Genomic DNA, 72,089 nt, shown 5'->3' with positions numbered 1-72,089 from the left:
GCGAATTGACTTTCAAAGAAAATGATATTGGCGTTGAAATTCGTAGGCACGACGAGCAAGTCTTGGCTCAGGAGAGAAGAGGACAGGTCACAGTGCAGGGTCACCACTAAGATCCCTGATGATGTCAGGAGTGCCAAATAGTCTTCTACGGTGAATGGCAAAGGGAGATTTCAAATTTCTTGAGCAGGCTATCGGTCTCCGTGGATGAGAAGCACGATGTTGAGTTTTGTCCGTGATGATAAATCTCTTCCACAGATTAGTTGTGGCGTGCCTTTCTCACACTGACAACTATGTTGCTTTTGTCATGCGACGTGTTTCGGACACATCACACTTTTTTTTTTCGTTCTGCCGATCTCTCTGTAAGCTAGACCGGCTACGAAAAATAGAAAAGAAGAAAGAATTTTAAAGTCTCAAGTTTTGTGTCTACAGGAATTTCCTTCAACACCTGCTCCAGTAGTTTAGAGTAAGACAACAAGGTTGGTGGTTTTGAAACATGTAACATTGATGCTCATAAATACTTCAGCAGCAGTGTCATGCAGTGTAGGGAAAGAGCAGCGTGAATCAAAATGATATATTGTTATAGGACCCCTTTTGGATGTCACTCAATAAACTCTTGGGCAATGCCGTCATAAGGGAGCATGGTAATATAGATATTCATATTTAAGTGATTCTGGATTATCAAACGAGGTCCCGGGTGCAAATCAAAACTTGACAGGAAGTTGAAGCTCTATGCTCCTCACGGCAATGGTATACAATAAAGGGTCTATTATATCATAAGTAGTATTTATCGTCAACCTGTGAAGGTGCAGAGGAAAATGTGCACATTGTATGCAACGTGTGTCTGCAACACAGTAGCTGCAATTTGCTGTTCAAAAAGGTATGGTAAGCATGTTTTTCTGCCAACCAGTGTTGCTTCCCTTGTAATGTCTGTCTTCACAGAGACGCGAGGTAAGGAGGGCTGTCGGCGGCTGGTCGCCTCGGCCAACCCGCTGCACTCCGCTGATTACAGCCTGCTAATGACACGGTATTGACTGATGCAGTGCTCCTTCTTTAACAAGATTGATTTACAGTGTAGGCTCAATTAACTACCAGCAGTCTACGTCACTGCGCTTGAATATACACTTTTAGTCTTGACATTAATTTGTGCAGACCCTTACTTACATTTTGACTATAATTCATCCATGATTCGTTTTCGCCCACTGTTGGTAATTCACGTCGAAGGTACATGTGACGTTCATGTTCCGAGAATACAGCAAGTTTAAAGCACTTTAAACGTCAGTTTGGTGTTCAGTACAAGTCACTTCCTTTATTCCTTTCAGACAATGCTCTTTCTTCTTTGTTTTAGCCATTTTTTTTTTACATGCCCCTGACATGGGCAACTGTTTACTTTTGTAGTTTATACAAATTGATGGTGAATGATATAAATTAAATGGAATATGTCGAACTAAATCAAATGTAACCACTATCAAAGGTAATGAGGGAACTCCGCTTTTGATGCGACATGCTATCACAGTAGACTGGAAGACAACATGTAACACTGCCATATATTTTCTTTGAATTGTGAAAAGACGTTATATTAAGGTAGGGTTGATTTTTACTGGAAACAGGTAAAATGTGTTGAGATTTGAGTCTGATATTTGAAAAGTGTAGAAAGAAAAGGACAAGAAAATTCTCATAAACACATGAGGAATATTCTGTTTCGTTAATCTTAGGATCACGGATGTCAATGGATATATCAGTCATTTTTTTTCCTCATTATCACTGACAGTCGCTTTTAATATTTTGTCAAGAAATTCGCATGGAAGTGCGTTTATGTTATAGTAAATGACATACGTAACAATGTATTCCCTGTCGATAAACAATGTTGACACATTAAGATGTAGCTTGTAAGTAGGACCAGGATCACACGCATACGACGCAGTGTAAGTAGAACCCGTGAATGATTCGCAATGAATTGCAAATCAACTTTTACCGTCAATAATCAAAATAAGATTCACTGTCAGCTTGTAGGTTTTTGTAGCAGGCATACATAGATGAGATAACGATATCTCGATTTTCTAGGATCTAATGTTGAAATATACAAGAGATTGGTATTAGGGAAAAGAACAGAAACACGAAATTAAAAACAAACAAACCTGATATCCATTGCTTAGATATTCAATATAATATCTATGAAACATTATTTCCTACATCTACACAACACGGTAGTTTGTAGTATTCTTACTTATTTATTTTAGCTCGATTTAGTGTCTCTGACATGTCTGAAGTACTATCAGGCGACAAAATCCTCAAAAGATAAGAATATAGTCCAAACCCACTCAAAGTGTCATCAAAGCATGAATTTTAATTTGATTTATGTACTGGAGAACGTGTGAGGGTATACTGAAAAGAATCAATCCCAAAATGCTGGTGCATGTCACGAGCTCAACTCCCACGAGTCATACAGCCCACGAGTGATACAGTCTCACTAGTTAGACACTTAGTGAACAAGGACCTTGAGCTCGACACCAGGCAAACAAGGCCCACGAGTTCGACAGGCAAAAAGGGCCCACAAAAAGGCCCACAAAAATATATACCGTCATGACATCACGTGGCCTAATGTAGGCAGCATCGGTCTCGTGGGCCTTTTCCCGCAGTGTCGAGCTTTGGGCATCATTTGCCTAGTGTCAAGCTCATGGGCCTTATTTGCCTATTGTTGAGCTGGTTAGCCTTTTTTGCCTAGCGTGGAGAGCGTGGAGCTCGTGGGCTGTATGACTCGTGGACCTTGTTTCAATATCGAACTCGATGGGTGTGGAGCTCGTGGGTGTGGAGCTCGTATGGGTGTGGAGCTCGTGGGTGTCCCCCAAGAAACACCACACTGCGCTTGAGGAGGGAAGAAGAGAAAAGACAGTTAGATGTGAAGTGAGGGAGAACGAAAGAGGAAGGGAGAGGGAGATGAGAAAGAGAAGCAGAGAAAATGGAGCAGAAGCCTTAATGTATAAAGACTATAGTTACACTTCCAAATTGTGTGTTCACAGAAAGTGTCACATGATAAATTACACTTGAAGATATATTGGATCAATAGGAACGGAAATCCTATATCATACATTATCTTTCCGAATCCCCGTTTTTTTTTTTCCAGGCAGACAAGCCCTCGTAGTATTGAGTTAGAACTCCCCATGCCTCACAAAGATTTAGGAATACGTACGTTTCCATCAGTATGACTTCTCATGAGCTTATCAATCGATTTCAGACAACATAATTGTTCAAATGTAAGATAACAAGAATTTGAATCTGTGTTTTTGTTACATATACATGTATATATTTTTTCATGAAAGCTATACCATATACAAAGCAAAGTTCTACAATTGCAAATGCAGTCCTTATTTTCGTGCCTGCCAGTTCGAGAAACATGGCCTCCGTAAAGAACGGTTGTAACATCGTAAAAGGCCGAAATAATGGCAAGCTTATGTCATTGTATGTACGGAAATATCTTAAGTGAAGCGGCGCCAAAATGTCATCTGAAATCTTCCATCCATCCAAATCAATTCTTATGGCTACAATGATCCATCTAAAGTGTTCTGCGTTAACTTTATGATGAATTGGACAAAATGTAGAACTTTACCTGACAGTGCTAATCGTGGTCAAAAAAATAAATTTGGCAAGACTTTGAAAGCTCTTGTTAAGAGTAATTTAAAAAAAAAAGGCGTAATTATTGACGAGGATTTCGTTATGAAATTGACCTTCTAATATTTTTGATATTCAGGGGGCATAGTCGTGATGCATAACAGATATCCACATTGTCTACCTTTTATATTTGACTTTAATGGCCCTGACATTTCACAAATTCATTGGCGACATATTTATTGACTCTCAGTGTGGGCCTGCAGGACTGTCATTATCCAGACATCACTACACATAGGCGTCGGTTCAGCCGTGCATGCTACTTTCTAACTTACCTTCCACATCACTAGATGGTCATGAAAATTTTCTATTAGGTTAGGAAGTCAACCATATCTAGTTACTGGAGAAAAGTCGTTTCTGTTATCCTCAGAGTATTTAGTAATTTTGGATGGTCAACAACAACAACAACAACAACAATTTTTTTTTAATACTCAAGATGTATGTGTTGTGAGAATGCGGTGTGGCAAAACTACCAAGACACCTATTTGGCCTAAAACATGTGGAATCCCGACCCTTCGTCCAGAAACCGAGAAGCCACTACCTCGCTCACTCAGCCACACTTCTCGAACCGCTTTGTCCATGTACACCTAATCAATGCGCACCTGTCTAGAGCTCTTCACAGCGGGTTCTTTCTCCGGCGCGCTTTCTCTGACGGCCGAGCTAACTCTCGATCGATTGATCGATCACACAGAAGGCCCTCTTAAACCGCTATCGGCAAACTTTAAAGATTTCAGATATTTGTCGACGGATGCCGGTATACGTGCCACTAAAATGATGTTTATTCTTCTTGCCAGCAGTAACCCCGTGTAAAATAAAACTTATCTTACATTAGTACTCATAAGTAGGCCTACTTTCAAAATGAGGCGACAAAAATGAATGATGAGTCTGTCTGTGTTCTCTTAAAAAGGTGAAAAATGCACATATCACAAATTATTTTCAAATGAATGAGTACATCTGGTCATTAATCTTGATGAGTATATGTCTGTTTTTATTTTGTTTTGCAGAATGATACGCGCAACCCTCCACATGACAGAGCTTGGTAATACTTCATGAAAACTAAGATTTAACTGAAAGACAAACTCTTCAGAAAAAAAAAATATAGGTAAGTGTTACACGGAAATATGATATGATAAGTGAGACTTTTTGAATCTAATGAGAAGTATCCTTGGAATCCTTCTCTCTGCCTTATTTCCATTTGTTCATTATCTTCTGCTATGAGACTGAGCTGTCAAGACGACTCCTATAATTGAAAGCCAAGGTTGCATGAATAAATGAAAGACTTGTATGTGTGAGTCCGTGCGAAGGTATAATAATCATATACCTACAAACGGCATAGCGATACACATAGATTCATTGCAAGCACGTACATATGGATATAGAAAGTAATGAATACAGATACCTAGAGATATATAGAGAAAGGGGAGAAAACTAAGGACTCTCTGAGAGAGAGAGAGAGAGAGAGAGAGAGAGAGAGGGAGAGAGAGAGAGAGAGAGGGTGGCATTAAGGACGTTTGCAATTGAACAGTTCAGTGTAAACCGGAAATGAAGTATCATTCTACTGAAGTAAAAATGCTTAGACAAAGTCAGATACATTAAGACGAAGCTGGCTTGTCTTAGTCTCTTTCCTTCCAACTTCTTCTTTCTTATGGTATGTGAGGGATCTGAGAGCTTAAATATTACGCCATCATCCCGGAAATTTCACGATAAATGAAGCGTGAAAATACTCTTTTCCAAATATCGTCTTCTGCTTGGAAAGGCAAGATGACACCTCTCTCTCGTCGCAGACGGCAGTCTCAGAGATCGGCTTGAGGCGAGATATCTATTAAGAGCGCCGAAATGCCTCTGCAAGAACTCCTGGGGGTTACCCAATTTAGTGAGCAGGGCAGGCAGGCGAGTAGGCGTGTAATTTGGGCAAGTTTGCCTACCCTTCTTCATTAAATCATGGGCATTATTCATGTGGTAAATTAGGCTGTTAGACTTGGTATCATTGCTAGGAGGAATTAAGGAGTGAGAAAGATGGCGGTTATCTCTGTCGGTGGCTGGAAGACACGGCAAAGCGCATAAAGTAGAGATAATCTCATTCCAAATTAATATCAGTTTGTGTTTTCAATGTGCTATGTTGTAGTTTTCCATCCTCCATAAGTCCTGACTCTTACCCTAAACAAGTACCCCACCAAACAAGGAGGCCAAGACATACCGTTTCAAAACGTCGAAAGAAAATGTGTGTGGAAGGTATATGTGGTAGTACACGTATCACTAACAATTTTTTCTTTGTCCGATATAATGATAATGATGATACATACATAACCGAAGAAGATGAAATACAAAGAGATAAAGTTGACAGACTGTGTTGCCTGTCTTTGATTCCATCGTATGATAACTGCAGTATGCTAAACGTTATTATGAGTAACGAGTGTTGCGCTTTGCAGTTGCCCTTATACAAGTGCTTAACGTTATATACTATGAAGGCCTAAGAGCACCAAGTATTTGTCCGAGGAAAATAAAACCAACAACAAAACAAAGACAAACATTTCCAAAGAGACTGACTCCATACAGAGTGTTACCTTCCAAGGTATTTTTGTGTGGTCAAGGTAAGATGATGACGTAATATGAGACAAGTTTAATGCATCCTTAACCCAGTAGCACGCCTCGTGGTGTCACGATTTCAAGCCTGAGGCCATCTGTATACCTATCACTCCGGTATTGGAAGACGATACTTGTGGCACAAAATGGCCAACAGTTCTCATCCTGCCTAGGTTAGGCGTCAGGGGATAGTCACCTCGCATGACTATCAGAAAATCGTCGGGGGTTACCAACATGACACGCACAGAGTTTTCATGTCTTTTTGCTCGGTTGTATGGTTGTTGGTCTAACCTACGATCAAAAAAGCCTGTAGATACCTATGTTATCTTCTTCTTTTTTTGAGGGGGGGGGGGGGGTTATCCCCTGGCGCTTCGGATCACCGAATTAGCTCATTACCCTGTCATGACACACGAATTGAAATATATCGTAACTCTTGTATAGTCTCAGAATGTTTTAGTGATGTTTTGTTTTTGTTTTTGTTTTTTGGCTCGTGGTAAAGGTTTGGAAACATATCACTCGTGTCTTTCATCCCGATCAATATTATGATGTACACACATCTATACATCTACACGATTCAACTATATCGTATGAAGAAAGTACAACAGCGTAGGTATTAGCACCATCGATTTCAGTGAGAGTGCCCTAAAAGTCCTCACAAGCTACAGACAGGGGCCAAATAAAGAGCGAAAAGTGACTTACATATCTATCAGAAATGGATTAACGTTCTCAGTTAAATAATATCTACAATAGACATAACTGGTGCATATCAGAAAAGTTTTCTAATGCATACATGGCGAACATAAGGATTTGATAACGATGTGTAGTTAACACGTCCGACTTCTGGCCGGTGATATCATGCACTTTAAACGAGAACTTGAAGACGAAAGGCAGCAAGGGCTGTAAGAGATTTCGAGTGGCATATCGACGGCATTTGTGTCACCACTCGTCGACTCTCGGACGGGTAACCCAATCTCCGCGCTAGCCTGCTTTCTCGCGCCTGCTGCTTTGCTAACTATTCATTGCATTTTTGGAGAAGTATCTTGATATACACTTTTGCAGAATATTTCTGCCTCTTCCCTGCACGGAATAGACACCGGGTAAAGGAATCGTTAAGAATATGCTCATAGACTACATGGATGAACGTTGACCCTTGGTGCATGTTACGGTGTTTCCATCACGTTTACTGCGACCTGTATTCAGGACAAACTTTTCATGGCTTCTGGCCACAGTCTTAATTGTCCCTTTCCTAAATATGGCTTATTTATAGATTTGCTTAATTATTCTTTATTGAGGCTCATCACGCACTCACAGAGAGAGCTCCTCGTCTATCATTAAATGTTATCTTAATGGAACAATTTCTGTAAACTTTATTTTTTTAAAGATTTGTTCCTTATTCTTTGTAAAGACTATAAGCAGTCGTTAAAAACTACTCCCCTTCACTTTGTTCTTTGGTACCTGCGAGCTCGGAGGGAATTTCTGATACATATGTGCTGCATGCTTGTAGTGTATTTTCTTCTCCACTTTCACTGTGTATTTAATCCCTTCACAGTATCTTCCACCTCAGCCTTTGATTCAACCTGTGCACTGTTTCGTCGTCTATTTCATTCACCCCTTGGTGTATGTATATCCGCAATGCTTCGTGCATCTTTTCATGTGACAAATAATACCACAATGCTACAGCCTTTTCAGAGCACTCCATTTTAACACATTATCACATTAAGGGGGTTTGGTGAAAGAGTTTAAGTAATCCAGTGCTATCAAATGTGAGCTTCTCTCGGCAGGTTTGACCTCCATTGAACAGTGGATATTTTTGGTATTATGAAAGAACCAAAGTCTGAAAGGAAAAGAAAAGAAAATGAAACGCCTAATTGGCGATAGCATGAATAAACAAAAGAAAACAAAGCTTTTATGGCAAAAAAAAAGGTTAGTCATGAATGCAAAGATTTTCTGTCTGTGGAGAGCAGTTTGAATAAATAATCAGTCTTTGAGTCCAAACTAATCGGGAGCTCCTATCTTTGTTTCTTTTGTGCTTCCAGGTTTTAAATATCCACTGTTCAAGGGGCAACCCGGGCGCACAGAAGGCGGGAAGTAGCACAAGGTAGTCTGATTCATCTACTAGATCTCTAAACCACAACCAACCATGCAGATGCCAACGATACCAGCGTTCAACATGGATGATACCAAGGAACGGATGACGGAGTTTATCGGAACAGCCAAGACCAGGATCAAGAACCCGGTGACTCAGAAAAGATTTATCTTGGTGATTGTGTGCATAGCTCTCCTGTTGGACAATATGCTGTATATGGTGATAGTTCCTATCATCCCTGACTATCTTCGGTCAATAGGAGCCTGGGAGGTAGAAACCACAAGCCAAGCGAAGTACAACGAGTCCATCTACGGCAACTGGTCCAATTCTACCCAAGATACACCGGTAGAGTATAAAAACGAAGACGTTGCCATTGGAATTCTCTTTGCCTCCAAGGCTATTGTCCAGCTGTTTATAAATCCTTTTTCGGGCACTTTGATCGACAAGATAGGATACGACATCCCCATGATGATAGGATTGGTGGTTATGTTCATTGCGACTACTGTTTTTGCATTCGGAAAGAATTACGGGGTGCTCTTCTTCGCTCGAAGTTTACAGGGAGTTGGATCTGCCTTTGCGGATACTGCAGGCTTAGCCATGATTGCAGATAGATTTACCTCGGAAGAGGAGCGAAGCCGTGCGCTAGGAATAGCGTTGGCATTCATTTCCTTTGGGTGTCTCGTAGCGCCACCTTTTGGAGGTATTCTCTACGAGTTCGCAGGAAAGGTTGTTCCTTTTATGATTCTTGCTTTAATATCTCTTTCCGATGGTTTTATGTTGCTCTTCGTTGTGAAACCATACGCAGAGAGAAGATGGCAAATGCCGAGGGGAACACCAATCTACAAGTTGATCCTGGATCCCTATATTGCCGTTGCGGCTGGGGCGTTGTCCATGTCAAACGTCGCATTAGCGTTCCTGGAACCCACCATGTCCCTTTGGATGGAGGACACCATGCAGGCAGTCAGTTGGCAGACTGGGATCATCTGGTTACCAGCATTCTTCCCACATGTCATCGGTGTTATCATCACAGTGAAACTTGCGGCTCGATCACCCCATCAGCAGTGGTTGATGGCTGCTATCGGTATGGCCATTATTGGATTAAGTACATTCATTGTCCCGTTCTGCAAAACTTTCGGTGTATTAATCATCCCTCTCTGCGGCATCTGCTTCGGTATTGCCTTGGTGGACACTGCTCTTCTCCCTATACTGGGCTACCTTGTCGATGTTCGCCACAATCCTGTCTATGGGAGTGTCTACGCCATCGCCGACATATCATACTCGCTCGCTTATGCCATCGGACCTATCCTTGCCGGCCAGATTGTTCAAGGCGTGGGTTTCCTCAATCTCAATGTGATCATCGGGGTCTTCACCCTCGCGTACGTGCCAATGCTGTTCCTTCTTCGCAAAGTTTATGACATGAAGCCTCAGTCCCATGAGGATACCATTCTTCTTACAGAGGAACCAGCCACAGGGCTTTACCAGGCCGTCAAGGACGAATACAAACGTAACCAGCAGGATGGAAGCAGTAAGTCGTACACTCAGTACGATGGCTTTGGCATGGAGAAACTCGGCAACGGAAGGCTAGACGGAGCCTTTGAGGTGGAAAAGTCAGAGTCAAGCGACAATATCAACGGTTATGCTGGCTCACGGACAGATAGTGGTAAAAAGACCAAGATTCCATATGTGCACAAGGTTGTAGCTAGACAACAGGATTACAGCTCATTATCTGAGCAGGAAGACTGACACTAAATACTTACTGATAGAAACATCAACAACATTTTATGCAAAACATCTACAGTGAATAGAAGCGATAATGAATTCAAAGTACTTCGCAAAATATTTAATGCAGAATTTCCAAATGACAAAAGCGAGTATCTTTGTTGTTTGTTTGATAATTTAAGATATCCATCGTGGTTTGATCTAATGTTTATCTTTATCATGCGGACTATGTCTCATGAACTCAGTTTTACATACCCCATGTGTTGTTCGATCATAGTCTAAAACTCTAGAGAAGACGCGATGATACTGAGCATTACATGAATGTACTTTTAGCGACAAGCACGACATTGCATTTACGGTGGCCTAGGTAATTAGCCATGCCTTGACAACATAACACCATGGTGAAGATCGCTTGCCAGCCTGATATTGCGTGCCAAAACTCGCTGCGCAGGCAAGGTACAGCCATTAGACCCATGATGCAATATCGTAAACTCGGTCATATTCTTTGCCTAAGTGATTTACCGGCAGACTAAACGAATTCTCACGACGTTCTCCATATTTCCCCACCGCTCAAAGTCTTTAATGATTTTCAAAGATAGCATTTTAGATTCACTATACAGACACACCGCCAAGGAGTGACATTAACTATTTAAGAGGACTAATTAGCTGAAGCTCTGCATCTCTTCCGCCGATATCTTGTGCATCCATGCCAGAATTTAGAGGTACAGAAGACGTATAGTCTCAATGTACATATCAAATGTCTCCAAATTTAAGACCAATACTGACCATTTACAACCCAATCAAACGTTATTCTGGCTTCAAGATCATGGAGCCTGCACCCTATATTACTGAAAAAAAAAAGATCAATGACATGAAAATATCAAGTTAAATTCTAATCGAGTTATCAAGAATGTGGATACATCATTTTATCACATCATGTACGGACTACGTGTGGTTTTGTAGTATTTGGCTGAAATACATGAAACAGCTCTTAGAATGACTTAACTTTGCTCATTCCTGTATGAATGCTTACTTATGATGGTTTATCTTATGAGATCAGGTAAGATGAATGATATCAATGATTGCTATTGATTTTGGTATGAATATGTTTTAACTTAGTATCAATTTACATTTCATTTGTACTGCCTGAATTCCTTAGAACTATTTAGATATTACCGCAGAATAGCATTCCTCGGCAAAATTATTATGACAGCAACTTATCATGTCATATGAATAAATGTAACTTCATATGAAACAAACAGACTTAGAGCTGAGACATGATTTTTATTAGAAATTCCACACTTCTACGCATGAGCGAAGAAATTTCAACAAGGTACCAGTTGTAATACAATGTGTTCTTCTTCCCCCACATGAGGTTGCGACGAGTATCGTTTTTATTGCACATTCCATTATCTACTAGTTTATCTAACTTGCAGTATTGCAGAATAACATCTGGAATGAAAAAGTTGACCAATCTATAAAATAAAATTATCGTGAGAGCTGATGACCGTAATCAAGGTACCTGATACAACCTTTAGTATCGTGTTCGAACAGATAACCTGTGATGTGGGAATTAAACTCAGCGAGTTGATTACCCACGGGATGGGTATCCTAGCTTTAAAACGAAGCATTATGTCGTTCTTCATATCTACCAAATAACGTTCTTCACATGAGTTTGGTTTAAGTCATCATTTTGCCGAATGCTTTTTTAGAACTTGTATTTCATTTGCTCAATAAAATTTCAATTTAAGTAAATGTCTGATGTATTCACAGCTTTCCTGTAAATGAAGTTACTCTGTGACTGGTAATAGAAGGAAACAATTATTTTCCTTACCATAGGAGCATGGTGTGCTCATATTTCTGCTGTAACGGTGCAATTGTTTTTTTTTTTTAAGGAGTAGAAAGTTATTCATTTGAGATAATGGGCTAGTCTCCACTACCGTTGTGTTGGTAAGCGAAACTATTACATTCCCTTTATATATATATTGTGTTCTATTTAATGTGCATCTTTTTAGTGTAACTGAATAAATCGTTATGCTCCAAAGAAAACACAAAAGTGCGTTGTAATCATGTTATCTTTCTTTTTCGTGTTTATGTAAATCAATCGTAAATATTTTTGTTAAATGACATCATGTTTAAGTAGACTTTCTAATCTACTGATGTAATTCTGCCAGTACTGGCCATTGCATAATTTAAATTCCTCTATAAGGATTGATTTCCTAAATTTTCGCACACATTGGTAAACAAAGTGGATCCAACTTTGTCAGATTTACAAAATCATATATTTCCTGTTTTGCCGCGATGTCCAGTTTTCAGTGACAGACATAACGTTGGTGTTCCGGAAAAAAAAAAAAAAACCTATGTAATTCTCGTTCTTTGCCGAAGTAAACATCAAGAAGGATAATGCATCAGTGGTTATAATCGAACCATCTAATTCTTTAAACCCAGGTATCTAGATCTTTAAGAAGATCATTTCGGTCTTGTCATGTCAATGGGAAATAGTTCGAGGAGAACTACTTTAATATTTCTTTACTCATCAAAGACGGCGGCTTTCTTAAGATTTGCATTGTGGGATAGTTCTTGATAATTCCTGAGAAATGGAAGTGTATCCTTTGAATGATTCTTCATTATCTTAACATTGTACATGGTTGTATGACCTACTCGTCATAATCATACTAACATTATTAATCACGCTGTGATGAAGATAAAGTTCATAACCCTTTGTTTGGTAAACAAAATCAAACTAACGTCTTCGGAAAAATCATGATGATGAACCTTTTTATACGTAATTTGTCTATGAAGCCTTCCCGCATACATTACTGACAAAAAGCAAACACTATCTATAGTGGCACCCTGTGCATTGTAATTAACACTTAGTAATACAAACAGTTTTATGTCGGCAGCACTGTATCACTAAGTGGTTTTCCCCCTTTAGAGCATATTTCATATTGAAAGTCTGCATACATGCTCCTTTCTGGGAAAGCAAAACCGACACACAATGGAAGATGGCGGAAGGACAAAAGCATAATTGAATGGGGTCTACAGAGTGCGATGATATGTACAATGAAAGGTCGGTCATTTCGTGGCCGCAACAAGAGTGACTTGGACTGAGGCGGTGTGCGAGTATGGTCGAGATGGCGCCACCATGTAATGAAATCTAGGAAGTAGGTCTGCGTTAAAGGACTGCGCAAATCCTATTCGCAGTGGGCATATAAACATTTACTCGTTAGCATGTGTATGTGTATGTGTGTGTGTATGTGTCAGTGTGTGTGTGTGTGCGCGCGCCTGTGTGTGTGTGTCACAGTGTGTGTCGCTATCTCCCCTTTAAAGTCACTGTCCACACTTTAAATCAGAATCTTATGTTTTCATCAAAAGTTGGTTTGCTTTTTTTTAAAACATGCAAATTACACCTTTCGCTTTTTTTGTTGTTGTTGCTACAGTCAATTAGGGCTTTGGTCGTTTTTTTTTTTCATCTTTTTTTTACCCCTCGAGTTCAATGTCCTAAGCATTCATAAAACATTTACTTCCGGACATCCTAACTGAATGACGTCACAAACCTGTAATCCTAGCTCCTTCTTGTTCCCTTACACAGGAGCGAATGAATAAATACAGTTCAAAATTTGATAAGTATCAAAAGCGCTGGTTGGACATGATAGTGTTATTTCCAACAAAAAAAATATCATGACTTTGTTGTTGATGCGTTGGTATAAGTGTCTGATATGTCTTCAGGTAATGGTAATGACCCTGAGGCTATGAAGTTTCGAAGATAATTCTAGTCTGACAGGGGGTAGGGAAGATGTTTGCAATTATATAGACCAAAATCCCTGTAAACCTCTATCTCGAAACTATTTGCTTGAAAAGGTTATTTACTGAAGACTATTGAACGTTTATAATGTTCATATAATATTTTTTATCTAATTATTTCGTTTTCGGCAAAAACACAATACATCTCAAAAATTCATTGGCTTATTACTTGATAAAGTCTTAAAAGCTATTGACGAAATTCTGTCAAACTATAGGTGTCTTCTTGGACTCGTGCTCCGCGTGGGTGGGTATTAACCTCTAACCCCTCTTCCTTCGTCCCTTTCCCTTGCTCTCTTTAGTCTCTTCCTGTCATTCCTTCCACCAATCTTATCTCCTTGTTTAAGAGAGCTGCCTCGTATGTGTGTGTGTCGGGGGGGGGGGGCATTTTTTCCTTTGCTCTTCCTTTCTTTTTTTTCAATGAGATTTGCCTTAGATTTGATAATTTCGTGATTAGACGGTGTTCATGAAGGAACAGCAAATTATAATCCGTGCTTATCAGCAGCCCTCTCCATTTCTAACAACTTTGTTTCCGTTCAGGTTTAAAAGTCACTGCAGAAAATCGGATTCCCGTTCAGAGTGCTGTCTATTCCAATGGTGTATTGATTTTTGAATAATTACGCATACGTAAATGTTTTACTGATACGTATTGCATTGTCGTTAGGAGTGAAAATAAATGAAATAAGTTGAATCACTATAACTGATAACTAATGGAACCAAAACCATCAACTCTATATAATTTACGTTCATCCTGTTGTTTTTACTAATGCAACCATATAAACTGACAGAAAGACTTTTGTGTGAAAAATACATGTGACGTCATATCTGAGTGCATGCAGAGAAAATGCAAGTATGAGGCGTCGAGTTTTTAATGAATAGGTAAAAGCAAAATTCAATTCAATTCAATTCAATTCAATTCAATTTATTTCACATCTTTAAGAAAAAACACACACAATGATAGACATACATATATGTATAAAATGTACAGAACAGAACACAGAAATATACACAAAACAAAGCATAAGCAGTACAAGGACAGTTACAATGAAGTATAAACGCAGTAAAAACAGTAAGATCTGCAGCAGATGTGTGGGAATGACAAAAGGCCATTGGCCTGTCAAAGGTCAAACCCTTGATGGACTGCATCTTACAAGTTTGCATTTTAAAAATTGTGTTTAAATCACAGAACATAAACGGAGACAAGAAGAAAGACAGTAGAGAACATTGCAAGAATAAGATAGAGAGAAGCAATGACAAGATTTACATGAACTAAACTCAAAAGACAAATACAAACAAGCTAATGAGCTACAACAACAATAACAAACAATATATGAACAAACAACAGGCAATCAATAAAACATAAAGATACCTCATAATATATTACATATTATTTTTTCTCTAATAAATACAATTTATACTTCCTTTTAAAATCACTTAAAGTGGAACACTGTTTGAACTTATCTAACATATTATTCCATAGTACAGGACCTTTATAAGAAATCACTGTTCTTGAGAATTTATATCTATAAAAAGGAATATACATTTTATGGGAATTTCTAGTAACATACATATTCACATCAAAATTATAAATGAAATAATCATTAAAGGCAGAAGGTAATAACTCTTTGGTGAAGGAATACATAAAAGAAGCAGTCTGAAATTCATTAATACTATAAATATCCAATAATTGCAACTTTAAAAATAACTCTTTAGTGTGTGCCAAATAATGTGTTTTAGTTATTGTACGTATTGCACGTTTTTGGAGTTTCAAAAGTTTCTGCGTTAAATACGTTGCACAATTACCCCATACAATATTACAATATGATAAATGTGATAAAATCATACTATTATATATATTCACTAAAATTTTCAGAGGCAATATATGCTTCAAATTATGCAGTACTCCAATTACTCTTGATATTTTAAAAGAAATATGATTAATATGATCTTTCCAACTTAAGCATTCATCAATAATAACACCCAAAAATTTAATACTTTTGACTCTCTCAATCTCAACATTATTAATCATAATATTGATTGAATTCGCATCAACATTTACATTCCGAGATTTAAAAATCATATAATTTGTCTTTGTATAATTAATCTGTAATTTGTTGGCTAAAAACCATGATTGCACTTTTTGCATTTCAGTATTGATAAGCTCATTAATCGTTACAACATCTTTTCCAGGTAAAAACAGGCTGGTGTCATCAGCAAATAAAATTACAGATAAAATATCACTTACATATTGCAAATCATTAATATACATTAAAAATAATAGTGGTCCAAGATTTGATCCTTGTGGCACACCAACTGGAATATCTCTAAAATGTGAATTAACATTGGTTATACAAACATATTGCTTTCTCTCACTTAGATAACTCTGTAACCATTTCATTGCTATACCCCGTATACCATAAAAACTAAGCTTATCAAATAAAATAGAATGATCTATACAATCAAAAGCTTTTGATAAATCTAAAAACACTCCAACTACTATTGCTTTATCTTCAAAAGCTTTAGCAAGTTTATCTACTAAGTCAATTATTGCATGTGATGTACTGCACCCTTTTCTAAAACCAAACTGTCTCCGATATAAAATGTCATGTTTTTGTATAAAACAGATCATTTTTTCATAAACTATTTTTTCTAATATTTTACTAAAAATTGATAAAATAGAAACAGGTCTGTAATTATTTACAAACATTTCATTACCATTCTTAAAAACTGGTATCACTTTAGCGATCTTTAATGCACTTGGAAAAATACCTTGTTCAATAGACGCATTAAAAATATTGCACAAAGGTGACACAATTGCATCAATAGAAGTTTTTACTACTTTTGTGTTAAATCCATCATACCCTGCTGCTTTATTTACATCTAATTTAAAAACTACATTTAAAACATCTGAAACTGTTATAGGACTAAAAAACAAAGAATCAGTGACCTTTCCACACATATATTTTTTAAAAGAATCATTTTCAGATATGCTTAACTGTGCATTATCATGAATTTCTTTTCCAATTTTACTAAAAAAATCATTAAACACATTGCATATATCTTTTTTATTTGTGATTACCTTACCATCAAACTCAATTTCATTTATCGACGCTTTCTCTTTTTTCTTACTCAATATCTCATTTATAACTCTCCAAGTGGTTTTTGCATCATTCATGGCGTGCTTGAATTTAAGATCATAATAATTTCGTTTTGCAGTTCTTATCATATTATTAACTTTATTTCTATATTGTTTATACACTTTCCTTCTACTATCTATTGGGTTTCTTAAATATTTCTTAAACAAAACATATTTTCGTTTACACAATTTTTTTATTTCTGCAGTTAACCATGGCTTTCTTTGCATATGTTTTCGTTGTCTAACCTCTATTTCAGGAAAACATTCATTATACAATTCAGAATAAATGTCTATAAACCGGCTATATTTCTCATTTACATCATGTATATCATATAAAAATGTCCAATCAACTGCGTGTAATTTTGAACAAAATGTATACATTCTTTCATCATCTATTTCTCTTTTTTTATATTCAGCATCAAAATCATTCATAAATGCCTTAGAATTAATCAAAATAAATGGTGTAAAATGATCACTGACATCAGTTAGAATTATTCCACTCTTTTCTATTTTTTCAGAATAATTATAAAATATGTTATCCAATACTCTCTAAAAAATATCGAGTGAAATTTTTCACTCTAAAAAGAGTGAATACAAAAAAGAGTGAATTTCGAGTGAAATTGGAGTGAATTTTGAGTGAAAATGCTCATTTTCACTCATTTTGGAGTGACGTCAGGGATCACTCGAAGATTTTGGAGTGATCCCTGACGTCACTCCAAAATGAGTGAAAATGAGCATTTTCACTCAAAATTCACTCCAATTTCACTCGAAATTCACTCTTTTTTGTATTCACTCTTTTTAGAGTGAAAATTTTCACTCGATTTTTTTTAGAGAGTATAGTAGCTGAATGAGAAGTTATTCTAGTTGGTTTGAATATTTGAGGTAAATATGAATACGAAGTAAAATTATCTATAAAATCATTCACAGACTGACAAACATTTATTTTCATTAAATCCACATTGAAATCTCCCATTATGATATTTTCTTTCCTCTCATTTGATATGGTATTTAAAGAAGCTTGGATATTTTCTACAAAATTTTCAACTGTCTGCTGAGGAGGTTTGTATATCACTCCAACAATATAATTTTTTATCTTATTATATACCTCAATAAAAATACTTTCAACGACATCATTGCATATATCTAAATCTGTTCTTCTTTTGAATTTAATATTGTTTTGAATAAAAATTCCAGTTCCTCCTCCTCTTTTTCCCTGTCTAGCATTACCAACAAAAGTATACTGTGGGAGAGAAATAAGCTCTTCCTCACCATCTCTCAACCATGTTTCAGTTACTCCTATGATTGACATAGGCATATCTAACATTTCTACACAGTGACAAAAATTATCAAAATTGCGTTTTAAACTACGACAATTGAAATGAAACAAAGATAACATATTTGAATTCTCAGTTGATTTAACATAATCACAAAATTCGCTGGGAGTGTAATAAGCATTATGAAGTGCAACTTCATTATCAAAATCAGATATATGTGAGTCATATTGTTGAATGTTTCTGTTACAAAGAAAACAATTATTACAATTTATGTTAGAATTTTGCCTGTTACACAAAACACAAACACAAGAAATCGACATTTGATATTTAAACCAGGATATGTATACATAAACAAAACAAAAAGCCTTTAGTTCAATATGAAAAGGTAAGTTGTACACCAGGTAATGATCAAATATGAAATATAATGAGTGTTTCTGAATCACATTGCAATATTTGTGATGGGGTTATGGATTTACAGTTTTTGCAAGTCAGTAACTGAATGTATCCTCTTTTTCACAGTGCCCCCATTTGTCGCTTTGAGCAGCACCAGGATCCTTCCGTCCGTCGTCCAAGCTGCGATCACATTGCTGTTTGTTTTGACTAACTCATTTGCTTTTTGTAGCAGATTCCTGTTTGTTGCTGTCAGGTCCTCCTCGATGCCAATATGCTTCCCTTTCAGTCGCTTCCTGTTCCTGATGACAAGATGGCGAACACGGTAGGTAGCAAACTTGACAATGATTGGTCTAGGGGGCTTTGTCTTCTCTCCTCTCTTGACAGGACGTGGAGCACCAATGCGATGGGACCTGTCGATGTCCTCAGGCTTCAACTTCACATTCAGCTCTTTGCTGGCTAGGTCGAGCATCACTTCATCGGTGTCTTCATGATCCGACTCGGGAATGCCGTACAGCCGCAAGCAGTTCCTGCGCGAGTATTGCTCTGCATCGTTCAAGGTGCGCTGCAGACTGGTGATTTCGTCTTTGTTGCGTTCCTGTTCTTTCTGCATCGAAGATATGATGGTGGCTTTTGTCTTGATCTCATTTTCAAGGTCCATGACTCTACTCTCTGTCTGTTCGAGTTGGTCGCGGAGAGTTTGCAACTCCTTTGTCACAGCATCGACAAGAGCAGACTTGAGCAAGTCCCTGAATTGCTGGCTGCTGAAAAAGTCTCTCACTTCTTCACACATCTGTTCACCTAAATCCACTGGATCTGTTGAGTTGGAAGCTATGTTTTTCTTTCCTTTAGGGGGCATGGTTCAAGCCAACAGATACTGATGAAAAGAACTTATTAGGGGAATCTGCTGTTGAGCGATCACTCCACAAAGCTGACAGGTAAGAGGATTACACTTGACAGGGGTAGCGATGGAGTTGAACAATTGGTCCCTGGTACAAAAGGTTGCACAAGCACAATACAGGCCTATGGGTCTCAAATCTTGGTGGTATGCACAGTCTGTAGTTGTCAATCTACCAACACCAAAATGTACCTTTAGGACTATGACTCAAACTCTGTGAAGTGTTGAGGCGAAGTAGTGTTTCAGAAATACACTCAAAATTCATCAATCACGAAATTTCCTGGTGTGACATACCTCCAAAGGTGTTCTACGCCATTAAAGAGACTCTGTCATCTGGGTATATCCGTTCAGATGTCACAAAATAGCAATTCATAGAGTATATTTTAACACTTCCCCACAGCTCACAGCTCCTCACAGCTCCTCACAACTCTAGAAAATAAGTAAGGCTTACGTAACGAGGCAAAGATATAGTGGGTAACCCCCCCCCCAACAACAACAACAAGCAAACAAACAAACAAAGCAATGGCGACGTATTTGGACTTCAACGTTTAATCTATTCTATGCGATAAGCGATAATCATTACGGAAGATGGGAAACGTCATTGTGTATGTCTCTCTCTCTCTCTCTCTCTGTCTCTCTCTTTGTCTCTCTGTCTGCTATGTGTGTGTGTGTGTGTGTGTGTGTGTTTGTGTGTGTTTGTGTGTGTTTGTGTGTGTGTGTGTGATTCATTATCAGATATGACGACCTTCTACACGATTGAAACATGCATTCAAACATTAAACAGATGTCTGAGAGTGCGTCATGCATGTTAGCATTATGTTTCAGCCGGGCTGCATACAACTTCAAAATGCATCGCATATTCCTCAAATGCTGTAGCATTCATCCATCACACACTAGGTAACCAGGTGAAACTTTGCCAGCTGTGATACGCAATGTCTTACGTGATAGCACTCCCATGTCGGCACTCTAGCTTCCGATGGAAAATAAACAGACACTCTAATGGAAACAGATTCACTGCTTCAAGCTTCTCTCACTCTCTTCCGAGTATCGGCTAAGATCAAATATTATTCAGGTCGAGCTCTCCAATGTCTCGATGGTATAGGACCGTGATCGTGCATACGAACCGAGCCGCCTTCTCATTATTGCAGAAAAGCTCACCACTCGGACGGACTCCTCTCCAATCAGGTGGCTTTAATGTATCACGTGGTCTATGTCACATGTGGCCCGGATCATGACAGCATTCCTAAATAGGAACGTTTGTTTCAGGGAGACGCTATGAGGCCAGATTTCCTTCTTTTTTTTTCGTCCTCCGATTTGTTATACTTGGTCTTCATGATCAGACAACACTTTTCTTTATCCTTCAGTGAGATAGAGAATGACTAGCATTCTACTTACCAATCATGGCAGTGCATGGTACATCTGTTGCGGAGATCTTGTCTCATTAAGACGATGCCGCAGTCACTCTATTAAAGTCATGTAGGAATGTTTCGATACCTTCTACTTCTCAGCATAAGTCGTCTTTTTCCCTCACCCAATGTTTACCATGTTTCTTTCCAGAAGAGGACTTCCGAGACCACTTAATGCATACATGTATGCTAAACAGTGCACAGTGCAGCGATGATGCGATGTACCTATGCTCCAACACGGCTTAGAGAGATCTCGACCATATCCCATGCCGACACTCAATTTTTATTCCAGAGTGTTGTTTAAGTATTATAGGCCGGGAAGAGGTTTGTAAGGAATCCAACCTACTTATCTCACCCTTCAACAAGACTGTTCGATATCACATAGGAAAAGAAATCAGTTATATACTTTCTTACTTTATATACGTTCTGCGGTTGATGATGACAATATATATAAATCACAAATAGATGTAAATGTATATTAAGAATGCTGTACTATTTCTATTATATTGTCAATATTAGGGTAGCTCATACATCTATCAACCTTAACTCATTTATGTTGTTCTAATATAAAGGTTTCTTCATCTATCATTACAGTTATGTTATGTAGCAAATTACACACCAGGGATTCAACATCAAGCATGGCTTGGTATATACAGGCTGATTAATATCACTTCTACTCTGAGTAACCGAAGGAAAAAAAATGAAATATACAATGTAATTACTTTCTTCATAAAGGAAGAGAAATGCATTTCGATTTCGATGCAGATATCATGTGATCTTTATAAGTCACGATTGTTGCAATATGGAGATGCTTATTAACTTCTGACCTTTCATGATAATAACTGCATTCTGAAGTGCTGTGTATAGAATAAGAGAGAGAGAGAGAGAGAGGGAGAGAGAGAGAGAGAAATATGGGGGGGGGGGGAGATGTTGCAAGGCATAAATCTTCGTATCTGAACTGTGGGCATCCTTGTTCAAGGCACGTCGTAGAATCCCCGACTTTGCATGAGGTGTCTCCGCCGCTCATCGAGCGGGGAATGAAGTGGTAAGGGCGACTGCCTGGAACAGGAGAGAGATATGCTCAAAGTTCGAAGTAATGACCCGAAGTATCGCCCTCAACACAAACGTAGACTATGTTTGCTTGACGAAGAGAAGTCAGGAGAGAGACCACTCAAATTTGGTCTCATGTTGCCTCCTCTAGCTGACATTCGACATTTTGGCTTGACGTTGTTTGCCTTTCCCTACGGTCCTTCCTCCATTTCCACTTGGGGTCTTGTGTGTGCTTTGGAGTTGGTGTTGGTGACTAGAATGTCATTACCTATATCTTTATACTATGCCTTTGTTTTTCCTAGGCAAATTATAAACATAATGATCGTTTTTTGAATGTGGATCTTGTTGTTTCACTTTTTACAAATGAACTTGTCTAAAAGAAGCAAATGGTATTCCATGAAATTTTTGACTAGACCCTATTTTCTGTTGATCATTTTTCCCATCTGATGCTAAACTTTTGTCAATAGTTATGACAATGTCCGTGACCGCTGCATGTGAAAGAAAATCATATAAAAGAAATAAAAACAAAGAAGTAAATTGAAAGTAAGTAAAATAGAATATAACGCAGCTTACAAACGTGTAGACGATATAGTTGAGATATGAGGTAATAAAACGAGGAACTGCTTTTCATACTCTCAATAGTTGCCTCGGATCCAAGCGACAATTCTATGTCGATTTGTTATGATAATAAAAGCAGAGTTAATGAATATTTGCACGAGTTGCATTTGTATTTGTGACACACAGGTGACACAATCGCATAGAATCTTTGTAACGAGAATCGTTATAAACAAGTACCGCCAATAATTACCTAATTTCATCAGTTCATTTTCAAACAGTATTTATGTGCCACTATTTAGAACATATCTCTGAGCAGCATAACTAATCTACGAGAACATATGTTTTGCTTTATTCATCTTTTAGCTATCCTTATTTTCTGTATGCATTATAGCAGCATTTTGCATTTTGGCATTTCAGAGTGGAGATATGAAGGGGGATTGAGTCTCGTGTGATGTATTCCATCAAAGTGGAAAATACCCTCTCACCCTAATGAAGTTTGCCTTCATTTGCTTTCACATGGTAGACAAATTTATCATTTTCCGCTAACTCATTTGTTTCCATGCCAACTAAATATCACCTAAATTTGCAAGACTACTGGAGCATCTCATGTTTGCCTACGCATTAATCTACCAGGATCCAATTAGGTCTCTAAAGAAATGCCGCTCTGCTTTGGAGAAAAGGTTTCCATCTGGTTTGGGGTAAATACTCTTTGTTTTTGTTTTGTTTTTCTTTACTCTACAGCGATGAGAGAATGCAATTATCTTTGTTCCATCATAATCTTAAGCACTTCCTGAGGAATACAAGCTACATGATGGAGACGTTATACTGTTAAAGAGCACACATGCTGCTAGCTGAAAATAATCTAAGTAACTGTATAATGAGTGCTTGTGTTAAGAATAGAAATAACAGGTCTTAACCTGGCGACTAATGAATGCAATCTGACCAGCCTTGAAATTAAACTTTGCTAATTGAATAGTGAGCATCACACTCGGTTAGAATTAAGATTTACACGTCTGAGTAACTAAAATATGACAGAAAACCCATTATGGATTGCAAATATTGTCATAATTATTCTTGTCTCATCTGCATATAGCTTTTTTTTTTGGATGGCGGTCAATATAGATCTCTCTTGTGAAAGATATTGTGATGCTACACAAGGACGAATGCACTTATAAATTTAGTAATCATTCATCAAACCACTTATATAAGTAGGGTGTATTATGTGAATACATACATACATAATATATATATATATATATATATATATATATATATATATAATATATTCACATAATATTATCATTGATTCTGTGATGGTATATACATATATATAGTTAACGAATCAGTAGAAGAAGAACGCCGTAAAAAAAAAATAAATAAATCCTAGATCTTGAAGATCTTAAAAACGGAGCATAGCTCTCAAATACTGAAAGGCAAGGTCACACTCTTCATCAGTGCCCATGGTGTGACAAAAGATCTTAATCAAACCCGTTTCTGAAACAGACATGAAAACACGTCTGATCATGGGCGTATATATATATATATATATATATATATATGTATATCATGTATCATGTCATTTTTTGGCATGTCAATAAATACTTCTAATCATGTGAAGCACAAAGTTTGTTTATTTATACGAAAGTAACAACATTTCATATTAATTTTTTTATTTCACTTATTTTCCTTATTCCAGTCACACGTATATTCTTCCTCTCGCTATTATTACACAAAGATCATATTTCGATATCTAAACTCAATCGCACTCAAACGTAAATATCTTTTTCATGGCTAAAAGGTTATATTTCTTATGATACTGATAAAACTTGTGAAAAGAAAAGAAGGAGAAGAAAAGACAGAGGAAGAGGAATGATGGTAAATAGACCGAATAGAATAAAGGAGATGAAAATATGGGCACGAGCTGCGAAACAACTTTTGCAATCATAACAAAACATACAGATGTGATTTATTTCCATGAGTGAGGTTAGAGAGCGTAAAGAAAAACATGTTTCTCAAATTGGCAACGTGGTAAGAATTTTTCACACATAACTCAATTAACCTTCTTGCCCAAATTAGCAGACCGCTTGAGTGCCAGATCAGACGGGTATGAATTAGCGTCGTCAGTGCAGCGGTGTTTATCTTCACGTGACATGGTGATTCATTAGGCAGATTGAACCTCACCGCGATAGACTCTCCCTTCCTACCAGCTCTCTTTCCATCTTAGGAAAGAAGAGAAGCCACAAAAATACACTGCAACTCAATCTAAGTGGACCCTCTCTCTTGCTCTCATGGTAACAGCAACATAACCAAATAAATCAAACAGAACGAAAAAAACAGAGCTAAAAGTTATCACTTTTTTGTATGTATGTATGTATGTGTGTGTGTGTGTGTGTGTGTGTGTGTGTGTGTGTGTGTGTGTGTGTTTGTATGCTGGTAAGTAAAATGCCTGTCTATTAACAGCATTATGTATCTTTCATATATTGTGTCGCAGAATTTCAGAGAAACATATCATCACATGTTATTATTCACAACAATATTCTATTGGAATGGTAGTTAGAGTAACTATGACGGATACAGGGATGGCACTGTCTGAAAATGCAGTGAAATAAAAAAGTTACATTTCTCCTCTCATTTAGCGTCGTAGAAAAAAAAAGGGAAGAAAGCTCTCCTCGTTGTCTCAAAAATAAAAAGAAAAGAAAATCCTGCCTGCCACTTGATATTCTTGTTAGCTGATAACTCAGAAGAGAGGATAAAGTGAGGAACGATGACGTCAAGACTGAGATAACCTAGCTTGCCGACATGTTTTCTTTCACTCCGTCAGAAGTCCCGCCACGGAGCGGAGGAATAGTAACCACGTTTGACATCAACACAAAATGGCGATTATCTTTACAGACGACAGAGGAACGCGTAGGAGATCAAAGGAGCGGACTTGTCTTCCCTGAGCGCCAGCTGAACAAGTCTATGCTGTTATGAGGTGCTGAATCAGTATAGCTAAAGTAACACACAAACACACAAACAAACAAGGAGTAAGCAAACGGGAATCATGTTGAAATATTGAGAAAGTGCTAAACATGTATTCAGTTGAAAACGTTCACAGGCTGTAAATGACTGCATGATGTTATGTGATCACACTTATTTTATATACCAACATTTTATTAACACAAAGCAATATCTGTGAATATAATTTGATCTCATGTAATTTCATGAAAATATGGATGCGTTTACATTCTGTCACATACATAGCGGATATGTGTATATATGTAACAATAATGGTTGCCATGGGAAGAACAATTTTCTTCGGAACAATCCTAGCTGTGGTGACTATAAAGGTATACATGCAAATGCTATAAAACATTGCCAGTATTTCGTCATATAAGGTGGTACACTGTGACCTCAAATCCAAACTCTCAGGCTGTACATAAAATGAAACAGAAGTATGTGCGGAGTGTTGAAAATTGAGTGAAACCAAATTATTTTATAAGACGCTGAGTATCGAACCAATGTTTAATAACTGTATTCTTTATCAAACCCGAATATCAATTTCGTGTTCTTATCATATTTTTATCTGTCTCAGAAAAAAAAGACAACAAAACAAAACAAAAGTAAAAGATATTTTTAAAAGACTGGAGACTGCATTACTTTATTTTTATCTCTGATTATAATGTTTTAATTAGCTATCCAGCGCATTCCGTCTTGAACGAGCCATCATATCATCCCTTGAATCACTTCCACACCATATGCTGCTACGATCAGCCATGTATTCTTTGTGGACGCTTTTCCCACTGTTGTCATAGAGAGGTGTGAAGACTGCGTCATCCGAGCGGGTCGTGTTCATCCAGACCGTGGTGCTGAACCCCTTGTCCACACTTCATACCATGAGCCGAGGGATCATTTACCTGTATGTTGTTTGTTTCAGGAGGAGCTATGCTCATTGTGTGGTACATGTTAATCACTGAAGATAAACAACACAAGCTGTAAATGAAGAGAGATGGAAAGGAACAATCAAACATTAAATTACATGATTTTATTATAGTTCATATTGTCATAGTGGATTGCTTATTTGTTCTTTGTTTGTTCGTATGAGGGTCAAATAGAATTATGACATTTCCCTTTAAGCAACGGTGAAGTGACAAGCCAATTGAACTCACACTCAGTTACACACGACAGATATACATGCACACCAAGAAAACAATGTTTGTTTCCTATAGCTGGTATTCTATGAGGTAAACGTGGTGTTTTGAAGAGGCTATCTCCCTGTGCCCTCATTGTAAGTAGGACAAGAAGACATTGCACTGCCTCCATCCATTCGATGTTCTCTCAAACGAGAAGTGAGAATACTATGCAGACCAGAAGGGGCAGAAAGAAAATTGCCATTTAACGTTTTATTCATTCTTTTGCTCACTTTTGTTTTTGGTGTCGTTTAAAATTCAATCAGCGGGGGAAAATATTCAATTAGCCCAGGGCTACGTCACAGCGAGGTTAAGAATCTGTTGGGATCTGCGAAAGTATCCATGTGACTTGGACGAAAGGGTCCCTTGACGAGCGTCAGGTTAGTGTGCTGCGGAATGGCCGATCGTGATTAACTCGGTTAGCGGAGACATGTTTGTGATTGTTTTATGTATTCTCGTCTTTCGTGCTTGGGAACAAGTTGTCCAGAAATTACCGCCTCCTTCTCCTATACCTCGACCGGAGGTGAAAATCAAACACGCAGACTGGCAGAGAAAGGAGACAAGCTAATCAGTTCAGATGAATCGACAAATAGCAAAAGGTGGCGTTGCTCGATTGCATACTGGAAGTCCATAAGAACCTAGCTAATCTACGAACTATTACCTCCAGATTCACGCCATACCTCGCCATGGTATACTGTCCACCGTATCTAAGACTACGTTTATGCATATCTGTCCTCTTATCTGCTCATAAATGTATTCATCTATCTATATATATATGTCTCTATTTCAATTTTCATCTCTTTACCTCATCACTAAAAAACAAAAAACAAAACAACAGCAAAAACATAAGTTTAAAGGTCATATAGCCCTTTGGTAAACTTCACGAAATTGTGCATGGTTGAAGAATAATGTTTCCCAACCTCTTACGGTAATACATGTTAGAGTTATTAAGAAAGAAGTGAAAAACGGTTGAATATTTTTTTTTCTGAGTCCGAATGCATTCACTGGAAATCTATAGTATTGTTTCCCCTCCATCAAAAAGAATTTCTAGATTTATTATTCTGAGAAAAGGTCCGAATTACCTATCTCTGCAATTTACCAGCTTATGAAAGGAAACTATTTCTAGAGTTTTTAGGGTTGCAAAGGGATACACGAACTTTAATATTCTATTTCTTTACTTGTAGAATTAATCATACAGCTACACGCCAATATGTGTATACTAGTGTCTATATCTAATTTAGTTTTATACACAAAAACGTTCAGTATATACATATTTTTATAAGTTAGAGTCAAAGACAGAAGGTATATATGATATATACCTTCTGTGTTTGACTCTTCATAACCTCTTTTTTTTTTTTTTTTGAAGAAACAGACTTGCTAATTTGGCTGCTGCTATTCCACTGAAATGTCTAACTTTGGAATGGATATCTTTAGCCTTCAGTCCCCTTCCATTTATCCACTGCATGTATGGTGACTTAATGTGAGATTACATGTCGGCTTTTGTATATACATGTGAGTGTGTATATGTGACTAACACCAAAAGAATTCGACAGAATTTGTAGCACGATTGACATTGTGTCATCTATAGAGTGTAGATTGATTCATTAAATACATCAGTTTTTCCTCAAAGGTTAAGATATTTTCACTGCACGATGGTAAAATCCGAACAAAGGGAAAAGAGGGATTGTAAACCAATTGAAAAAAAAGCTGTCGTCTACGCGAAGTAGCATAGAATTTGACTCAAATCTAATGTGGAACTGATCTGAGTAGAATGGTGATAATGACAATGATAACAATAACAGCTCAAGTTCTACAGCTTCTCATACTACTAATGATTAAAAAAAAATGATACGATAATATGGCCGTTATTTGCACATTTCAGGTTTAGCACAGAACCCATGTCTGCTGCTTGTCGAGAGAAACATGATAAATAGAATATCTTGACCAATGAATCGAGTTCATGTTTTCATTCTGAAAAGTCTAGAGCCGTTTTGTCGAACAGAAAAGCTTCAACTTTTCGATTTTTTTTAAGTGAAGAATAAAAACTAAAAATGTGCGTAAACTTGAAAAGGGCAAAAGGAAATTCATAAGGAAAGATGTCCCAATTACAAGTAACGACCTTTTGCTCTAGGCACATGGCTTCTTTCCTATTTTCGGAATTTCCGCCGATTCTAGAACTGTCTTTATAATAAGAGGACGGCTGTGGAATGCGATTGTCGATGTTGATGAATTATCTTCATCTCACCGTCAATGACGGATGTGGCGTGCTACATCAGGCAATTTGCTGCCCGAGTCGTTTAATGCACGTCATTCATCAAGTGTTTTGCGTCTAATGTTATATTGCTTTCCCACACATTTTCTGTAGGAAGGCGCTAATGAGGGCTTAGTACATACTGATGAATACAGATGGAAGGACATGAGTGTTGAACACTCGTTTCTTCCTTCTCTTCCTAATCCTTATCGACGTCTCATGTTCGTATAAGTGAGGATAAACATTGCCAGGACTTTTGAATGTACCCACCGTTTCAGGCAATACATACGTAAATATATGAAGAAATACAAAGTAGTAGATATATTACATTACTTAGATTAGAATATGTCTGAAAGTGGATCTATGAGCTATTGAAAAATTAGTTACATGATTAAATCACATTTTGTGGACAGATATTTTCAAACCCTCTTGTATAAAAACAAAGAATGACTTCATCTAAAAGGTGAACCCTTCTTTGATTCTTTAATCATGTGAATACATGTATGCATTGCAATATCACCCATTTTGTTGACTGGACATTGTAATATATTGAAAAATGTAGTGTGCATGTATATGGCACAAATAATTTTGTGATTCCATTATTGTTGTGAATGTTTCATAGATATCGACACAGGTCAAGATTTCGGATGAAACATGATGTTAGATTTGAGGAAAGCAGGTCTGGTTCACGTACATTTCTTCCGTCTGTTATCTATCCTGGAGGTGCAAATGACATCAAATTTCTCGTTATCTCGTGATATGTGTTTGATACCTGCATTGGTATAAATGCTTCATATGCTTAATCGTCAAAAATGCAGTTCCTTTCTGTCTAGTGTTTCTCCTGACATTATTTACATTTGCTCTCATTTTGCACACACTTCATTTACAGAAAGCAGATAAATCTAGATTAATTGATGGAAAATCATTCGCGTTTGTCAATTAATCTACATATCTATTATACAATTACGGAGACATCCAAATCCGACGAGATAAGTCGATGAGATCGTTAAGAAGTTTTACGATGTTTACGATGTTGATTTACTGTTAGGAAATATCAAAAACAATAAAATGCATAAAATTCGCAAATCGGAATCTTGACTGACTAACCTGAAAGTACCGTGACAGCTTTAGGAATTGGCATTTCCCTGTAGATATCAGGATGCGGTAGATTGGTTTATGAGACCGACTAACCTGGATTGGTGATCATGCAAGCAGATGCTGATGCAAGGAAGAATCATATTAGCTGGAGAGTCTTGAGAGTGCGATCGAATCATTCCCTTTCCAATACTAATGAATTTAAAACCAATAATCGTGGTTAACTTCTCTGTCTTATCGACCGGATGATTTCCGTAGAGTCAGCTAAAGTTCGTCTATACGAATCACCTTCAACAAGTCAGGCCGGAACTGACTTCACGCATGCCGTGCCCTTTTGCGCATCAGTCTACCAGGTTCAGTGCTACCTCCCACTTCATTTTGTTGTTTTTCTGTCTTTTTTATGTTATAGGAACATTATGTACGTGTGCATGTGCAAGCTCCTCTTATTTGATTATGCAGAAATTCATAAACACATAATCATGACGCCACATTTGCGTAATTCTATAAGGAGCTGGTATGATCGCCATATTCGTTATGCATGTAGATACGCCCTGTCTTCCATGGATCTAGCCATGCAGTTTAGCTGTCCCCTGAATATTTTGTTTAAATCCATTAATCCCAGACGTCCCTTGGTCAGGCCTGCAAGAAATCTTCAGGGTGAATGAACTTGATATGGATTGGGAATTTGCGATCCCATTTCCGTCGGATCCGATCATGCCAAACGAGATTAGCGGATTGGAAGTTCGGCTCACCTTCGTCTTCCAGTTCTCCTGACTCCAGAGTTAGTAGACAGATCTATCTCTCTCTTGTTCACCCCCACTGGCATGGCGTCATACCAGCGGCTCTCTGGTGTGCTCTCTCTTTCTGCTGGCACATCTTAACATTCGAGATAATAAAGTTTGAGTGGATGCCAGGAAGGAGCAGTGGTCCTCGTTTAGCCGTAATAATTGGTAAGATAGCTATTCGACTTTTCCACGTAAAATGTTGTAAACAGCGCTGTACTTTCTTGGCTTATTTCTACAAGAAGTGAAATGATGTAACCAAAAATAAGAGAAAAAATCTGTAGTTTAAGTTCGTATTCTGTACATATCTAACGCTCTAGTTAAAAATTAGGCGGTTTTCTCATTAATACTAGGAATACAATACAAGTCCACAATCGACTAATCTAGTCATCATATGCTCCAGAGCTGATGTAACACCAGAAAATGGACCTTCTTTCTGTCTCTAAAATGAATGTAGGAAGTCTGAGTTCCGCAACCTAAGATATACGTAGCACTTTGCGATTTTTTTCACTAATTGCCTTTTAGAATTTTGTAACATAACTGAATGAAATCAATGCGCATAGATATGTGTCTCCCATAGGCCAGAATATAAATCTCCACTAAAATTTATCGTTGGAATAAAAAGACAAAGGAACTACATGTATGCTCAGCGTAGTTGTAATATCTCACCAATTACGCTTTTCAATGGGAATGAGGCTTTAATTTTTTGAATTACAGACCAAAAACTTGATTTCTTTTAACGCTGTTTAAATGCACAATTCAATATGGGAATTGTGGATTCCACTGCGACCGATATTTCTGTTCCATGAAACCATGAAAAGTTTTAGAGTAGAAGCAAAATATCTAATAAAATATGATAAGTAAGTCATATATAAAATCATTCTACGCCTGACTTCTGTTGGGGTGGCGTTGCTCTGTTTATTGAATTCAACATGACTGTAGTAAACATAAAACACATTTTTTCTTTGAGCTCTCAGGGAGCCTGTTTCGGAAGGAAGAATGTCGCCATGTCTGCTCGACACGTAGTCTTTCTGCCTCTCTTGGAAGATTCACTCTTCTTTTTGTGCCTCATCAGTCACTCACAGGGAAGGTTGACAACGGTGCGTCGCTTTTATTTTGTGTCTGGGAAAGCAGATTAGAAGAGCAGATGTTGCCAGACTATGTCGCAGAAATGGATAAATTACGAAGAGAATTTCAAGCCATAGTGGCAGAGTGGTATACATCTTGTCGACTAAGACCCATGCATCACGCGAACATCTTAGAGGTAAACTACTGCATACTACACATGGAGAAAAACAGAGAGACATAAGTTAGGGGTCATCCTACTAGACCGACACCCACGAGTCATACAGCCCACGAGTTCGACATTGAAAACAGGTCCATGAGTCATACGACACTAGGCAAATAAAGTCCATGAGTTCGACACTAGGTAAAAACAGCCTACGAGTTCGACAGATACAACACGGGACTTAAATCTCGTGGGCCTTGTGAACTTAGTGTTGAACTAATGGGCTGTATGACTCGTGAGTTATATAACTCATGGACTGTATGACTCGTGAGCTCTGTGACTCGTGGGCTGTATGACTCGTGGGTGTCGGTCTCGAGACGTGCACCCACAAGTTATTGTTATCAAGTAACGCAGAAATTCGTCTTGCCGGGCATAAGGTCTAAGGTCTGTCATATAAATCGAAATCGATGGATAAAAGCAAAACAAAACAAAAGATACATGAATCATCCTGCAACCGTCAGCTGGGAGTGGGTTCATAGGGTGGGTCATAGAAGGTTGTGCTGAAATGGATCTGGATAGAAATCATCATCAATGTACAATAATAGACATGTTTTATCTATACATCCATTGTTCCTGAACCAACGCGGGCTATTGTTCAACCTCTCACAGAGCTTTCACAGTGGCATGGCATTCATTCCTCTCTTAGGATTGTACAGCATGGTTTGAATTATGTTAATCTTTTCTCTCATTGATAATAAACAACAAAGTACGAACTCTGGTCACAGATTTCTAGATTTCAGAGAGATGTATAAAAGTCTATGAACGTAGAAGTATTGCAGAACTGTATTCCATGATCGGGTCGTCAAGTAGGAAGTGAAAGAGTTCTTGAGCAGGTGGTTGGCTTCTCAAAATGCATTCGATAAGCTGATGGGATCTTACTTTAGTGAAAGGAATATCAGAAAAATTATGATAATCATGCGGCACATGGGCGCCACCTAAAGTCATCTAATATACCCATTATGTCCTGCTTCCTTATGCTGCGTATTCTGAGGTAACTGAATGAATGCATAGTTCCTGACCCCCTTTTTCTTCTTCTTTTTCTTCTTCTTCCATCAACTCCTCATGCTCCTCCTCCTCCTCCTCCTCCTCCTCTTCTTCTTCTTCTTCTTCTTCTTCTTCCTCTTCCTCTTCTTCTTCTTCTTCTTCTTCTTCTTCTTCTTCTTCTTCCTCCTCCTCCTCTTCTTCTTCTTCTTCTTCTTCTTCTTCTTCTTCCTCCTCCTCCTCCTCTTCTTCTTCTTCTTCTTCTTCTTCTTCCTCCTCCTCCTCCTCCTCTTCTTCTTCTTCTTCTTCTTCTTCCTCCTCCTCCTCCTCCTCCTCCTCCTTCTTCTTCTTCTTCTTCTTCTTCTTCTTCTTCTTCTTCTTCTTCTTTACATTACGTATTTTCTGTAGAATAGTGAGAAATCGCACACAATATCTATGTAGGGCTGTTCACTGATACTATAGTAATTTGACCGTGACTAGTAATTAACTTTTTAATTTCCTTTATGCTATAATGACTATTTTTCCCGTAATTGCGGAGTGACGAAGGACTATGAGAGAGGATTAATGAATACCCCTGTACAAGTTTGGTTCATTTCATTGTTTGTTATGATGATAATATATGGGGAAATATTGTGAGGTGGACACAACTCAAATAACATCTATAGGCCAGTAAGATAAATAAAGACCTGTAATGGAACAGACGATATTTTACAGAAGAACCAAACAGCAGCAGGAAAGCTTCGAATAAAAAACAGCAACAAATTTTTATACCGTCGTTTATGGAATGTGACTGAATGACAAACAAAAACCCATGATAGAAAGCTTACATAACGATTTTTGTCGTTCGTGCAGACAAATGTACTTGCCGTAATTATGTTCTAACTGAACTGAATGAAAACGTTTCCAGCATGTTTGCTTTGAGTTTAGTGCACTTTTGGTAGGCATCTATAATAAACAGTGCCTGAGTTTTAATTTGATTAACCTTTGGGAGTTCAGGCGTTGTAATCATGAAAGCGTAAAAACGGAAGTCGGGTGCCTATTTTCGAGGTTTATGGTTTAGCATCAGGTTGGCATTCCCTTCTCCTTGCGCTCTCCTGGGTTACTTATTCCATTAACCGTTGATTCGAAGGCAACCAATGTTCTGGGCTTTGAAAAAATGTCAGTTGAGTTTAGTAATGAGCTAAATCTTTCTTGCTCTCAGAGATAAGTTGGTGACAATGTGTTGTTAAACTAGATTTCTAATTTGTTATATATTATTTAACAATAATTACTTTGGTCTTGAAATTATGTAATCATGTCATAATGCAAAAATGCTCGATGTGTGGACTGAGCCATCACTCCACCGGTAAACATCAGGACCGATAGAGCTGGCTATTAAAGTTTCTACTCCTATATCTTTGAACTGACTGTCTTTCTTCCACGGATGATGATAAACATAAAAGATTTTGTCGTTGTTTTATGCCAACAGAGAGCATTGATTATTCTGGAAGACGTGTACGTCATCGGGTGATATCCGCCTAAATTTCATTAGCTAATTGAAAGGCGATATTTAAGGGAACTGCCTCGTAAGATATACTGCTGAATCACCAGGTTCTACTTCCGTGACAAGATAAGTCAAGTGCTCTTCCCCTCTCTCACGCTAGTCTTTTTTTTTCTTTTTTTTTTTGACGTGCATTCCTTTCTTCCCTTCTTTTACGCTGCGTGTATTATGAAATGCATCGAATACATTTAGCATAAATCACCCTGGAGATTCAAAGCATCTGTATTCTAAATCACACCACTTTTCTTTTTCGCCTGATTCGACCCCCAACACACACATACACACACACACACACACACACACACACACACACACACACACACACACACACACACACACACACACACACATACACACACACACACACACACACTCACACACACACACACACACACACACACATATGTATATATATATATATATATATGACATATTTTTGATTAAATTGTCTCAGATTTTCTAAACCATGTCTACAAGAATACAATGTATCCAAAGAGTAAGGAAAACTGTTTGTAATCAACCGAAGCAAATAATCCATAAATATTCACGCATTAACTCAAACTCTTGCCTTCCTCTCTGTCATGTTTCATAATAATAATTTGTTTGTCTCGGATACACAAAGTGATATCAAGAGTAAACAGAAAGGTGGAACTTTGGCTTAATTTGGACATTAGGTACAAAATGAGAAGGAAGTCAAAGTTTCAATTATCCCCAACCCGCAATCTCACGGATGATATCTTGCATATTTCCATTCATAATATTCTATGAGATTCATTTTTGAAAATAATTAACAAATGTGAAATTAATAAATGAAGTACATGACATCGAAAGATGAGTGTATTAGATCAGAAATAGTTACTTTGAAGAAGTTGAATATAGCAGTTGATGGATTGATGGATTATCAATCATACACCTGATTTTAGTCATGCATTTTGTGTACACACCAATGTACAAGTTAGTTTTGAGGATATGTATGGCATCATCAAATTCTCGATGTTTCAAATGTTGTTATAATGATTGATTTCACTCTTGTGTGACAATATTTTACATTATCTGAAATTTTAGCATTCTGCAATTGTCTCATTCTATATGTCCAATCGGTATCATAAAACATGACTTTTTTTTCTCCTTTTTTGGGTGGGGGGTGGGGGGGGGGAGGGAACTGATATCATTAATTTTGTCTCTCTTTATATCTTTCCTCTCTGCTTTACCCACTTCCCCTCCATATTCGCCTCATTTTTTCCCTAAATCAAGTCCACCTCATTTCGTATAGTGGACCTTTTTCCACGACTGTGACCTTTGAACTTCTTCCTTTCGTCTCTTCTCAACTCTCTGCTTTTTTTTATCTCTTCCTTTCCATTGTACTTATTCTCACTTGATGTCTTTGTCTTGAATTTCCCGATATATGACACAAGAGTAGAAGACGCTCGCGTCGAACCGAGTAAGATTGGCTCTTCTGAACATGGTTAGACGCCATGCACTGGGTGGGGTTCAGTCGAGAGAAAGGTGACGGGTAAATGTCGCCCTCTATCGAATGGAACTCCCCTCCTGGAAGGAAGCCATGTGAGCAGTGCACTTTTCTCCTCTCTCAGACGACGTACATCAAGAATCATCAATCCATCTGTACCAAGAATGTTTCTGTAACTTGATAAGTGTAGTATCGGTTTCACTTTTGATTGAATAAGCTATTTGCCAGATGCCTGCTTTCTAGGTTTTTTTCTCTCTGTACAAGATGTGCTCTTTTTATGTGATAAAAAAGGCTTTCAAGTTCCTCTGAGTGCAAGATGCCAACAAAAGATCAGTCAAATGCGACCAAGGGTAATTAGTCTACCATCTTGTCTTTTTTTTAAATGGATTTCGTCGACTTCAAGTTTCTGACGGTGTAGGCCTTTGCAATAAGTTGCTGATGCGAATGTAGTAAGAGAGTATCAAAGACTAAGAGATAACAATTCCTCAGACAACATGGTTTGCTTAGTTCACAGGACCATGATGATGTTTCTTGGATAAAGATAATTATACCTTACTCAAAAGCGACACCTGCAGTTCAAAATGACATTCGTTCTTAGGGTTTATTTTTCGTCTCTTTTTTTTACCAAGAATTTTTTAAAACATGACTTGATTTTTTTTTTTTTTTTTGCATTATTAGGTACAACATCTGTCTGAGGGAATATTTCCTTGATCGCTAAGAGTATTCGGTGTAATTTTTGGTGTGTATATATACTTGCGCTCAAGAGCTTAAGGTCATAATATATGTCGGGTCATCCTTCCATGCGTTGCAAAATCTGTTAGACGAACGTATATTAATAATCGATACAAACATTTTGGAATTTGAGTCACGGGAAGTGTGTGCCGTTTGCTTGCTTTCTACATCTAACCAAGATTAACATTATTTCCATTATCAGGAATGTTACTCGATAGTTTTCATTGGCTACTCCTCAGCATATAAATTCAAGCTTTACATATTTATCTATATAATTGGGATTTTGTCAGAAATACGAAGCAAAGACGTGCAGAACATGTTATAAGCATGATCAGAATATTACTAGTACTTTATTACTTTCCTGAAGAGACAATGCTAATCTATGTGAGAAGCAAGCAACTTGGTTTACAATGTTACGTGAATCCTTAGATCTTGATAAATGTATATGTATGTCAGGGATTGATATGTTTTGTACATATTCGTATACAGCTATCAGGACTGTACATCCTCATTGTCTGTACTCTTCATATCAAGGATATGTATAACATTATCAAGTCATGGATTAAAAATCAATGAGAGTATGACGAAATAGCCACATCAAGAGGTCAAGGCCAAGTTACCCAGCCAGAATGAGTCTTTATCTTCATTATCCAGGAAGTCAGTTGTAATGGACACCATGTTGGGAGTGCTGCTAAACAGGCGTGTGGTCATTAAGCTGCTGGAAGTCTAATGTCCATATTTGCATTTTTTTTTTGTCCCAAGGACTGCGAATTGATGAGACTTTTTCCCGTCACACAGAGAACTGATTGAAACTCATCGTTCTTAATTGAAGTCATCGTCAATAGCATGTCATGCAAATTAAAACACTGTTGATAATGTCACCGTTTCGTGGCATCGATACGTTGTGGATGCATTTACATAATGACAATTGAGTCTTTATCGCACGAGAAATTAATACCGATAGGCAACCAGAAGTTATGTGTTGCTTTCCCAGTTCTACCAGAAATTGATTTTAGGGGCTCCTCTTGATATACATATTACGCCACAATATTACATGGTGGTACTCTGTACTGTTTTCTATATCTTCCTTTAGTAGAAACCAATCAGAATAATTCGGCTACCAATCATAAATCAAGTATCAATAGTAGTTTGAAGAGTGGTGTTTTCGTCTCTTAGAGTTGTGGTAATTCATGTTACAGTGAAATCACATGTATACTTTTTTATATCGATGTAAATGATGATTTTTTTTTCTTTCTTTTTTTTTACAATCATTGAAAATCACCCTCGAACATTACTGCATGAAGATGTTGCGTATAAACCTGAGGCCCTCAGTGAAAGAGAGATTGGGCAATGAAGACATCCCAGTCTTCTTCCTTGCTCTCTCTCAGACACACAGGAGGCAGTTAAATCTTAATAATGATTATGAGAGGTAGTCGAGGAAATAAATTGAGCTCGCAATGGGCCATTAACAGGGACATTATTCAGACTAAACTCCGATCAATAGAGTCCTTTGCAAAGTACATTACTTCAGGTAAGAGATTTGTTTCGTCATTATTGCAGCTATTCATTAACATTAACATGGCTGGAAATGCCGCTGGGAGGTCACGTTTAAATTGATTATATAAACATTGTTGGATGCATAGGTTGCCTAACATTCCGCCTCCTAACAAGAAATATTGCAGTCATAGCCAAAGAAGATACTTAGATCAGACTTAGATACAGTGAAAGATTTCAAAGTTAGCTTAGCTTGTTCGACTATGGCTTCATGGTTTCTATTTATTTTCATGTCATTGGCCATGAGATGGCACTTTTGCTATCATATTATTCCAGACACAAATTGGCTCTTTGAATTGAAGAGGGTACTCCTATAACTCAGACGAGGAAATTTGACATCCAGATTAAAAGGTCTTCAGGTGGTTTCTTCTACTTGAGGCTTTAATACTCGTCTCGGTACAAAGTAATAAGGCTCGGGAAATCTCAATCGATATGACGCCTTACTGCTGGATGGAGCGATAGACTTTCAGTCAAATTTCAATTAAACTTGATAATCACCACCAACGTGACTCCCACTACATTATCCGTGTGCATAGTCGTTAATCTTCCAACGCCACTTTCTATCTATCTCTTTGCTCTTGCTTCCTGCCACTTGTTGTCTCATAGTCAAACGCATACACACACACACACACACACACACACACACGCACACACACACACACACACACACACATACACACCACACACACATACACACGCGCACACACACACACACACACACACACACACACATACACACGCGCACACACACACACACACACACGCACACACACACACACACACGCTTACACACAAAAAAAATCTCTCTCATGGTCTTTTACTATTTATGCATATTCATTACACCACAATTATCCTGCCTTGAAACCTTTGTCTCTGCTACGTCACTTCATCGTCGTGCTTTCCCAATATCATTCCCGATAGTGTAGTTTTCACACCACTTTTTATGAGCTAATAATTGTCTTCACTCCCTCGTACCGTAAATATTAAGACGTTCGTCTGACACCGGCTATTCTTGACATTGAACAAACGGATTCAAACATTATCACACGGTGAAGTTGGGACTGAGTTCCTTTTCCCCACCCTGGAGTTTCCCCCATTTCTTTCCATTCTTCACTTTCATCAACTCCATTGCCATAACAACCATTATGACGTTATATTTGTAGTGCTCTTACATTCGGCCAGTCATAGCCTTTGTTGCGTTCGTGTAAAAGCTGGTGGCACTTTTTGTTCTTCGTTTCACGTGAAACACGCTGTAAACGTTATCGCAGTATCACTCTCTGCTTTTCCAGTCCGAATTGAATTAGATCGGAGAACAGAGATTTACTTTTAAATGCATCACCTTTCATTCATCGTTTACGACAAGCTACTCAAACACCGAGTTCGCCCTTCATCTTGAAACGCCGGGAAAAGATTTATTGAGGTTCGTGGACTAGATATAAATATTGGTTGATTGTTGAACGTGCAATGGTGATTCTTCTTGAACTTGAACTGTATCACAGAAGTCGGTCTACAGTCACTGATCATTTGTATAACTTGCATTGGAACGAACAAGATAACTGTGTGGAACTTTTAGCATGCAAAGTCTTTGAAACGACCTCTTTAATCCCATCATAAATATTGTTTTTAAATCTCAAGGTATGTATCATCGTGTGTCTATATACAGGAATCTTATTCTTATCAATTAGATATGTATTGTCTATAGTCTTGTGTTTGAACAAATCATTTGATTTCATCTTTAATCAAATACATCAGTTCATATTATCTTGCGTACAGACAAATCACTTGAATTAAGTTACTTTTGTGTTCGAACAACTTACTTGATGCCATTGTGCATTCACACAAGCCATTATTGATGGGAAATGGATACAGATGAATGATGGACAGGAAAACCACAGCAATTGTTTGCAGCCATGCAGTTTGTACAAGATAGTGACGCACTCGTACAGACAACAACTGAAGTAAAGAGATAAAACTAATTTATGCCTAATGTTGAATATTCTGCTGACAATTGCGTCTATCGGTGTATTTTCCAGCTGTGATTCTTTAATGTTTCATCAGTCTGTCATGGAGAGCATTTGCATGTTTGTTTATTTGTTTTTGGGGAGGTTGTCTTTTTTGCATGATTTGTGTGTGTGTGTGTGTGTGTGTGTGTGTGTGTGTGTGAGTGTGTGTATGTGCGCGTGTGTGTATGTGTGTGTTTGTGTGTGTGTGTGTAAGGGGAGTTTTTCATGATCCTTTTGTGATTTTGTCCTGAATTTCTAGTACAGATGAATAATTAACAGCAGTTGACTCTTCATCAGGGTGAGAAAGCTTCCCTGATGTTAGAACACACACTGCGTACCACAGTGACATCTAAAGGACGAACAGTTTATTTGTTCTTTCTTCGATGTCCTTGTTTGTTCGCGAAATAGTTTCTGTAAGTCGTTACGACAAGAGAGGCATCCTTTGATATGGCACTGGAGTGATATAATGATGATGAAATGACTTTGCCCTTTGTAGCAATCGTGTGAATGCAGTGTTAACAGGATTCACATGTTATTTTCCAATATTACCGTGTACAGACATTTCCAGAAAACACCTATATCATCTCCATAGTGGCTTTAAGATTGACTGTTCAAACAGAATGACGCATTTCCCCCTGCGTAAAACGGTAAATATTAAGCAACGTAAAAGAGTAAGTTCTCTTACTTGAAAAATAACACGAGGAAAAAGCAGAAAATCGCCCTTTTCCCAAAAAACTTGTCATGTTATGAAGAAGGTAATTTAAAAAATCGCTCCACTTATCTGTCATCTTTATAGTCTGCAATATTATCATTGTCATCAAGCAATCCATAATTGTTTAAGAAAACACATTGGTGCGTTTCTCATTCAAGTGATGAGATTTGATTATCTCATGAATATCATGTACAGCAACAAAGAATATCGATTGCTATGCTTATTGTTCAGAGACCCAAACCACTGTCAAAGAAAACAAAGCAATCTGGGAATGACGTGAAAATGTTTGATCTTCACAAATGAGTCATCCCACGTCGGTAAAACATCGCTAGTAAGGAGGGTTGTCAGTTGCTATCAGGGGTGCCAACAAGATGTCCACGGGGTCTAACTTTAGTGCATCTTTCTGTTTAGTGGATGATTTTTTTTTTCTCACTCTGTTGTACATTGTATTTATGTCGAGCACCGAATGCTGTTTTCTTCATAAGATTGTTGTTGGACACTCATGAATAATGTGCCCGTCTCTATTATCCTCTGCAAAGTTTGTTAACATTCTAGCTTTACGTTGCTTTATTCACAGACCTTTAACCAGCTGTGGTCAAGTGGTCACTACGTATGAAAGTGAGGAGCCACGCTCATTGAATGTTGTCCCTTCAAGTTTCTCTCGATCAATCGAGAAGGAAAACCTCGCCTCGACCACGGAGTCGCAGGCAGGCACCTTTGATTCCATTCTCTGCCTCGCGTCTATCCGCCATCTACGTGTCATACATGAACCACATGCCGACCCGTCACAACCCCCAGTACGTGACTAATGGAGAGATTGACGATGACATCACAAACCCAATTAATCTGGTAAGATCATTTCACCATTTTACTACTCTATACTCATTCCTAGAGAATTTGCTGAATCAGAAATTAAGATTTAAATGAAAAAAAGAAGAAAACAGCCATAAAACAGCGACATAATGATGATTCAAGCAAACGAGGGTTATTAGAAATTGGTAGTTCATACTTTAGTGCATTTGTATTATCAGTTACTATTTATCAAATATACACGTTCAATGCTCAGTGTTCCGTTCACAAATGATAAATTTACTTTTCTGTCTTGGAGAGTGTGTTACAGCATAATCCTCATTTTCCACGTATCTTTGCCACGTATAGATGTATATGAACTATCTTAAATGTCTCCGGCTTGTTTGACCGTGCTTATAGACCTACCTTGTATATTTGTGATTCAGTTCCATTTTGTTTGTTTTTGCTAGTTTGTTTGTTTGTTTGATTGATTGATTGATTGTCATATTCATTAATCAGAGTTACTTGCTATAATAATTCGATATTATGTTCGTGCATTGTCAAAGTCAGGCATGATATCATACAGGCGACGTTACATAATGCATTCAAGCTTTTGTGCCTTTGGGACACTCGGACAAAGATGTCCAGGAGTGAGCAATCTTGTATTTTAATTGTGCGAGATGCTCATAGAAGTGCTTACATTTAACATGCTGCACCTAGCCAGGGAGTTTTCGTCTCACCTCCCTGACCCAACCGGTAGTCACCTACAGACAAAATAATAAGCATTTACTCAACATGTTTTTGGACTGAAAATATATGGATGATAGATTGGTCCCCTGCCATCATGGTTCCACACGAATCGATACTGTCCGACAAGACGTGTTTATTCCTATCGACTGATGGGCGAAATGGAGCGAGAGAACTGTAATGCAAACATAAGGAACGTAATAAACCTGTTAAATGATTCGTGCGAGTAGGCGTACTCGGTACTGTAACCTAAAGTGCAGTTGATCATTCCTGAGAGTGCCTCAGGAGACTCGAGTTTCTTGCAACAAGATAAAGCTGGGAGAAAATATTACTATCTAATTTGACATGTGACTGGAGTCAGGTTTTCTTTAGAAAGTCAATTTTTGTCACAATCTCTAGGGATCAAAGTGTTTATTACTAGTGAAATGGAAATGTGTTGACAACAGAAATGAATAAATATCATGCCAATAAATTTAATGAAGGCATGTTTGGATTAATGGGGCGGTTAGACTGAATGCAAAATAAAATGCAGCTTTTCAATATTCATTCTCTGACATTATAAAGAATATGGCCCTTGAAAACGGGACAGACATGACCGTCCCGTCTTAGTAATTACTGTTAAGCAAATATTAGGGTAATCTGAAGGCAGAACAGAGGAAATATCTATTCTAAGGAATACCAAGCTGGAAAAAAGACTATCATCTATAGGTGGCGCCAAGAAGAAGCGGGAAATCATAGTTTAGGTTTAATGGTTCAATGTACACGCTGCCAAGGGTTTACCTGTCAATTTCCACCATACTTGTATTCATTTACTTATACGATGTCATATGGCAAAGTTAAGTTTACCGCAGAGTACCAAAGCATTCATACACAAACTATGGAATCATCCTCGCCGCCGACTTTGCCTATCCTATAGATTCCTCGGGTCGCACAAATAAAGTGTGTAATACAAATACAATGTAGTATACTGAAAATACAGCGCAGACGTCACTAGATTCAGGTTGTTTTGTAAGACTTGGTGTAAAGAAAAGCGAAGCTTTAATGGAATCCATAGCTAGTTCTAACGAAAATCCAAACAATGCCTGTTTTAGATGAGAGAAAGCATGTACACTTTCGATGATTTTAGTTGTCCAAATGCGCTGTTATTTTTCTGACCTCTTAATCTGCTGCCAAAACCTATAGTCTGGGTGCCAAAGTCATATTTTGGGCCTAACCTTGCTTTACCGTCTGCCCGGTGTTTTTTAGATGGATTTACCCTATTTCGAGGGTGCTGAGTCTGAATCTGGATAATGCAGCTCTTGCATCCTTGAGGGTTTTGAGATATTCAAAATGGCAACCCAAATGGCTGCCAAAATATGAAATTCCTATATATTTCCTTATAAATGGTGGAAAAAAATTGGAAAATTGAAAAAAATGGGGTTTTATTGCATTTCCAGGGTGCTGAATCTGAATCAGGATGATGCATCTTTTGCATTCATGAGGATTTAGAGATATTCAAGATGGCCGCCAAATATCTAAATTTCTTTATATGTCCATTTATAGATGATGAAAAGTTGAAAAGCTTTAATGGTTTTAACTCTATTAAGTCCAAGCTATTTTGACCCCTCGCAGGCCCAAGGGGGGGGGGGGGGGCACATTGTGCCCCCTATATAACTTTTTTTAAATTATTTGATGTATCATCGCCATATTTGGCACATGGGTAGAGTAACTCATACTCTACATGACCGTACATTTGAATTTTCACAAGGTGGCGCTATTTACCAAAATATAAAGAAATACATACGAAATATGCTAAAAACATGATTTTTCTGTATAATTTCTTTATCCCCATTATATATGTCTTATTATAGACCAATCATTTTCATATTTGCCACAAATGATAAACAAGTGGAATTTCATTATTTGTTGTGGTTGAAATTTCTCAAGGTCACCACATGGGCGCGCTATTCAGATCAACATAGTGAAACATTATGAGACCTGAGATGAAATGTTTGGGATGGGTACATGTATAGTTATGACATTTAATATTTGCATATACTGGAATTTTGAGATTGCAAATTGATAATATGATAAGCTAATGATATTAGAGGCATAACTTGGGCGAAGGAATCAAAATAACTCAAAATAGAAGGGCAATCTTTAGAAAATATTATTGTTTTCAATTGTCTCTATTATATCTATTGCTTTATGCCTTTGTCACATAAAAACAAAGGAAATAATAAGAAAAACTTTCCAGGACCATAATTACTTCAAATTTTGCTCCTTCAACAAATTTCAGCCAAGAAACACCCATTTCATACACTGTAATGCTGTTAAATAAAATGGGAACAGAAAAAAGGATGCAAAATCTGACTGACATGGTTGTCAGTTTATGGTTGCCATGGCAACCAGCAACATCAAATATAGCTAAATTATATATCAAAATGTTTGCAATAAGATTTTAGGAAAAGTCACCAAATTTGGTTGAAATCGAATTAAGGGCGAAGGAGTGGCAAATGAAAATCTGGTAGGGGGCACAATGTGCCCCCCCCCCTTGGGCTTTATAGGGTTAAACTATATCGAGGGTGCTGAATCCGAATATGGATATGAAAAATTTTTTATCCCTGAAGGTTTTGAAATTTCCAAAATGGCCGCCCAAAAATTTGAAATTTTGATATTAAGTACTTCCTATTTCCTTTTGTATGAATTGTACAAAATGAAGAATAAATTGATGGTTTTACTCTTTTCCGGCGGTGCTGAATCCGAATCTGGTTGATGCAACTCTTGTACCAATGAAGATTTTTTTTTGAATGTCTTTATATGTCATATATTATATTAAGTACAATGTATTTCCTTATAAATGGTAGGTTAATCAACACGAAAATTATGGTTTTACCTTATTTCGAGGGTGCTGAATCCGAATTCGGTTGATGCAACTTTTGAATTCTTGAGATTTTTTTGATATTCATATTGGCCGCCATTTTGAATATCTCAAAAACCTCCATGATGAAAGACTTGCATACATTAGATTCGGATTCAGCACCCTCGATATAGGGAAAAACCATCAATTTATTTCCAATTTATTCACATTTAGAAAATGTCAATATCACAATTTACATTTTTGGCGGCCATTTGGGATATCTCAAAAATGTATGGGATGCTGAGAGTTGCTTTGTCCAGATTCGGATTTAGCACCCACGAAATAGGTTAAAAACGTCACATTTTTCACATTTTTCACCGTCAAAGAAAATATATAGGAATTTTCATTTTGAATATCTCAAAATCCTCATGAATGCAGTAGTTGCATCATCCAGATTTGGGTTCAGCACCCTGGAAATGCAGTTAAACGCAATTTTTGTGTCCATTTTTGTCGCCATTAGGAAATATATAGGAATATCATATTTTGGCGGCCATGTTGGCGGCCATTTTGAATATCTCAAAACCCTCAAGGATGCAAGAGTTGATCCAGATTAGGATTCAGCATCCTCAAAATATGCTCAAACCACCAACAAAAAACAAAACAAAGCAAAGCAAAACAAAACAAAACAAAAACAAAAAACAAAACAAGGTTCAGCCTCTGGCACCCAGACTAATAGGCCTACCAAGAAACCTTTTGAAGATAAGGTTTAATGCGACAGAATTATTGAGATAGGATTTTTCCTGGTATGTCACCTTGTAAAAATGAAGTAGACTTTATCTTCAGCGATTATTCAATCACTAATTTCATGACTACAGTCATTATCTTATAGATAATCACGTGTATTTTACCAGCATTCTGATTTTCCTCAAATATTGACATAATGAATGATTTTTATGTTGTTGTTGTTCTCGATCAAAATAAAGTGCCATGAAACGACATTTTTTTTCTTTTTTTTTGTCTGCTTGTTATAAATAGCTTTACTTATGGGCAAAATTACAATCGAAGAGTTTCTTCTTATCTCTCACTATACAACAGAAGCCATTGCCGACTCTGCCAGTGCCCCCTCTACGGCAGAGTATGGAGAAGTACTTCAAATCGTTACGGCCTCTCGTGACGCGGGAACAGTACGCAAGGACGCACGCCCTCATCGAGGAATTTCTGCGGGCTGGCGGGGAGGGGGAATTCTTACAACAGCAGCTGCTAATAATCAAAGAAACCAAAGTCAATTGGGTAGGTATCCGTATGGTAGCATCGAAATTTTGATAGAAACAGCTAGATCAAGATGAGCTATTTGGAGATGTAACAGTTTATGTACGGCTATAAAGTCAGTCGTGATTGTGGGGTTTTGTTTGTTTGTTTGTTGGTTGTTTGTCTTGATACTATGCATCACAGTACAAGGTGGTTTTTTTTTTTTTTTTTGGGGGGGGGGATAAGCGTTGTTGTTGTTGTTGTTGCTGTTGTTGTTTTTGTTGTTGATGATGAAAAATGGGGCCCTTTTGAAAACAGTTAACCCAAACCAGTGCTGATATCAAATTAAACGATATCGTAAACAGATCAAAAATAGTTAAGATGTTTGCTGTTTATTTCGTAGGTTCGCCAGTCAAATCGATGACGGGTTTTGTCCACAAGGTGCCGTTTTGTCGCTCATATTCATTTTCGATCAATTCAATCTGTATTCGTGTCAATAAAATCTAAAATATCGTCATTCAAATTCGTGGAAAGTACCCCGCAACTTTGCGAAGCGGTCATTCAATTTTGCGACAGACGGTGATGTGATTGCGCAATATGCTCTGTTTTATCATTCAAATTCGTTTCGCAGCAATCTATATAATACTTCGAGAAATCATATTAGCAAGCGAATGTTCTGGTCTTATTTCATAATGAGTAACATAATCATTGGTATTCGTCCCATTGTTTATGTTTAAGCACTTATTTTGCCCATGTCTTTCTCTGTTTTCATGTATGTTTTTTTTTTTTTTTGCACAGGTACATTTATACATAATTGTTACAGATTTTATGAAATCACATTCTAACATTTTCCCTTTCCCTCACAATTACAACAAACGCTCGTGCATTTACTTTGATTCAATATGATGAAATGTATTCTTCTTATATATGTATTATGTCCTATTGATTGGAAGAAGTACATTATTTTTTCTTTAATTTTTCCTTATTTATGTAATGGGAACAGGTGCTATACTCACATCATGACAAAGATAATTATTGATTTATTGTCTAGTTACATAGTTAGAGTTCATTTCAGTGGAATTATATATAGGTACATGCATTCATTTCCCGACCGCCGAGGCATTTCGGGAGGTAGGTCTGTCATGGGTGTGTCAAACCAACTATAGCATCATTTATATATATTATATGATATACATACATTTAACAAGATAGATCTTAGATCAACAATTTTATCAATATTACACGTAGTCATGACTACAAACAGGTAGGGAAGTCGTACCCTGGTCAGAAGATGTAAAGACCTACATACTAGTAGTAATCAAGATGTCACTGAGGAGATATTGTGGAATGCAGTGTGTGGCTGTGTGATGTTGTGTATTTTATACCTGTCATTCTTGCTCCCATAGTTGTTTCTGTCATTCGTAAGGGGGGGGGGGGGGCGTACCCTACAAGGGTTGCTTTTTAGCATTCCTCCATATTTCTAGCACTTGCAACATTTTGCAAACTTATACGTCTCGTTTATTTTACATTGTAATGCAATTTATGCATTCAACGTCCGTAAAATATTTATACGTTTCTGTTGGAAATGGAAGAATGAATGAATGAATTTATAGGCCCTATTATATTGATCTGTATGCGCTTCCTCTCTCTCTCTCTCTCTCTCTCTCCCTCCCCCATGTACTCCCACCCCCTCTCTCTCTTTCCCCCTTCTCTCCGCCCCTTCTCTCTCTATTATCTAGCTCCCTGTTATAAGCACTTTTCTCCCTGTATGAGCATTCATCATCCATCTATCTTAAAGGGATTGTATAGTTCTGGATGAGAACTAATTTCAGGTTTCTAACATTTTTGGTGAGATAATGAGAAACCTCTTATGAAATATGAAAGAGCATGTAATTCTACGAGGAATTCAATGTTTATTTGATGAAAATTGGTTTTGAAATGGCTGAGATATATCCAAAAAAGATGATTCTAATAAAGTGTGGGACCCACACTTTATCACGATCGCTTTGTTTTACTTTGTTTTTGGATGTTTCAGTCATTCCAAACCCGATTTTCTTCAAATAAACTTTGAATTCCTCTTAAAATGGTATGTTCTGAACTATATCATAAGTGTTTTCTTGGTGTCTCGCAAAAATGTTAAAAGTCCAATTCTCATCTCCACCAATACTGTACCTTCCATTTAACCCTCGTTTGCTGGTTTTTATATCATCATCATTTAACTGATCACAGTTTACATGTGATGTGGTGTATCCTGATGTCACGAATGTACTCCTCACTTTCTTCTCCCTATTGCTACCATCGTAGACGTATGACTGGTGGTTGGATGATATGTATCTCAAGAACCGGTCCGCCTTGCCTATCAACAGCAACCCTGGTATGGTCTTTCCAAAGCAACACTTCAGAGATGAAGGTCAAAGGCTACGTTTCGCAGCAAAACTCATTTCCGGTATCTTAGACTACAAGGTTGTTATTGACGCGTAAGTTAAACATTTTTAACTTGATGATATCATAAACGGCTGACGCATAAAATGAATTACAGCTATGATATTATCAATTAATGTGTTAAGAGTGTTACATCGGCAACGTTTAATGAAGCGATGATAAGTTGCAGGTCCTTTAGCTCGCTAAGCTTGCTGTTAATTACTCCCATTGACGTAGTCCTTGTCCTTCCGTAATCATGTTAGGAGCCGTAATTATACTCCAGAGAAATGTAACCTTCAAGTAATTTAGAAAATAGATTCGGCTTGACTACCCTTTCGTGTTGTGCTTCTTTGATGTTACTAGATAATCATTAACAGTAATCAAATTTCCTCCAGTTTTACATACACATACATAATATATAAATGCCTATCATATGTATATTTCATATCACATTATTTCACTTATTTGTTTCCGTGTCAGAATAAAAGAAAATTATTGCAAAGTAGCATTAACGATTTTTACATGAAGATGAAATGTCGTGAAGCAAATACAAATACAAAAAAATAAGATAGTATATGTACTATTTATTTTTAACAAAAGTTAATTATAACAAAAGTATAATATATATACAACTGCACCTACAAGCACGTATGAATATATACGTGTAATTTACATAATTTGATCTTCACGAAATCTTTGGCCATGCTGCTCTCACCTTATGGAATAACTTACCTTCAGCCGTAAAAAATTGTTCTTCATCAGACTCCTTTAAAAGCAGTCTAAAAACTCACTTGTTTAAAGCCTCAATTTGACTACTCATTATACATGTACTTGATATTTGTATGTCCTTTATCTCCTTCACTTTCTCTTCCTTCCGCGCCTAGAGCACTCTGCAGAGTGGATTTGGCGCTATATAAATCATATCAATTATTATTATTATTATTATTATGAGTTAAATTGGACCTAATTAGTAAGAAATATGGAGGGATCTTGTAAAAAAAGAAAAAGAAAAAAAGCAGAGCTTGTAGAATTAGCAAGTTCCCTGAGTTTTTTTTTTTTTTTAAGTCTTTGCATTTACGTGCGTATCTACCAAACGAATGGGCATTCCGATTCAGAAGAGATAAAAGGAAGAGGTACAAATAAAGCAATTGGACAAGATCACACACACATACACACATTCAAACAAACAATCAGACACGGGCACAGACAAAAATAAAAATCCATGCAAAAAAATCATAATATTATTCTCGTTCAGGGAATGTACAATGGTATAAAACCATTTGTTTTGAAACTTACAAGTGTACATATAAGTTTTACAGTGTTCATTAGTATTTTTTCAGCTTTTCTCTGTTCCTCTAATCTCTTTCCAACCCAATTGTGGAGGACTTTGGACTACTTTTACTCTGAATCTTTGTTCAGGCGAGCGCTACCGGTTGACAGAGCGAGACACAACAAGCCCGGCCAGCCCCTGTGCATGGAGCAGTACTACCGTCTCTTCTCCTCCTACAGAGTACCCGGGTTAGTCAAGGACGAACTGGTCTCACCAAGTTGCAGTGTCATGCCCGAACCAGAACATATCATAGTGGTGTGTCAAAATCAGGTATCGTATCGAAAAAAAAAAACATAATGAAGAAATGCTTATTGACTATATCTTGGTAACAACAAACGAAGATGTTGATGGTGATGATGCCAATGGGTGTTTAGATAATACTGCAGATAATCAGAACGATGGTGAAAATTTCGTTCGTGAAGACTTCATTCGTTACTTAAACCGATATTATCCCAATAGAGCATTCACATTCAGCACACTCTTCAATGGATATACATTCATTTCCGCTCTCCATCTCTATATCATTATACGCTGTGTTTCATCATGGACCCTACAGGGTCGTTTCATGATAATGATAGTAGTACCAGTGCACGGTAACCCATAGACATCATATATTTATTTTTTTTTTACACCGATCCTCAAAGCGCTGTTAAAATGTTCATTTCAAAAACAAGATTGCACACTATCATAATGAGCCCTAAAAAGTTCAATAATATGACCAATGATATAGATGGGTACAGCTCTAATTGTGAGTGCGAGAAAAAGACCCGGAGACAATGGGCACATTTGATGATCACTCCAAACTTGCCAGTACACTATATCTGTTGGAATTTGTGCAGTGCACTCCCGTTATAACGAAGTCCTTGGCACTTTTCTTTCGTTGTATCCAAATTTCGTGATAACCGAACGAATGTAGCATAATATGATGAGCACGCACAAACTATGCGTGTATTGCGTGTTGTTTATGAAATACTTATGATTCACTAAAGGGCAATGTTAAATGGGATGTTATATCTCATTATTTGCGTTTAATTATTACAGTTAAGAGAGAGTATAAAGTTATTTGTACTTTCATGCGTAATTTGAAAACAGACGTGTAAAAAGATTTGAAGATTTGGGGTTTGTAGCTGGTTTAGGAATCGGTTACAGTTCGTTAATCCAAAGGTTTGTTATCACAAAGGTTCGTTATTCCGAGGACTCGTTATTCCGAAGGTTTCTAATTTCGAAAGTGAGATAAGGCTTTTTGTTCCCGAAGTTTGTTAATCCGAAAATGAAAAAAAAAAATTCGTTTTTCCGAAGACGATATTTTAGGAAACATCCGTGTCGAAACAGATATCAATTCATTTTTGATAATTTTATAATTGTGTTCTCCAGTTCTTCGTACTAGACGTTATCATAAACTTCAAGCGGCTGAGTGACCAGGATCTTGTTAGTCAACTCAAGCGCATTGTCGACGCAGCGAAGGAAGTAACTGACGCACCTCCCTTGGGCTTGCTGACCACAGCTGACCGACCAACCTGGGCAGGGTCAAGATCAAGATTGATAGAAGGTAATCAATGGTCTCCTTCACTCACTTTAAAAAAGAACACTAGATAGACATTCTGATACTTGTCCACGGTATAGTACATAACACAGAAGCTGGCAATGAATTTCATCTTCCCAACAGAGACATTGCATAAGAAAATAACCTATATACAGAATCTCATACTTTGCGTCCCACGGAAATCAATCTTGTTTAACCCCTTTTTTTTTTCCTTCTTCTTTTCTACTAGCACGTCTTTACCATTGTGTCGTCAGGACTAAGAAAAAAATATTCATTTATTTATTTATTCATTCATTTATTTGGCAACGGAGCAAGATATCATTACTTTATCACACGTGATGATAAGGCTGCAATAAAGAGCATAAAGTATTATTAAGTTCTGAATTAAAAAGGTATCACCATGCATATGAAATCAGACTTGTGCCTCTCCTCTATCCAGACTCAACGAATCGTGACTCACTAGACATGATCGAGAGGTGCATCTTCGTTCTCTGTCTCGACAGCCCGATGGATTACCCACCGGCTGAGGTCGGTAAACCCATTGATGCGGACGACGAGCCACTGGCTCATCACATGTTACATGGCGGGGGCACGTCTGAGAATACAGGCAACAGGTGGTTCGACAAAACTATGCAGGTATCTAAGCAGCGGTTACCATGGCTACACTGCCCATTCCTTCTTCTCCCTCCCTCTTTCCCTCCCCTCCCTCTCTCCCTTTCTCCACCTCTCTCTCCCTCTTTGTGTCTCTCTCTTTTTCTATAGTGTATGTGGCACCCTGACAGTTGAGGCTCGTGTCTGCCACTGAACTGCCCCATGATCATGTCAAACTTTCTCTCAATATGATAATTATGTACCTAGGAAGGCTGGAGTTCGGATTAGATCCAGCTAACTACAGAATTTTTTGAATTTTCCCGAGAGTGTTTAGATATTATCCAGACACGTTCTATTACCGATTTCCTGTAATAGTTACTACTGGTGTTTGTCTTTACAATTTGTCGGATATCATAATTTTGCCATAGACACAGATATGACAATTCTGCTGTTTATACGCATTCAAAGTAAACAATGCCCCCCCCCCCCCCATCCCCAAAGGAAAGAAACTAAACAAAAAGAACTTTGGCTTTCCGACAGAGAACAGTATTATTCACACTCCCGAATTGCAACGTGTCAACGACTTGTGTTGTAGCATTTCTTACATCCAGGACATGAACACAAGAATTAGTTTCATAACTTATGCAAATACCAAATACTAATGAAGGTGTAGTCACAATTACACGCCTTTATTGTAAGGAAACTCTAGAGCAGTGAGGAAAGGCTCTCCCATCTCCCTGTCTAGACACCTCCGGCAGGAGGTAGTGAGTTCCGACGGGAAGGTAAATAGGGATAGCGACATCAATGTACTCTGTGCATAATTATGTTTGGTGTAATTACGATGGCGGTGTGTTTGCATTCCTTCCGGAAACAAACACGCCAGTTTCATAAAATTAATGCAATCTTACCAGAATACGTCTTGGCTGTCTTCAGCTGTATCTAATTTCACTCCGAAAATATCATTCGAGTCCAAGTAGTTTCATTGTTCGGATAGTATCCTGTGATAACTTACCAACAACAACAAAAGGCATCATGTTTTATAAAATGGGTGCTTTTTATTTAAAATATGTGATATTTATGAAAAGATTTTTTTTTTTTTTTTTTGGGGGGGGGGGGTATTGAATTGCCGTCATAGAACTATCAAATTAATCTAATGATACTCTGTCATTTGCCTCAGTCTCACTCTAATTATTAACAGTTTTCAGACAAAACTTATCGCCGTGAACAAAGTCAACTGATATACCGGTACCTACTTTTGAATGTGGCGATGTAATGAAATCTCAAATATCAGTCCATCTTTTTGTTTTGTTTCGTTTGCATAATTTTCGTGAACACAACAAAACGTTGAGTACTATAATGTAATTGTAAAAATTCTACATTGGTCTTTATATTCATTTAGTTTATCATCGGAACAGATGGCACGTGTGGTTTGAATTACGAACACTCACCTTCAGAAGGCGTGGCAGTGGTTCAGCTTGTAGAGCACCTTCTGCGGTACATGTGAGTTATCTATTATACGCAATTACTCCGGGAAGTGTCGAACTGGCTTTCTGCTTCGGGCTGCATGTTTCCTCTGTAGAAAGGGCGAGAGAAGACATAGATAACATTATGATGTATACATAACAGTACTGTTCGAGACTATAATGAGGTATAAAAAGGGGAAGCAGAATATTTTGTGTAGACATCATGAGCAAACATGCTTTTAGTCAATTATAGTCATGGACATTTCCACAGTTCGTTGAATTTTAGATTTGAGGCCAATGCAGAATTGCGTGGTTACTTGGAAAGTAATGTGTTTCAGTTGTTGTCGTTGTTGTTGATTTTTATTTTACTTTGAAGCTGCATCTAATTTGTGTCTGAAGGGCACCTTTAGTTCGTATCTGCTTCTGTTAACACTTCCGCATGTTTCTGAGTTTGCGTATGAAATGGTAATCGCAATCACGTCACAATAAGAATTACATTTCTAATTATAGATATTATTTTGTATGCGTCTGCTTTGTAATATGTGCTTGTTCGAGTGTGTGCGTATATGCGTGTAGGCGTATGTAAACAAAAGAATACGAACGTCTGAGTATTTTTGGCTCGATTTTTTACTTTCCTTCTGTTTTCTTTTTAATGCAAACTCGAAACTTATTAAGATTATTCAAGATGATCTGTTTATGCCTGCTTTAGTTATCTTGAAATATCTGTAATAGACCTGGGGCCTGTTGCATAAAAGTTACCATTATGGTAACTTTGCCATCCAGTGGTAACTACCATTGCAACAATACTCAACAGCCAATCAAAATCAAGAATTCCATGGAAATTACCATTGGATGGCAAAGTTACCATAATGGTAACTTTTATGCAACGGGCCCCTGATTATACTTTCTCTGTTGTTATATTCACATATACGCGGGGAATATAACTGGCGCCTTTTATGTTTTATATGTTTCCATTTTGTGCGTGGTGCATTTGTAGAGTACAATTATACAAGTAAGTAGCTATGATATATATGGACATAAGATCGAATTGCTGAATGTATAGATATTACATGAAGAGTGAATATATTTCGAATGATAATCATTTCGCTCTGTTCCATGATTGTGTTTTCTTTCAGTGACTCTGAAACACACAAACGAAAGTTGACTCGAGCACAATCTATCTGTGAGCTTCCCTACCCACGAAAACTCAACTGGAAAATTTCTCCAATCATCCTCCAAGACATCGAGATCGCAAAAGCCCAAATTGACTTGTAAGTGTGTTTCGTTTTCTCCTCTCTTTGTACCGTCTGTCAAAGGAACCGCAGTAAGAAATACTACAAGTTACTGATGTCTTTGGTGTACGACAAGTAACTCCTATAGAGTGTGATATCCATTTTGATGAAAGATTATCCGCCTTCGTACACTCTTCTCTGTGTTAACAGATGTCTACCAGTCCAACGCTCAGGTCCAAATCTTAAATGCACCTACTGCTCTTCTCTTTGTTTAGCCCTTTACAAAAACAGATCAAACGTTTAGAACGTCAATTGGATCATGTTATTTACTTAGATTACATTCCAAATATCTCGAGGACAGACTGAAATTATTAGAAAACGAAAGACCAAACATATGACGCCTTATATGATGAAAAAAAAAAACAAGTCCGTATAGCAATACCGGGGCAAAAACTACAAGAATTATACTACACCAAAGAAAGAGTTAGAAGGCATGTCTCCATATCTTGACCAAATTGGACGTCTGGTATCATTTATTTTGTCTTCGTTTCAGTGCCGTCAAAAATACAGACGTGAAGCTGCTGAGGTTTACCAAATTTGGGAAAAACTTCCCAAAGTCACAGAACATGAGCCCAGATGCCTTCGTGCAACTTGCACTTCAACTTACCTTCTACAGGTAAAGATGATCTATAAAACTTTATTACTATTCTCATATTATTCGAAGTAATTAAGTCATTGTTCAATGTTGAGAGCAGTCTCACAGATTTCAACTATGCATGCATGGTCGTACCAACTGAGGTCGTACATAATGATGATAAGTTGAAATATTGTTTTGGCCCTACAATCTATACCAACAACATAATTTTGAATGTAAGAGAACATAATTTTGAGTAACTTTTGGCTAAATACCCTTAACGAATCATCTTCTTCATATATTGGGGCCAATACTACCCAACACTTACCGGTATTGTGAGGTAAGCTAGTACTTTATATTCAATTCAATTTCTTTATTTCCATCGAACTTATGTCACTTTGGGAAAAATACGAAAGAAAGACCACAAACAGAATTCCTTCCCTAATGGAACTCGCTAGAAGTACTATGCATGTCACATTTGTGTCCAATAACATCTAAACAGTGACAGATTTTTATCATAAAATGATTATTCCTCCTTCACATATAGAATGAATGGTTGTCTGACTAGTACGTACGAGAGCGCCTCCACGCGGCGATTTCAACAAGGGAGAGTAGACAACATCCGGGCTGCTTCTCCAGAAGCATTCGAGTTTGTGCGTGCTATGCAAGGTGACCGGACGGCCACGGTAAGATGGAATTCTCAACGCTCATCATCCCGGAATAGTAGACAGATTTCTTTTGTCACCATACGTTTTGAAGAAAACTCGTGACGAATATTGATAGATGTAGGTGATTAAGGGATGTACACATGTCAAAGTACAACATTTTACCTCGCTCAAGTATGGAATTATGTATGAAAGATATTTCTACCATAATGGTCATCTACGCTAAGCACTCTTGCTTTTAGTTGGTGCCTTCATATCTCGCTTGCCTTTTTTACATATCCGTCAAACTGATTTGTTTGATAAATAACCATTATTTGTTTAATCTATCACATTTTTAAAAAAAAATTCTATAGTCTATTGTGGAATAGTATCCATTAATGTCCACTGTATGTTAATGTATTTCTTATTTTCATTTATGAGAAACATGAAAATTAAAATTGAATTGAATTTAATTGATTAAGATTCCTTCGAGTTGTATAGCTGTCATTTACCTTTTGGCATCATCATCAGAATTTAACGATTCATTGCTATACCACACGATCAATTGGACAGGTGGGAAAATAATATTTATAAACTAAATGTTTGGATTCATGTTTACAGGTTGAGGAGAAGAAGACACTAATGAGGGAAGCAATCAAAGCACAGACGGATACATGCTTACAGGTGGGTCAATCAATTATCTAGATTCAGTCTGCAGATGCTCCACTCGAGATCATAGTTTTTGTTCGTATTTACGTAAGTGACAATATACACAGGAATTGTCTGTGTCAAACAGCAAACAACTCATAGATTAAGGACATCAAGGGAGATACGCACAGGCTATAGATCCGAGTAGAGTGAACTAGCATTTCTTAAATGTTCTATACTCGATTTTTCAGTTCATCAAGATAAGTCACCTTAATCTTTATACTTTTTTGAAAAAAGTATCTGATTAATTCAAAGTACAGAATAATGCAAGTACAGTCGATACCGTCATACAGTCATATACCTTAACTTCTTGAGTTCCTATGATCTATCCATTTGTTGTTATTGTTGTTGTTGTTGTTGTTTTTTAGACCACACAATATATCTTATCGTCTTGTATCACTATTCGGATTAGTTTTCATTTTGGCTGTTTTCTTGATTTGAGTTACACAAATTAATGATAAGTTATAGTGGTTTCAATCGTCTCGTGATGATTTCTTGCAGACTATCACAGGACAAGGGTTTGATAACCACCTGATTTGCCTTCGGGAGGTCAGTCAGGAGCTAGGCCTACCAATGCCGGCTGTCTTCGCTGACGAGTCGTTCCGAATTAGTAACCACTTCACTCTCTCCACGAGCCAAGTAAGCAGGAAGGAGTTATCTGCCTTGTTTTAAATTGAAACATGAAGGCAGTTTGATCAGTATATTGCTTTGGTATTGGTGACGAATAAAGTTGTTCTAGAGAAGATTGCCAGATAGAATAGCAATTTTGACATTGTAAGACAAGACAGGGTGTTAATTTTGAACAAATCTGATGACAGAAGTGAAGTTTTATATGACTACTGGCAATCTTACCAATTCAGAGAGGACCAAAGAGCAAACCACAGAGCTGTCAATTTATGTATTGTTACTATATTTGGTATGTTTGTATTTATATGAAATATATAAACCATGCATTACATTATATATATGTGTATATATATATATATATATATATAAATATATATATATATATATTCATATTCATTGTTAACTACTCATTTATTTCTGGAATTGTACTTGTCATGTATTCGAGATAAAAAACGTGGACACTTCCAGCAAACTTGTTTACATATTTTACTAAATACTGAAATAGTAGAGAAATTTAATGTATGAAAGAGAACCAATTTACTTAAGACAAAATAAACATATAATTATAACTTAACATAACTAGAAAATGTGTTTCAAAAGAGGTCTTTATTAAAGACTAATCATAACAAGATGTGAAATGATTATTACAATTACTAAGGAACCGCAAAAGCAGAGCTTGTAACTAGGAGTTCCAGGAAATAAATAGCAGCTTGATTAATTGAATACGGAGATAGTAAACAAAGTAGATACTGAACACTTTTCTATAAGCAAAAATAGCAACAAAAAAGTAGGTGGAAGGAAATAAAAGGAGAAAGAGAATTTAGAAGAAGAAGGTGACGAAGAAAAGATAACCCAATATCCATGCAAAAAAAAAAAAAAAACACAAAAAACGTCATGTTCGAGAATGGTTACAAAGAACAACACTCTGAGACTAGGGCAACCAAACTTACATTTCTGTTAAATTTGTCACATTCAAAGGAAGGATAATATAGATAACTAGCCATTGCATTTGTGATAGCAATGATACCAACTCTGAACGGGAGGACAGACAATGACTTGTCAGTTATCGCCTGCCTCTCACGCCGTCTCTTTATGTCCTCTGCTCCGAAATTGCTCAGTATGGCTGCTAGCCTCACGGACGTATGTCAGTTTGATGTACCCTATATAACTGTTTTGAGTAACCACTTCATAAATATTCTCTAAATTTTCACTTTCATTTTACAACTGCCCTAAAAGTTACATTGGCAGGCATATCTATGTGTACAAAACATTTTAAAGAAATTGCCATAAAACGTATGAAATAAGCTGTGTATGTTGTAAACAATCTCTGAATTGGAGCTCTGCTGTTATGTCATACAGGTATTGACGAAGCTAGACACGTTCATGTGTTACGGTCCTGTGGTACCTGACGGCTACGGAGCCTCTTACAACCCACATGAAGACTACATCCTCTTCGCCATCTCCTCCTTTAAGACGTGTGAGATGACTGACTCAGAAGTCTTCCGTGCAAAGCTCTACCGAACACTGATCGACCTCTACGAGCTCTGCACGGGCCACAGTGCAAACAACAACTCCAATGGATACATGCAGGGATAACGTACCCCCAGCTCAAATTGACTGGAACTTTGGGAGAGAAACGACCAGACCTGCCGTAGCCTCACTTACCAAATTACCGATCAGTTAAAACACAGCATTAATAAAGGAAATTAGACTTGAATGTTCCAAGAAATAAACAAGAAGATGTTCAGATACGATGCATTGAGTATCATATAATCGGTTGAACTTTTGTCACTTCAAATTATCATTGCATTGATTAGAAAACTCCTGGTAATGATCCAAGTAGCAATAACCAGTAGTGATTCTATCTGACAGCATGGAAGATTTGATTTAATCTGTTTTAAGGTATGTAAGGTGATCCATTGTTTTTCAACCTACTATCAGTGGAAGGATATGTTTATGGAGACTTGCGAGATTTTGACATCTTTCTCCTGATCTATGGGCTTTACTTTTTGGAACAAAAAGAAAGAAAAGCACAACGAGTATTCTAGAGTAAAACTCATGAAATAGTGGTTCCCAAGTAATTTACTTTTTAGATCTTCGCTACATTGTGAAAGGTTCAGCATCTTCAGCAGTTAAAGCTGTTGTTGATGTTAATCATGAGAATGAAAATGTTGATACCGATGATGGGTTTGATTACATATGATGAGAATGATACTGCTCCTGATGATTATAGGTTGGATTTAAAAGAGATACAGGATATTGATTGCCGTGGTGGTTAATTCGAAGTTGCTGCGATGATGAAGTTGTGTATGCCGACCTTATACACAATGTACGATCCATTATTTATTTCTTAGAAATTCCCTACTTTCCCAGGGCTGTTATTACATGGAAATTTGATGATGGTGGTAATTCATATATTTCAGATATTCGATTTGTGTGTGTGTGTGTGTGTGTGTGTGTGTGTGTGTGTGTGTGCACGTGTGTGTGCGTGTGTGTGTGTGTGGGTGTGCGTCCATAGGAATATGTTGGTTTCTCCGCGTCAAAGCCAGTTCTTCACACTATCCGTGATGAACACATTCCTCCAGCTGTCAACAGTTTAAAGCTTCGAGATTCGATTTGATATATTTCAAATAAGATGCAGATTCGAGATTGTCACCACATCAATTGCATACGAGCTAGTTACCAATGACTTTAATGAATGTTATTTCCTTTTCTTCACCTCGCTTTAGATGACATACAGCCAGTTTGTTGAAGTAACCATTACAGTGACTTTAGGAATGTAGGTCTTTGACGCGACGAGAATCCTTCGATATGATTGTAACTCATGATTCAGAAACATCACTGGTAAATGGTATGTAACAACATAATTATTCCCAAATGAAATGACCTCATTGTGACGAATAAACCCTTGTGTTTACTCTTATGATACTATATTTCTATTTACTGACCGAATAGTATGTTCTTCGCTTATTTCGGATAATTTTTGGGAAGGTGTTTAAGGCCTTCCAGTAACATTAGTTAGTATGTATTCACCTCCAGTGTGTTACACTATGCACTGCATCAATCACTTTTGCTGATATATGCAATTATGTTAATAGTATACAGGAAAACTCACACATGTTGTAGGTCTTACACGCATTTTATGCACTTATACATGGATTACTCTCGAGATTTCGTTTAGAATTCCGGAAAGTCAGTGAGTCTCCATCGCTACTAGTCTATAATATGATAAAATGAGCATTTTTATCACTATACGCTTTTATTTTCATTGTAGGTATGAAGTGTCCTCGCAGAAGGAATGTGATTGTATTACAAAAGAGTGTCTCTTTGTGCATTTCCTCCTGTAACCCGTGTGTGTTCTTAAATTTCACAAATTGTGTATATGTAGTAAACACATGCCGTCCACTCATTCGTCTATTCCTCAATACAGATGTGATATTTTTCAATGCATGATTGTCGTGTAAACTACTTTCTCTCTGGTACAAGAGGGCTTCATTGTAGATCAAAGCTTCGTGGATTTTTCTGATACACTTCATTTCTATCATAGTACTTGATATAAGACTATAACTTTGTGTAAACTCGGTTACTTCTGTCACGTGTCCAAATAAACCAAAATATGGTTTAATCAGTCATGATGTCCTTGGTTTCAGTGGTAATCAGTTATAACTTATTTGGCAGGCAAATAATTTTGAATATGTAGCTTTGATTATTGAAATCATTATATGACATAAAAAAACGTAATTTTGACTTTCAAGTCTTATTTACCGCTGTAGAACACTTAAATTTAAACCCGTCTGCAATAGATTAACAAAAAAAATCTTATTTAATCTTTTTTGTTTTCCTTTTTCTTTAGCCTCACCATGTTGGAGAATGGTTTTACGATGATTTGTGAGAACATCGATATATGCCGTCATATTTGTGTCATTGAAAGCCTGTCTTCTTTTCATGTTGAGGTTTTTTTTTAATCTTTATCTTTCGCACTGGGATTTTATTTGCTATATACGTCTCAACTAATAAGATTAGGTACATGAGAAAGGAAAGTTTATTCTAACGGATGCTTCAGATGTCATCAACATGGGATTTTTCTTGAAATCATACTCTCCTCCCTAGCTCCACTTTTATTCCTAGTTTTGGAATTGTCAGTCTGAACATCAAGTGAGACTTTAGAAAAGATACATTCCAAACTATGATCGAAATCAAGAACGATCGAATGACTTGGGTAAGATGTGCGAAGGAAGTGACAGTTATCTGTCAACAACTTTACAGTTTGCCCACTTGGTAGGCAACTTTGCAGAATGCTGTCACTAGGATCGTGATGGTGGCAGTATGTCACTTAAATAGACATAGACTCTTTAGTGAAGTTCAGTTGACATTGTGTACTTGTTTATCGAAACATCAGTTTCCATCATATTCTCTGTAAAGGATGGATATTCTTTTCTCAAGTCCTTCCATGCCCATGCATACAGGATACATCAGTCATTTTTACTGAAACACATTGTGGAGTAGCTCTTTGTTCCTGTGCGTCGCTGCATAATTTGTACATTTTGTTTAAAGCAGATACTGATTAAAATTTGATATGTTAAAATCTATAAGTGTGAGAATTACATGCATTGAAAAAAAAATCACGTTATTCATAATGTTTTATCAGAGCTATTTCTAAATATATATTATATCATCTATACTATATTATCTTTATACATAGCATATTCATTACTTTGTGGATTTAGTTGCTGGTTTGTGATTAATTGCCCGCTTGTGCGTAGCAGGCGCGGCGCATCGTAAAGCAATATAACGAAAACGAAATGGCAGTCAAGTAACATTTTGAAGTATACGTGTCCTTATTTCTAGCGTGGATTTCTTTTGCAACAGCAGTGTCAAGAATAGAGTAGAATTGTACAAAGCGAAAGAGACGTGTACAGAGTTTAACCAATTCCCTTGCATGGTTTTTGGTGTGTAATCCCTTAGGTTTGTGAGTTGTTTCTGTGAACAGTGGTGATTTTGTTCGTATGATTAGTGTCAATAAATCTTTTGTTGTGATTGTTAAAGCGGATTTTATGAGCTAGAGACAAAGGAACGTGTCACCCAACTTCGCCCATGATTCAAGGCACATACATACACACACACCCACACACATACACATACACACGCACGCACGCACGCACGCACGCACACAAACACACACACACACACACACACACACACACAAGAACACACTTATCTGCACACTATTACACAATCAAATACCGAATCAGACGTCGCCATACATTGACCACTAACAACATCAATTTCGTTAAGACTATCATACGATCAATTGGCCATGACAAACGACTGGTTTAGATATTGACAGGCTTCTATTTCTCAATAAATCGGATTTTTACACATCTTTAAAAGATTGAAGGAGTTTTTCACAAATCAATCTTCAACAGTATCTGTCATCTTCAGTGGCCCCAAATTCTTCATAAATCGTAAGAAAATGTACGTGGCATACATCGTGAATGATACCGAAGAGGTACACATTGTTTACGGAGTCATACGAATTGATTGTAGGGTGAGTTGAATTTAACGATCCTTCACTCATTTTATGAACGATAGAACATTGACTGCATGATTCGACAATGAAATATACAAAGTTTAATATACATCATCAGCCCAAGACATAAGGAAATGAGATTCCGTTGCCATATTTCTTTCTCGGTGTTGTTTTCCTAACTATTTCTATGGGTCTATCTCTACATGGTCGTGCGGGGTGCTGCTCTCTAGGCCTTGTTGAAGAACCGTTTGCCCTCCACGCCCTCGAAGCTGAAGGTAACGACCATCTGTCCACCGACGATCTCCCTAGAAGCAAAGTTGCCTTTGTCACCGGTCAACATCAGCTTGCTTCCCTGCCACGACGGTGTCACGTTGATCTCCTTGCCCCTTAGTTCCTTGATGTCCTGGTCAACGAAGCTCTGTCCGATAGTAAAGGTCACCTGAAAAAGAATCATAGAATATATAAGTCATGATACCATTCCTCGTATGTACCACCAAACACTAAATTCCCCTGTATAGAACTGCAAGGAAAGTATAATTTCATTACTCACAAACATAGCTAGTATTAAGGTATGATTTTTCTCCAGTTTTCTCCCTCTGTACAAATAAAATGTGTAAGATCGCAACTGCTGATGTACATTTTGAACAAATATGTCGGAAAATGGAACCAGCGGGAATCGAATCTGTCATATATTGCTTTCCGGGCAGCGACTCTACCACCAGCACTGACCAGGCTATCCCTGGTTGCTGGCAGTGACAAGAAGAACTTGGAACAAAAATCAAGCTCCGAAATTCCAATTATGTTAAGTAGTCCAAGGTCGACATGGCGCATTAGATGAAGGCAAGAAATTATTAAGCAGAGGGTTGTCCCACTCTACAAATGAAATTTGGATTTGCTGATCTACCATTCACGTTGTGACTTTTAGATATGAAGAAGAGGTTATATCAGATACGTAGGATAAAGATAATCTTACATATCTGTATTTTCTAGCCGTCATTTCACGACAAGCCAGTTTTTTATGAAGGGCATTGCAGATTTTAATTTCAATTTCAGTTTTATTTTCGTATTTCTCGATGTAAAAAAAACAAACATAAAATATAACAAAATATGATAATACATAATGTCCAACTTGGATATATGCAAAAAAATACAAACATAGTGTAATAGCGGTCGATGTGTTTGTATCAAAGTAAAAGAATGCTGTAGAGAAACCTACTGAAAAGCAAAACTTGTTGAGTGTAGGTCTCAACAAAAGCCTAGTGTGAAGAACAGGATGAGGAGCACGGGTAGAATTAAAGACCAAACTAAAAAAGTAAAAAAAAATGACTATCAATACTCGCGAGTACAGAAGATTAACTATCATTTACCGATTCAATTAATGCACATGGAGAGCAGATGAAAGAAAAAATGCAAAGAATCTTACGTCTCGTGTCCGTCCACCACCCACGGTGACGATGTTGAAAGTGTCTCCATTCTGCTTGATCTCGATGGTGGAGCTCTTGTCATCAGGGATCTTGGCTGGGTCAACCTTGACCTTCTCCACCAAAGCCTGCATGTTCTCACCGTGGTCAAAGACCCATTTGCCGGAGAAGTTTGCCATTTTGGTTCTGTGGGTTTGAGCGGCGACTAGATTAAAAGGCGAGAAAATAAAATACTTGATTACATAATTGTTTCACATTAAATTTCAGACGTTAGTGATAGGAAAAATGAATTCATGAAACCTTTTCAGAATCCTGAATCCAAGTAAGTTTGTTAAGGTCATTCAATCTATTCTTTTCCTAATCATTTGTACCATTTGTTCTGATTTCTTGGGAGGAAGGATTGTACTCGATGCCTCATTAAAACTGGGTTTGATATTAACCCAAAGTGGTACGCATATTCCGTTAAGACGATACTTTCAGATGTCAAATCCTCAGATACTGTTGCATACTAAGGTAATCATTTATGGCTGAGGAAGAGTTGGGAGGGTTTAATGGGTGACGAATGAAGATTTGCAAAGGGGATTAGACAGCAAGCACGAGAATGAGGGCTTGAGCCAAAAGTTAAACATCAATCCATGTGTACACTATAGCGGTGTATCGAGATGGACTATAATGGAGTAAATATCATTGAAAAGCTGTGTGCACGACGTCTTTTCCTATCCGACAGTTATGAATTAATGAGTAACATTCGAGTTATGGTGCTTAGACACAATATTGTGATTTAAAAAAAAAGAAACTGCTCTTAACTATAAAAAAAGAAAATCAGCATTTTTTCTTCAAGAATGAAGCGAAAGGTAAAAATAAATTCAAAGACAGAGTCTACGAGAAAGGCAAAGACATGACTGAGAGAAACGGACTACAACAACAAAGTGACAAAGATAAGGGGACATTTCTGTACTCGAATTGGAAAAGACAAGATTAGATTTTAGGGGTCTTGAATATAATCTATTATCCACTTAACTGACACTGTCAGAAGAATGAAAACTAAAGATATGTTGTGAATTATCAAAGCAGATATAAATGTTTTCAAAGAGTCACCATGAGTGGAATAGAAAACATGTTAGCAGCAGCTTTTTGATTAGTCAAAACATAAGTGAAATCGTTACGTGATCAGTTATAAGCGTGCTAAAAGTAAGTCAAGTTCTGTAGGATAATGTATGATGATGGCAGAAGAGGTAGTGACAGTTACTTACCTGAGAGAAGCAGCAAGATGACTGAGGTGTGCAAGTCAAGATTGCCTGGACAGAGGTGACGAAGAAGGGACTGAAACACGGGAATTTATAGGCCTCCAAACCAACCTCTGGACTCTGGTGTCAATAAGTAATGTGTGCAAGAAAAGGGATGAAAGGGCAGTGGGTGAAGAGGTTACTAATCCACGAGCCTTTTCTGTCTCTTTTCTTTTTATTACATGTATCATAAGCGATCTTTCAGTGCACTCATTTTAGGTGAGAAAGGAGGAGTTTGTGAAGAAGGCGTGGCTTAATCAGCAGTAGGTGAGAGGTAGCACACGCGATTGGTTCAGCTGGATGATAGAAGAGATTACCGTGCTATCAAAGACACACATTTGTCGAGTGCTGACTGCTCGTTGGTTGTTGACACCCCTTAACTTTACACTGACAAAGATTCTCGTGAGATAGTATACCTGAGCAATACTTTTTAGGACTTATAATGTTCTTTCAATTTTAACATATCTACCTGGCAGCAACCATGTGATAGCATGATAACCTCGGAAAGCGTGACTCATAGCTGATTATCATTGTATCTCAGATTAGAGCTTTTTTTTCTTTTGCTAAAACATGATATTCGATTCAAACATGACGATTTTAAGGCAATGGTTTCCATTGACCTGTTGTCTTAAGCCATTTGAAGCTATGTAGATACCATGCATTAACGTGCGGAAAATGGTCAATCGACTTTTTCAACAGGATCTCGGTTACATCGTTACATGGATTAATCTGAGCATCTCATCAGAACTTACTTTGTTAGGAAGCAAACGCTAATCTTTGAAACGTCTGCCCAAACAAAATTTCCTCAGAATTTAGTGTCCATCTGTAACGCTGAGTGTTTTGTTATCTACAAATAAGTCCATGCACCTCAAATTTAGGTATATCATTTATTTGTAACCGAACAAGCACTACATTGGTTGTATTGTTAGTAAAAACTTCCTGGTGAACAGAAAGGAGAACTCTAACAGCTCTGGGAGAAAATATCAAAAGGAAAGGATTTTGATTTCTATCTTCGGTTGAATGAGTTCGAACCCCACTGAGGATTCTCTCACCCAACTTCAAACACTCTTTATGACGTCTCTTGAAAAACCATAAAAAATCAGCTTTACTTATAGCACCTCATTACCAACACCTGTTTATGGTACCCATCAGACAATAGGCAAACTGAGCTGGGTATCTTTTAGGAACGAACTGTGTCCCGGATGATGTCACTGACGTGCAGCCACTCATGTTTGATGGCAATAACACTTGCCAAGTATTTGCTCAATTGGACAATAATTGTCAAATAATTGGCCACTTTTATGGTTATGATTTTCCTTTTGTTTGCCTTCACAATGTTAAGTATAACTCTTCAAGAGAATCAATTTACGAGCAGCTAAATTGTGGTGAATGAGCTCATTTACGACTTGATAGCCACAGCAATATGAGGATAGGACGCCATCAAACACGTGTCAAACTTTTTGTGTGTTCAGTGTAAAGGGCGGACTGAGCTGTGAGACGAGGTCATCACCGCTGATAACATCACTGGGATTTAAATTTTGTCCGTTTTTTTTTTATCCTAAAGGAATCTCAGTCGTATGCTCCTATCCCCATTCAAATAGAGATTTTCCATCACAGCTTTCCCTACGATAACATCATTGAATTGTTGATAATCTTTTCCTTTCTTTCTGTCAAAATAGAAATATATGATTATTTAACATTACAATACACACGAATATTAATTTTTGTAATGAACAGCGGTTACTATAATAGTTTCTACCAGAGGTAGACTTTCAACCCTCTCCTTCAACCATTCACGACTCCACATATCATTTTCTTTAAAAAAAATGTTTTGAAGGACTTGGATTTCATGGAGAATGTTTAAAAGTATTCCAGAGTAAATTGTATATGATGTAATACTTCTGGAATATTCTGGTTGCTTCCCCATCTCGTTGAATTTTGCCACATCACCACGAAAAGCTTTCCATAGAGGCAGCTTGAATTGATACAATATGCCTTCTGGCTGTAAAAGGATGATAACTTCACATTGTAATAGGTTGTGACCTTACTTCACTCTTCTACTATTTCGTTACTTCTATACTACAGGTCTGAAATAAGTTCGTGCAGTTCACTTCCCCGATACTCATTAAATAATCATTTGCTGCAAACCAAACTGTCATGTCAAGGTAGAAAAGCAGTTGACAGTATGGACACAATTCGTTATAACACCTGTATGGCTTGTGATTTTACTATTAACAACTGTTGTTGATCTAGCAATCAATTTTTCAACTGATTTCAAAAAGTGGAAAATATGACGAATATAGACACCGAGCAATATGTTCATCTCGTCACAACAATCAGCACCACAGTGAAAAAGTCTCCAAGAATCTTGAGCTAATTGAAGGAGCCAGATTTAACCAGGTGACACAATCTGTAAGAATCTTCACCAAATTGAAGGAGCCAGATTTAACCAGGGTAAAACTAGGAGTCAGTAGTGCGCACCGAATACAACAATGTTTACTCGACTCGAGTGGTGTTTCCCAAACTAATCTATCGACTTCAGACATTTTTATCACATGTGATAACGCTTTTCAAAGATAGCATGCTGTGTATCATTTACAACGCGAAAGATTAAAAAGGCAAAGCTTTGGGTTTTAATTATGGATAATGCGATATTGGTGGCTCTGTGCTATCAAACAAAATTTAAAGATGAATGGTGATGCAATTTAATGTATTAAATATGAATTGATAAATAATCTATAAGAATTGTTATCTCTCCTATTAAACCTTCGTTCCTTAATGAACCAAAGAGATGAACAGTAAGATGTTTAAACTGCCATTGTTGTAAACACATAAATGGGGCAGTCATTTTATTATATGTTGCTACAGTACCAAAAAAATTTTGGAAATATTCTGCCTCGTTTTATGTGCTTTTTTTTGGTATGTTTTCTTCACAATTGTTTCACACATTAACATTACAGCCTGTAAATTTGACTCTCTCACACACATAGCCGCTTCACATGCACCCACTGTTTCACAGAGTTTTATATAGTTGAAAAGTTTTCATGGAAGAGCATTATTGATCGCAACGATGCTTCATGCAAGTTACCAGCGGAGATGTTGTTAGCAACTCACATCTCTGCAATCCGTTTGTGCATGTTAAAGAGATTACACTGAAAAAAAGGACTACATAAGTATAATACATGAGGCTGCTTCCATTATTTGTCACTGTCACGTGAAAACAAGCAAAAACAACAACCCGTTTTTATGAAACCTCTCCAATTCTTTTTATTTGACATCACTTTTTTTAAAAATAATTTTGATCAGAGCTAACCTGGACATGGAGTTGACTGTAGCACTTTGATAGCCAGCCCTCACTTTTCAGAGTACCATTGTCAAGTAGGCCGATGGAACTATTTTCACATCTGAGTGAAGAGAGGAGGAGCAATGGTGGCAAGAAAAAATATCAAGTCCGAGGATAAAAACACTGCATGAATTACTCTCAAGATCTATTGTTTGGAAGTCCTAACCACCATCAAAGAACTGTTAACTTCCGCTTGTTCTTATCCACTCTGCTCTTATCCACTCTACCACAGTACTCCAACTTTGCAGGAGGTGTAACAAAAGGAGATTTTTAAACTTAATCAAATTCATGGACACCTCGGATTGAAAGCGAAGAGCACCATGTGTCAGACAATTACAGAGCGTCTTAAACATGTTAAAAGCTTGGAAATACTTCACTTCCAATACTTCACTTTGTTACTTGACTCGAGTCAAGATATGTAGAGATGGGTTGCTTTGTAGAATTATCACAAAAAGCAACAATCGACCTGTACTGACTTGTCATAAAAACTTTACTTCATGTAGGTTAGAATCAACTTGTAAGATTCTATTTTTGAGATGTACAATGATATTCAGAACATCGACGTGTGTATTCTTTGTATGGTATGATTACGAGCCTGTATTGATCAGAAGTATTATATTATGAAAACAAGTTTTCCAAACATATTTCAGTAGTCTGTGGAAAACTAATAAATGGGTGACATTACAAATCAATACAAACTTAGCATCTACTAAATCAAAAAGTTTCTATGCCCCCTTCCCCCTACCAAAGACGAACATATAGTGAGCTTTCTGCAGAGTGAACTAAAAGGAAAATGAGCATGTCATGTATTGCATTATCTCCTGACAAATTATGTCCTAAGCCGGGAATATCCACTGCTTCCCATTGTCTCAAATAGTGTGTCAAATGTGACTGATTGAATTACTTGGAAAATGGTCCATCTGATTACAGTCCGAGCTGTGTCGACCCTTAAAGAAAATAGTAAGAAGAAAGAAGAAAAAAAAAACCACAACTAACTAACGCGTGAGTCGAAGTAACTTCTCAGCTCTTGAGGGTAATCACAATAGATTTCCTACAGAGTTGGCAAACAATGGCGGATTGTGATTGGTTGTCTGTAGCAAACTATATTTGCGGACCAGAGATCAGTCTGTTTGATGTTCTCATTGATACGGATATGCATGTTGTAAACACAGTAACCTTTCCTCTGCAAGTTGCCAACCACCAAATCTATTTCTCTTTCGCCATTAAGTATCCATGGGAAGAGATTCAATTCACGTTTACCCCATATATCACAGTGGAAAAGTGAGAGAGAGAGAGAGAGAGAGAGAGAGAGAGAGAGAGAGAGAGAAAAGGGGATGGGGTGGTGAGGGGCTATAAAAGCAACAAAAAATATAAGAATGTATAATGCTCGTCACAATATGTTGCACGCATGATCTTTTAGGACCAATGATAACTGCAGAAGACTTTCCAGGTAAGTGAGGGTGTGATCACAGAATCTGCACACGAAGCGGTCGATGCAGGACGGGTGCACCTCACGAGACCGACACCCACGAGTCCTACAGCCGACGAGTCATACAGCTTACGAGTCGCACAGTCCGTGAGTTATACAGCTCACGAGTCATACCACACTGCATACAGCCACAGACCCACGAGACCGACACATTAAGCCCGTGTTGTGTCTGCCCAACTCGTGAGCTGTTTTTGTCTAGTATCGAATTCATGGGCTGTATCAGTATGACTCGTGAGCTGTATGACTCATGGACCTGTTTCAATGTCGAACTCGTGGGCTGTATGACTCGTGGGTGTCGGTTTTGTGGGATGACCCCGTTTTTTACTTTCTCAGTACATCTGTAGGTTTGACGGGTATGGCATGGTAGTTTACTTCCATATAAAAGCAACGAAGACATACATGTAAAGCAGATGATTATAGTTTATCACAGCATAAAATACGGGTGGATGATCCTACTCAGATCTCGACACGACAAAGCTTTGGTTTTTTTCAGAGGGAAAAGAAAGGGTATGGAATTTGAATGAATTGTATGATTTGTATAGAGCTACAGAGCCTTTTGAAGATAAAATTGCAAACTTGCAATGTCCATAAAACAGCTGAATATCATGCTGGTACAAGACAGGAGAATATTCCCGCTGTCGTGAAAATGTGGGACGTACGAGAATTAATTTTTCATCTACATCACTTTGTAGAGGAGATTCCTTTAAAAATGCTTTGGGTTCATTGTCCATGCTTAGTTATCAACAATTATGTGCCCAGAAGAACGATGCGACTGTAGTTTTAAATCAATTTGTACATACTCCTTACACGAATGATGGAATTAAATTTACATGGCAGCTGAAGATGTGAAAAAAAAAAGCAATAGGTGTTGAGACGGCTTGATATTGATTTTAGGTTGAACTTTTATGGGTACGAAGGCAACAATTCAACAGCAGTGTGCATAAAAAGAAAAAAGAACAGCAAAAAAAGTTGATGTATACTTTAGAATCAGCAGTCAGGTACGGAGAGCCAACCAGGTAACTATAGAAACAGGCTGTTGGTATTTGGTATAGAAGAATATCATCT

General features: G+C 37.5%; 4 protein-coding genes across 5 annotated transcripts in view; 2 read left to right on the top strand and 2 right to left on the bottom strand.

Annotated features, from left to right (window-relative positions):
- The window catches only part of LOC139711584 (probable vesicular acetylcholine transporter-B), a 66,594-nt gene extending 56,433 nt beyond the window's left edge, over positions 1 to 10,161 (top strand). The window contains exons 3-4 of the mRNA XM_071623465.1: positions 4,668 to 4,765; positions 8,283 to 10,161. Coding sequence (XP_071479566.1) covers positions 8,387 to 10,075 — 1,689 coding nt within the window. The 5' untranslated portion in view covers positions 4,668 to 4,765; positions 8,283 to 8,386 and the 3' untranslated portion in view covers positions 10,076 to 10,161. The remainder of the gene's footprint in view (positions 1 to 4,667; positions 4,766 to 8,282) is intronic.
- Positions 10,162 to 18,734: 8,573 nt separating this feature from the next.
- On the bottom strand, positions 18,735 to 19,511 carry LOC139711567 (uncharacterized). Its single transcript, XM_071623445.1, has one exon. The coding sequence runs from the start codon at positions 19,509 to 19,511 to the stop codon at positions 18,735 to 18,737; it is 777 nt and encodes a 258-aa protein (XP_071479546.1).
- A 22,393-nt stretch (positions 19,512 to 41,904) lies between these two features.
- Positions 41,905 to 59,551, top strand: LOC139711568 (choline O-acetyltransferase-like). Its single transcript, XM_071623446.1, has 13 exons — positions 41,905 to 41,988; positions 46,610 to 46,804; positions 49,067 to 49,239; positions 50,603 to 50,783; positions 51,888 to 52,062; positions 52,496 to 52,692; positions 54,047 to 54,147; positions 55,247 to 55,381; positions 55,896 to 56,018; positions 56,524 to 56,662; positions 57,242 to 57,304; positions 57,830 to 57,967; positions 59,315 to 59,551. Exons 1-13 carry the CDS (start codon positions 41,905 to 41,907, stop codon positions 59,549 to 59,551), a joined length of 1,941 nt encoding a protein of 646 aa, XP_071479547.1.
- Positions 59,552 to 63,287: 3,736 nt separating this feature from the next.
- LOC139711578 (fatty acid-binding protein, intestinal-like) lies at positions 63,288 to 66,213 on the bottom strand. 2 transcript variants are annotated; one of them, XM_071623456.1, is made up of 3 exons: positions 66,160 to 66,213; positions 64,909 to 65,111; positions 63,288 to 63,924 (listed from the first exon to the last, which is right to left on the bottom strand). In XM_071623456.1, the coding sequence occupies exons 2-3, from the start codon at positions 65,083 to 65,085 to the stop codon at positions 63,712 to 63,714; spliced, it is 390 nt and encodes a 129-aa protein (XP_071479557.1). In that variant the 5' UTR covers positions 65,086 to 65,111; positions 66,160 to 66,213; the 3' UTR covers positions 63,288 to 63,711. The 2 variants fall into 2 exon arrangements, with proteins under 2 accessions (XP_071479557.1, XP_071479558.1); XM_071623457.1 differs by having other exon boundaries at positions 64,909 to 65,092; positions 66,160 to 66,192.
- Between the last annotated feature and the right edge of the window lie 5,876 nt (positions 66,214 to 72,089).

This window comes from Diadema antillarum, unplaced genomic scaffold (assembly GCF_040938485.1).
Source record: "Diadema antillarum isolate AM-2024a unplaced genomic scaffold, OU_Dant_1.0 seq00001671_RagTag, whole genome shotgun sequence".
NCBI lineage: Eukaryota > Metazoa > Echinodermata > Echinoidea > Diadematoida > Diadematidae > Diadema > Diadema antillarum.
The sequence above is the reverse complement of the archived record's forward strand: the minus strand, read 5'-3'. Positions and strand labels throughout refer to the sequence as shown.

Excerpts from the sequence above, each read along its gene's own strand:
- LOC139711567 (XM_071623445.1), bottom strand. The coding sequence starts at position 19,511 with ATGCCCCCTAAAGGAAAGAAAAACATAGCTTCCAACTCAACAGATCCA.
- LOC139711568 (XM_071623446.1), top strand. The coding sequence starts at position 41,905 with ATGAACCACATGCCGACCCGTCACAACCCCCAGTACGTGACTAATGGA. Across the intron at positions 52,693-54,046 it reads GGTTCGACAAAACTATGCAG|TTTATCATCGGAACAGATGG; the intron begins GTATCTAAGCAG and ends ATATTCATTTAG. Across the intron at positions 55,382-55,895 it reads GCAAAAGCCCAAATTGACTT|TGCCGTCAAAAATACAGACG; the intron begins GTAAGTGTGTTT and ends TCTTCGTTTCAG.
- LOC139711578 (XM_071623456.1), bottom strand. The coding sequence starts at position 65,085 with ATGGCAAACTTCTCCGGCAAATGGGTCTTTGACCACGGTGAGAACATG. Across the intron at positions 63,925-64,908 it reads GTGGTGGACGGACACGAGAC|GTGACCTTTACTATCGGACA; the intron begins GTAAGATTCTTT and ends ATTCTTTTTCAG.